Below are 72,089 nucleotides of genomic sequence, written 5' to 3'. Positions count from 1 at the left end.
TCCCGAAGGAGGGGGGCACGAACTAATCTAGAGCCTGGGAAGGCCGGTCCGTGTTGAGATCAATATCATAATCAAACTCGAACAAGAATCGAACCATGGCGCGGGTAGATTTATCGTGCAGATAATCCAAAAAGCAACCTACATCGACCAGGAATCCGTTCGAGGACTCGAACCGGGATCGAGCTCGAGTCAAAATCACAAGTTTCGAGCCGAAATCAAGCTCAAACCAAAATCGAGGGTTCTAAGCAAGATCGGGCTCACAGACAAAAGCCGTTGTAATCCCACTAGAGGGAATCTTGGCAGAAATTATGGAAAAGCTGATTTATCATGGGTTTCCCACTGAATGTTTATTTTATTATGCTTGGAGTCAAACCCCTTCACTATAAAAGGACTTGTTTATCATTTTTGTAAGGCATCTATTGGAGGACTTACACTATCACAAATTATATTATCCCCTCTACTAGCAAGAGTGATCTTTCTAATTTCTTAGATTGATTCTATTTTTGTTAAATACTAAATTTCACTGTTCATAATTGATTGGCCTAGATTACGTTTTCTCCAATCTATATTCATACTTTTATTTATCTTATCATTCTGTATTAAGTTATACCACGTATCTTCGGAACTGCGCATAAATTCAACTTTATCCTTTTTTTCGGGTAAACAGTTTGGCGCCCACTGTGGGGCCGAGGATAATAGTGGTCAATTATTTCCAAAAACAACCTTCAATTCAGGTTCGGCTATGAATAGCCACTGACCAAATGGCTTCGCCGACCGATTACGAAGCTGGCCTTCAAGATGAAACCAACAACTTGGCACTACCCGAGATTCGAGCCGGAATACCACTAGATGTCAATTCACAAATTGCTTTGGAAGCAAACCAGCGTTCCGAACCGGAAAGAAGCATTCAGGGCGGTGCTCGATCCGTAGCCCAAGGCACCCAAAACCCGGAGGACATCGGAGCCAGCTTACGCATGATCTTCGAGATGTTACAAGCCTAACAATTAGCAATAGCTCAGCTATAGAGCCAAACTCGCGCACAAAGCAGGTTGGTTTCCAACCCACTTCGAGAGGTCACCCCCAGAACAGAGCCTGCCATAGTAAAATCTAACGAGCAGGAATCGGGGACTAATCCCGAAATTACTAAACTGCTCAAGGAACTCACGAAACGAGTCGAAGCCAGCGACAAGAGGGTAGAGACGTATAATGCCAGGGTCGATCAAATCTCGGGAGCTCCGCCAATGATAAAAAGGCTTGATTCAAAAAAATTCAAACAAAAGCCTTTTCCATCGAGTGCGGCACCGAAACCAATCCCCAAAAAGTTTCGTATGCCCGAAATTCCTAAATACAACGGTACGACCGATCCTAACGAACATGTCACCTCTTACACGTGTGCCATAAAAGGCAACGATTTGGAAGATGACGAGATTGAATCTGTGCTATTGAAAAAGTTCGGGGAGACCCTCTCGAAAGGAGCTATGATTTGGTACCAAAATTTACCACCAAATTCCATCGATTCTTTTGCCATGTTGGCAGATTTGTTCGTAAAAGCACATGCTGGTGCCATAAAGGTCGCAACGAGAAAATCAGACCTCTTCAAAGTAAAGCAAAGGCAGGGAGAAATGCTGAGGGAATTCGTATCCCGATTTCAAATGGAACGCATGGAATTACCCCCGGTCACCGATGACTGGGTCGTACAAGCTTTCACCCAAGGATTGAACGAGCTAAGTTCGACAGCATCACATCGGCTGAAGCAAAATTTGATCGAGTACCCGGCGGTAACTTAGGCAGATGTACATAACCGATATCAATCGAAAATTAGGGTCGAGGACGATCAGTCGGGGACCCCGTACGGACCTGTTCATCAGAATAGGATAGTTATTAATCAAAAGCAGATCGACAGAGAACAAAGGTCAAACAGAGACCGATATTGACCATACATCACCGATCGAGTAAACAATGGTTCAACACGCAACGCAGTTCAGAACAGTCAAAGAATTGATCGGGGACAAAGTTCTCGGGGGCTTATGAGTAAGAGCGGCTTCGACAAATATGCCGAGCCCATAGAAGCACCTCGATTATCAGAGTATAACTTCAGCATCGGCGCATCTGCTCTCGTATCGGCCATCGGACGCATCGAAGACACTAAATGGCCCCGATCAATGCAAACCAATCCTGCCCAAAGAAATCCCAATCAAACGTGTGAATACCATGGAACCCATGGCCACAGAACGAAAGATTGCAAGCAACTAAGAGAGGAAATAGCTCGCCTATTTAACAAAGGGCACCTTCGGGAGTTTCCGAGTGATAGAGCGAAGAGCCATTTTAGAAGTAGGGATGTCAGCAAGCAGAACGAGCAAGAAGAACCACAGCACGTTATCCACATGATCATCGGCGGCACCGATACCCCCCGGGGACCGATGCTTAAGCGCACTAAAAACATCGATGGTGAGGGAAAAGCGATCTCAGACTCAAGAGTACGCACCCATGGGGACTTTGTCCTTTGGTGATAAAGATGCAGAAGGGGTCATCCAACCTCACAACGACGCACTGGTAATATCCGTACTCGTAAATAAAACTAAGATTAAGCGTGTGTTGATCGATCCAGGTAGCTCGGCCAATATCATCCGATTGAAGGTAGTAGAATAGCTCGGCCTGCAGGATCGAATCATGCCTGCAACTCTGGTCCTAAACGGGTTCAATATGGCATGCGAAACCACCAAAGGGGAGATAGCCTTGCCAATAAACGTGGCCGGAATTGTCCAGGAAACAAAGTTTCACGTGATCGAAGGCGATATGAGGTATAACGCCCTTTTTGGAAGGCCATGGATCCACAACATGAGAGCCGTGCCTTCAACCCTGCACCAAGTCCTCAAATTTTCGGCGTCGGGAGATGTCAAAACGGTATACGGAGAGCAGCCAGCCGCAAAAAAAATATTCACCGTCGATGAAGCCAAACCAATGTCCTCACTTTCGCCGATAAAGGGACTGGGCCCGGAAGGAGAACGGGACACCAAATAGCAATCACAGACAGTGACTCCAACCCAGCCTGACGTCCAGAAAGTCGAAGAAAATGAAGACCAAAGGGTCCTTCGATCTTTCGTAACTCCCGATGACTCCGATGCCACAAAATCAACGATCGAGGAGCTAGAACAAGTCGTATTAATCGAGCGCCGGCCCGAGCAAAAGGTATACTTGGGAACGGGGCTGAGCCCTGGACTCAGGAAGAAACTCGTTCAATTTCTTATCAATAACATCGATTGTTTTGCCTGGTCCCATTTAGATATAACAGGGATCCCGCCGGACATAACGACGCATCAGCTAAGTTTGGACCATAGGTTCAGACCGGTGAAGCAAAAAAGAAGACCCTAGTCCGATAGAAAGAATGCCTTCATAAAGGACAAGGTAACCAAAATTTTCAAAATAGGGTCCATTCGGGAGGTAAAATACCCCGAATGGTTAGCCAACGTAGTCGTAGTCCCTAAAAAAGGGGACAAACTTAGGATGTGCATGGACTATAAGGATTTGAACAAAGCATGCCCCAAAGATTCTTTTCCATTGCCCAACATCGATCGCATGATCGATGCCACGGCCGGCCACGAGATCCTCACTTTTCTCGATGCTTATTCCGGGTATAATCAAATACACATGAACCCGGAGGACTAGGAAAAAACCTCGTTTGTCACCAAATATGGGACGTATTGTTATAATGTGATGCCCTTCGGGCTAAAAAACGCAGGGGCCACTTACCAACGCCTAGTGAATAAAATGTTCGAAGAACAAATAGGAAAATCAATGGAGGTTTATATTGATGACATGTTAGTTAAATCCCTGCGCGCAGAGGACCATTTAATTCATTTGCAGGAAACGTTCGAGATTCTGAGGAAATACAAAATGAAGCTCAACCCCGAAAAATGTGCCTTCGGTGTCGGTTCGGGCAAGTTCCTCGGCTTCATAGTATCACATCGGGGAATAGAGATTAACCCCGATAAAATCAAGGCTGTTGAAGACATCACCGTCGTAGACAGCGTAAAGGCCGTGCAAAGACTAACGGGTCGGATCGCCGCCCTAAGCCGATTCATATCGAGGTCATCCGATCTTTTTCCCTACTCAAAAAGAAAAACAATTTTTCGTGGACCCCGGAGTGCCAACAAGCATTAGAAGGACTAAAACGATATCTGTCAAGCACACCACTGCTTCACACTCCAAAAACCGATAAGAAACTTTGTTTGTACCTAGCAGTGTCGGAAGTTGCCATAAGCGGTGTCCTGGTTCGAGAAGAGCAAGGTACGCAATTCCCAGTTTATTATACAAGTCGAACCTTAGGAGAGGCGGAAACTAGATATCCGCTCCAAGAAAAGTTGGCACTTGCACTAATAAGCGCCTCAAGGAAGTTAAGGTCGTATTTCCAATGTCATCCCATAGGCGTATTGTCTACTTACCCGCTTCGTAATATTTTGCACAAACCCGAGTTATCAGGCCGGCTGGCTAAATGGGCCGTCGAACTCAGTGGGTACGATATCGAATATCGACCCCGTACGTCCATCAAGTCTCAAGTCCTAGCAGACTTCGTGGCCGATTTCACACCAGCCCTCATACCCGAAGCCGAAAAAGAACTGTTGAAATCAGGTACATCATCGGGGGTATGGGTCCTTTTTACGAATGGGGCTTCAAACGTAAAAGGGTCCGGGCTGGGCATAGTTTTGAAACCAACCACGGGTGGCATTATTAGACAATCTATTAAAACTATCAGATTGACTAACAACGAGGCCGAGTACGAAGCCGTGATTGCAGGTCTCGAGCTAGCTAGAAATTTGGGAGCAGAAATCATTGAAGCCAACTGTGATTCCTTGCTGGTGGTGAGTCAAGTAAACAAAACTTTCGAAGTTCGAGAAGGTAGAATGCAGAGGTATTTAGATAAACTGCTTATCACTTTGCGCCATTTCAAACAATGGACTTTACGGCATGTACCACGGGAACAGAATAATGAGGCCGACGCACTGGCGAATTTGGGGTCATCGGTCGAGGTAGATGATATGGGCTCGGGGAATGTGGTTCAACTTTCGAGATCAGTAGTCGAAGATGGACACGTCGAAATAAATTCTACAAGCTTAACTTGGGATTGGAGAAACAAATATATCGAATATTTAAAAAACGAAAAACTCCCATTGGACCCTAAAGAGTCCAGAACCCTACGGACCAAGGCTGCTCGATTCACTCTGGCTTCAGATGGAACACTGTACCGAAGAACATTCGACGGACCATTGGCGGTATGCTTGGGTCCGGGGGATGTTGATTATGTCCTACGGGAAGTGCATGAGGGTACTTGCGGGAATCACTCTGGAGCCGACACATTAGTCCAAAAAATAATTAGAGCAGGGTATTATTGGATCGATATGGGCAAAGATACGAAGGAATTTGTTCGTAAATGTGATAAATGTCAAAGGTTCGCGCCAATGATCCACCAGCCCGGAGAACAACTCCACTCGGTCCTATCCCCGTGGCCTTTCATGAAATGGGGAATGGATATCGTCGGCTCTCTGCCATCGACCCCAGGTAAAGCTAAATTCATTTTGTTTATGACTGACTATTTTTCTAAATGGATTGAAGCGCAGGCGTTCGAGAAAATAAGAGAGAAAGAAGTTATAGATTTATGTGGGATCATATCATATGCCGGTTCGGGATACCCGCCGAAATAGTATGTGACAATGGAAAGCAATTCATTGGCGGCAAAGTAACAAGATTCCTCGAAGACCACAAGATAAAAAGGATACTGTCGACGCCGTACCACCCCAGTGGGAACGGACAGGCCGAATCAACGAATAAAACTGTCATTCAAAACTTAAAGAAGAGGTTGAACGATCCTAAAGGGAGATGGAGAGAAATCCTGCCCGAAGTCCTTTGGGCATATCGGACAACATCAAAATTCAGTACGGGGGCGACCCTGTTCTCCTTAGTATATGGATCTGAAGCATTAATACCAGTCGAGGTTGGTGAACCCAGTGCCAGATTTCGATTCTCGATGGAAGAATCAAATAACGAGGCTATGAACACAAGCCTCGAACTATCGGACGAAAGGCGAGAAACTGCCCTCATCCGAATGGCCGCCCAAAAGCAACGAATCGAAAGATATTATAACCGAAGAACCAAGCTCCGCCATTTCAAGCTTGGGGACTTAGTGTTAAGAAAAATTACCATCAATACCCAGAATCTGAATGAAGGGAAGCTAGGACCGAATTGGGAAGGACCATATCAGGTACTCGAGGATATCGGAAAGGGATCGTACAGGATCGGCGTTATAAACGGCAAACAGTTATCAAGCAACTGGAATGTATCACATCTGAAACGGTACTATTGTTAAGGTACAACCTTTCCATATTCGTTTACATCTCGAAACTGACCCCCGCAGAAGTCCGAACAGGGGACGGATCTCTCATCAGAAAGCACGCGTTGCACTCTTTTTTCCTTAAGACCGGTTTTTATCCCAAATGGGTTGTTCGGCAAGGTTTTTAATGAGGCAACCACTTGTCGTGCAGCACTTATGATAATATCTGAGGCCCCGTAAGAGAGTTACTTCACAGCAACAGGATCCCGATGGGAAAACTGTAAAGAGCCAAATGATCGAAGCGAGCCATGTTCGTATAAGTTGGCCCAAACCCGGGCGTGTAATAACATGTGAAAAATTAAGATATAATGCGACCATTAAGCCTACGGGCTATTCTTTAAATCGAGTTCGAGCAAACACTCACTCGACCAAATAACCTACGGGCTGCATTAATTCGAGTTCGAATCATTCACTCGATCAAGCCTACGGGCTATTCTTTAAATCGAGTTCGAGCAAACACTCGCTCGACCAAATAACCTACGGGCTGCGTTAATTCGAGTTCGAATCATTCACTTGATCAAGCCTACGGGCTATTCTTTAAATCGAGTTCGAGCAAAACACACTCGACCAAATAGCCTACGGGCTGCATTAATTCGAGTTCGAATCATTCACTCGATCAAGCCTACGGGCTATTCTTTAAATCGAGTTCGAGCAAACACTCACTCGACCAAATAGCCGACGGGCTGCATTAATTCGAGTTCGAATCATTCACTCGATCAAGCCTACGGGCTGTTCTTTAAATCGAGTTCGAGCAAACACTCACTCGACCAAATAGCCGACAGGCTGCATTAATTCGAGTTCGAATTATTCACTCGATCAAGCCTACGGGCTGTTCTTTAAATCGAGTTCGAGCAAACACTCACATGACCAAATAGCCTACGGGCTGCATTAATTCGAGTTCGAATCATTCATTTGACCAAGCCTACATGCTACATTAATTCGAGCACAAGCAAACACTCGCTCGACCGTCACGCCCACGGGCTATATTCTCTTCAAAATCGAATCATTGACAATTAAATTGAGCACAAGCAGACACTCGCTCGGTTGAAGAGACTGCGAGGTTCGAGTTTGATTAATTGGTTTAAAACATTATGGAAATATTCATGAGGTAAATCACAGCAACCCAGGAAACAGAATCAAAGGCAAGTCGGCAAGAGAAGAGGCTTATACACAAAATTTATTTACATGGGTGGCTATAGCCAAAAAAAAAAATTAAACGGGAGCGGTCTTTTCTTTATCAGATCCCCCCCGTTCTCGGATTCACTTTTGCTCCCATCATCGTCATCATCATCATCGGAAACCAGAGCTTCGGCATCAGCCTCGAGTTCTTTTGCCCTTTTTATCTCTTTCGTTAGATTGAAGCCGCGAGCATGAATCTCCTCGAGGGTTTCTCTCCTGGATCGGTACTTAGCAAGTTCGGCAACCCAATGCACCCGACCATCGGCGGATTCGGCTGCCTCTCTTGCCTGAACTTGGGCAGCTTCAACATCAGCCCGATAGACGGCCACGAGCGCATCCGCATAAGTCTTTGCCTTTTCGGCATCGGATTCGGCCTTGGCGAGTACTTAGACCAACCGAGCCTCAAGCTCCTCGATTTTCTTTGCTTGAACCAGGTTTTTCTCCTTCACTTTCTGAAGTTGGGTTTCACACGACAATAACTGGCTCGAGCGGTCTCTTTTTCTGCAGCAAAGCGGTCCATACCTTCTTTCCACCGCAAGGATTCCATCCTTATCACATTGACCTCCTCACGCAGCCTCCCTATCATCTCGATTTTTTGCTGCAGCTGTGAGACCGAAATGTTAGATACCGTTCCGGTATCGAACCCATAGGTTTTCAAAAGCATCATTACCTGCTCAGACAAATCATTCTGGTCTCGATAAGCCTTGGACAGCTCGGCCCGGAGATCTTTTATTTTCTCCTCTCTCTGTCCTAAGGAAAGTTTGAGAGAGTTCCTCTGATCGATAGCGCGTTTCAGGTCGGCCGCATATCAATGCAGCTCATTCTGGGAACGAGAACATTGTTCTCGATGGACTGCCGCATCCTACGAAGAAACATGGAGCGAAGTTAACGAAAGACGAACATAAAGGCAATACCAACAAAAAGGTTTTCAAAAGACTCACTTGGTCCAAAGCCTGCCGCAAACCGTGAAAAAGATCCGATTCATCACCGGCACCGGCAACGTCCTCGATACCAGTAAACAGGTCACGAAACGGGTCCTCTTCATCGTGAGGCCTATCTAGATTAAGGGCCCCCAGAGCTTGAGCTTCCCGAATCACCCCTGCGGAAAAAACGGGAAAGAAAGGCTAGTCCTCGATCGTTGCTGCCTCAAGTGAATCGCTCGGAGCATTCCCCTCGGCTCGGAGGGGTTTGAAGGGCTCCCTGATTGTAACCCCTGCGGGTTGATTCCGATGAGAGGTGTCTTCGACATCCGATAGTTCGGGGACTCTGCCGGAACCACTCTCCGGTATATTTTTAGTTCGAGACGGAGCCCCATAGGGCATCATCGACCCAGCCGGCATTGAAGCATCGGTGGCTCTGTTCGTCCGGACCGCCAGTGTGGACTCATTATTTTCTTCTTCTTCTTCTTCTTCTTCTTCATCATCCCTTAGGCGCAAAACGGATTCTACGGTCAAAGGAATGACATTCTTGTTTGGTTTACGAGCCGTCCTCTTCTTCGATTTTGGATATTCGGACAATGAAGCTCTCTTCTTTTTATTTTTCTTCACAGACTTTGGAACGAAGGTCGAGACATCCTCCTCATTAGACAGAGGTCTCAAGACCGCATCCTTACCCAAACCTGCATATGGGAAACCTTATCAAAAATATACCGAGAAGTGCCTCGTTAGATTCCGAAGAAATGAGCTTACCGTGGTTTTTGGCCTCCCACCGACCCTTAGACAAATCACGCCACGAGCGCTCGGCGTATGTGGAAGTCGAAACAAGAGCCCGTACCCAATTCTTGAGGTCGGGAACCGCTCCGGGCATCCAGGGAACCGCTACATCACGAAAAGGGGAGTTTCGATAAGAGAACAAATGAAAGAACAAAATAGAAGCAACAGCAAAATCACACTTACGTTTCAAATTCCACTCCTCGGGAAAGGGCATCTTTTCGGTCGGGATCAGGTCCGAAGTCCTTACTCGAACGAACCTGCTCATCCAACCCCGGTCCCTGTCCTCGTCAATACTCGAGAACAAAGCCTTGGTAGCCCGACGCTGGAGTTTTATTAACCCTCCCCAAAAAAGTCGGGGACGGTATAGCCGGATAAGATGATCAAGGGTGAACGACATCCCCTCGATTTTGCTCACGAAATATCGGATCAGAATAACGATCCGCCACAAAGAAGGATGGACCTAGCCTAAGGTTACCTGATACTGTCGACAGAAGTCGATAACGACGGAATCGAGGGGACCCAAAGTGAAAGGGTAAGTATATACGTTCAAAAACCCTTTCACGTGAGAAGTAATGTCTTCATCAGGGGTAGGTATTATCACTTCTTTTTTTCCCCAATTGCAGTCCTTCTTTAACAGATCGAGGTGCTTCTCAGTAATCGAACACATGTACCTCGATACCGGCTCACACCGGCCAGGGACCGATGAACCTTTATCAACTTTAAAATCTGAAGTAAGGACGCACGCCCCGGGGACACACTCCTCTGGCCGTGGTTCCACCGGTGTCTCATCGGCGACACACTGTGGAGATGAAGCTTTCTCTTTCTGAGGAACTGTTTGCGATGTTTTCGCCATTTTTGAATTCAAAAATAAGGAGCAGAAGGAGGTGATAGAGATTTGGTAGAATTGATGGATCCTTTCGGAAAGAAATCACAACCTTTTTGTAAGAAGAGATTGAGAGATTTTAGAAGATTGAAGATGTAAAATTGGTAAAAGATAAAGGCGAGAGTGATTTATAGGTTCAAAGTGACGGCGGTTCATTATCAACAGTGGCCGACCACCGTCTGATATGCATTAAATGCCTTGGGAGACTAAACCGACAGGACAGCTATCATGTGTGTCATGGTCGAACCTGATGGAATCAACAAAATATAATCCGATCGAGCTGTTGAAAATCATATTGTTTCTCGCCGTATTTATTTCTGAGAAATGAGGGAACTATCTGTATACGGTCAAAATGGATTTAGCATGTCCGGTACGGTTCGAAGGGTGATGTATCGAAGTAAGATCCCGAAGGAGGGGGGCACGAACTAATCTAGAGCCTGGAAAGGCCGGTCCATGTTGAGATCGATCTCATAATCAAATTCGAACAAGAATCGAACCATGGCGCAGGTAGATCTATCGTGCAGATAATCCAAAAACCAACCTACATCGACCAGGAATCCGTTTGAGGACTCGAACCGGGATCGAGCTCGAGTCAAGATCACAAGTTTCGAGCCGAAATCAAGCTCGAACCAAAATCGAGGGTTCTAAGCAAGATCGGGCTCACAGACAAAAGCCGTTGTAATCCCACTAGAGGAAATCTTGGTAGAAATTATGGAAAAGCTGATTTATCATGGGTTTCCCACTGAATGTTTATTTTATTATGCTTGGAGCCAAACCCCTTCACTATAAAAGGACTTGTTTATCATTTTTGTAAGGCATCTATTGGAGGACTTACACTATCACAAATTGTATTATCCCCCTATAAGCAAGAGTGATCTTTCTAGTTTCTTGGATTGATTCTATTTTTGTTAAATCCTAAATTTCACTGTTCATAATTGATTGGCCTAGATTACGTTTTCTCCAATCTATATTCATACTTTTATTTATCTTATCATTCTGTATTAAGTTGTACCACGTATCTTCGGAACTGCGCATAAATTCAACTCTATCCCTTTTTTCGGGTAAACAAGTACACAACTCCTCCAAAAAGGAAATAGATACAAGAAGAGCAGTAGCAAGTTGTCCCTGTAGAGTTAAAACACTCATCATTCTTTCAATGAACTTGCTGATTCTGTTCAACACTATCAACTTTCTCATTTTCGACGTAATGTACCACCCCTTACATATGCATATATTCAATAGACATACACCACTTGTAAATAATATAAACAAACATTAATTTGAGACAAGAAGTAAAACCTAAGAATAATCGCTCCAAGACCCAAACCCACTTACAAGACGAATAGATACAAATAGGCAGACACAATTTCTGTAAAATGCTGAGTATGCTACTGAAGTTCAGGTAAAACAGGCACTAATGAATCATCTCCCTTTTGACAACTGTTCTTTCTACCAAGTACTTCTTTTCTTTTCATCAATAGAATCACTTTGGTCAGAAAGAGAGACACCAGCAACAATTTGGATATTAACCAATAACGGCTGCTTAACAATTTGACAATCTGTAAAATGCAAGCAAAAGAACTCGCCTAAACTACAGAAAACCACAGGAAGTTTCTTGGATTCACAGTATCAACTCGATAAAGACAGCTAGCTAATAAGATTTTTCTTTTTTTGATGATAGGGTAAAGAGACTGCTATCTAATAGGATTGTCCAACAATCACTAATCATAATGATTAATTTGTTTTAATCACGTTGTATGCCCAGATACTTATAAGTTGGAACTTCTAAGCATTTGTAATTTTTCCTCCCAAAAGAATATTAATTTATTGGATGATTGCAGTTATTGAGACTACATTTCCAGACAACAGGAACAATATCTACTCCCATGGCTGATTACTAGAGAGCATTAAAAGTTATAACACGACATGTTGCTACCTAAATTTCTTAGGTTAAGTGCATTTCTGAAGCTCCTCCGTTAAAAAAGTTATTTCTGACAAGTTCCTCTTCTAAAAAGTCATCAAACACTCAGATTCTTATGAAGAGGCAGCAAGAAAGAAAACAAATTCAAATACCACTACTCAATTATGGTAGCTAAAAATCATTTCTACAGGAAGAAGGCAACCAGCATAACTAGATTGAAGATGAACATCAATTACTTCTACCTACATTCGTACGCAAAACAAACACAGAAATCAATAACAGCTCTTAACAGTCATGTTAACAAAGAACCAAAAGTTGAATTTTTCGGTAACTTTTCCCTTTTGGACACAAGTACAGCAACAGCCAATGCAACTAAAGAAGAATCATGTTCAATGTCCATACATAGCACATGATTGATCCCCCGCTTTTCTATCTTGGAATCCCAAGAAAACAGCTTAACACAAGGGCATCCATATCATCAAACAATTTTAATAGCAGACAAGTTTCCGGAAGGGGAAAAAACAAACTTTAGCACTTCTTTTATAAGAAAAAAACACACTTTATGACATTTTATTGCACTAGAGAGAAAGGGAACAATTCTTACAATTTGTAATAGAAAAAGAAGCTCCTCGATCTGCGACAACTATTCAAGAGCTGAACAACAACAAAATTTGACCATACACATTTTGGCCAATAGCACATTAAAAGGAGCTGTTGGTGATTAACTAACCAACCAAGGATGTTATGCATTTGTAAGTATATTAAATAATTTGTTGCATTTTTCTACAAGCACCGGGGTACTTTCTTTCACTGCTTCTGGTCTCGCCATGCCAATTTCTCCAGCTGAGAGTCATGCAAAGTCTTATACAAGTGAGTTACAACTAAGAAGAAAGGTTTCATGATATAGCACCTTCTAGAGTATGTTGATCACAGCCAGGTTGGAGTACAGTGCTTCTGCAGCATTTAGCTCGACTAGACTGGTGTTTTACCCAAAGCATAATTCTGCTTCTTGGAAGTTAGATCATACTTTTCTATATGGTTTGGCAAGCATAATACATATTTGATCTCTGTCACCTACTAAAGGCTCTGCAACTCATAATATTTAGCAAGCAAGTTTCCTGAAAAGCAATTTGCCGCTTGTTGTGTCAGCATTGAAGCCCTAGAATCCAAGTTAGCCTTTGACGTTAAGTTGAGTATTGGCAAGCAACAGATATGTGTCCCATCAAGCACTCAAACCAGCCCAATTCTTGAAAGCAATAAGTGCATCCATTTTACTGCGATTTCTCCTTCTTAACTTTGAAACTCTGAGCTTCTTATGTTTTTCCATAAATGCTTGTTTATATCTCCATTTATCAACAAATATCTTCATCTCTTGAGATTTCTCCACTACTTGCATTACTGCATCAAAGAAGCCACCTTTGACCAACGCATACAGAAATGCGTCGACCAAGCTATTATCTAGTTTAAACTTCTTCTCCCCTTCCGTCGAAATCTTCCTTTTCACTTCGTTCCACAGCATCAAAACATTGAAATACTTCTCCGCTGTCACATATCCATTAATTAGAGAAAGATATGTCTGGTCATTGGGTTCAAACTGAAGGAAGGTCATTCTCCTGAAAGTCCTCCTTGCATCTTCTAGCCTTCCAGCCTTGCAGAAGGCATGAATGATGGAATTCCAATCATGTGTTCCAATTTCAATTCTAGGATCCTCAACAATCTCGTCTAAGAAAGCAGCCATGAGCTCAGGTCGATGGCTTTCTGTTAAACCAGTCATGATAGTCAAGTAACTCCCTTGCAAGTCAGGTATTCTTGCTTCTCTCATGTCCCTAAAAATAGAAAATGCAGACTGAAAATCTTGGCATGACATTGACGCTTCAATTAGAGCATCATAGGTAGCAACATCTAATTGGAGACCTAAACTGCTAATGTCTGTCACCAATTGAGCAGCTTCAGCTGTTTTTTGCTCTTTGCAATATGCCTTCAATATTGGCACGTAGACTCCAAGACCTAAAGAAGCCCCCTGAGCATTCATTTCATCAAATATCATGTGTGCCTTGTCCAATAACCCGAGACTAACGCAAGCATTGATAATGCCATACCCAACAGATCTCTCAACAATCACTGATGGGGATTCCAAAGTCTGAGTTTCACCAATCAAAGTAGCTAAATCTTTTATGCTCCCGTTTTCAAGAAATCCACTTACTAATTCACTATAAATTCCTTCTGCAAAACATAATCCTTGTCCATCTGTTTCTCTTAAACCTCGAAGAATAGTTGCTGAAACAGACGCCAAATTACCACACTTTACAAACCCGCTAACCAAACTACTAAGAAAAACCCCTTTATCCGTGAAACCAAATCCGCGTATTAAACCTTCTAACTCAGCTATTTTCTCATTAAGACCCTTCAATGCATACAAATAAGCAAGTAACCCAAAACTAAATTCATCAGGCCTAACACCCAAAACCGACATGGTCTCCACCGCCTTCTCTGCATCGGTTATCGATTCGAGCTCACGACAACAACATTCTAGTGCAGCATTACAAGCTGCCAAACTAGGTCTCAAGAAATTCAACTTCTCATCACTAGCAATCCTACAATTCTCATTGAAAACTTGTAAAAACCCACTAAAGTTACCATTTTTCCTACAAATCTCGACAAGAACATCACCCCAGAGACTAAAAGGAATGAAAAATCTATTCTTGAACATAGACTTAACCAATGCAAAAGCAGGGGCAACAGTGTTAGCATCACTCATTGATTTTAACATAACATATACAGTTTCAGGCTGTAACAATTCTTGATTCTTCTCTAACAAGAAAACTACAGATGCAAATGCTCTTTTTATGTTATGGGTATCATTGAGTGATGACAAATGAGTGATGAGTGAATTGGTAAGTGACTTACTTGGGAAAGCTGAATAATTTGAAAGGGTCTTGAATGATATCCACGCTTCATCTGTGTTATTGGTGTTTATGGAAGTTTGAAGAGTGGATTCAAGATTGGATTTATGTTCTTGTGTTAAGGTTAGTGGGGTTTGGTCTTGGGGTTTTGTTGGGGTTGTAGAAGAAGGTGGTTGTGTTCTTTTTAAGGAGAAAATTGAAGGTTGGAGAAAAGAATACAAAGTGGGGATTTCAGGTTGTGAGGAAAAAGGTCTTTGTGACAGAATATAGAAAGCTCTTCTCCACATTCTTGCTCACTGTGTTGATCGAGAGGGAAATGATGAATAAGCTGAAGCCCTTCGCAGGGGCAATGGACTGTAAAAGGAACAATCATTAATAAGGTCAGGCATTTTGTCCTTTCAACTTTTTTATAGAAATAACTTTAATTTAATTAAAGAAATGTTATAACTTAGTATTATTGGTTTATAAAGAGTTAATATCCTAAAACCTCCTAAACTATTATGTTTTTGTCAGTTTCCTACTTAAATTATACAGTGTCTCCAAAACCCCTCTCAACTATTTTGTCTTTCATATTAAAAACCCTTAATCGCATTCTTACAAGTGCGTCAAGTATACACTGCTAGTTATCTAAAAAATATGCTATGTGGTACTGTATTACTTTCGGATGATTGATTAACTCTAGGAGTTTTGAGCAAAATAATATCTAATGTATTGTGTTAATTTTATGTTTAATTGTGATTGTACTTTATGCTAAACTACAATTGAATATCCTTATTTAATTCACTTTGTAGCACAATAAAAATATAAATAAAAGCATATAGTGTTGTATTTCTTAAAAATCATCTTATATTACATAAAAAATATTATATAAAATAAAATCTCACAAATAAAAAATTAATTGGCCTGCAATTACATTCTCCAATTCAAGATTATATAAAAAAAGTTTAAGAGATTCAACTTTATTCTCTACCAGGTGTTGAGTTTAATAAGAAGGTTTAAATTAATATTATTTCAACAGGATGTGTTGGACATGAAAGAAGACTAAAACAAGAAAAATGATAAACCAATTCAGATGAAATAAGAAAGGGAGAAATTTTTCTAGAGGAAACTCATATGGAGAACTGAAGAAAAGAAGTTAAAAACGAAGAAGAAGTAGAAAATAAAGAAGAAAGGTGAAATAATAAGGAAGAATGGTGAGAAATAAGGAAGAAAGGTGGATATATCTGAAATAAGAGGAATATTTATTAAAAAATAAATTCGAAAAGAGGGTTAGGCTAATTAGCCACTATTTTCTGTTAGGTGGGCCAATTTGATGGCTTTTTCAGTTGTCACGCGCTCCCAAGCGAGTATTTATACACGTTGTGTCAGGTCAGCAACGAGAGATTTTTAATATGTAGGGCAATATAGTTCAGCGGGATTTTGGGGATACCGAATAGTTTAAGTAGAAAACAGATAAAAATGTGATAGTTTAAGGGATTTTTAGGGTATTAACTCTTTTATAAATAAACCAATTTTATGTAAGAGAAATGAATGTATGAATTTATTATACCCCTTCTTATTTTCTCTTTTTGGACAAGGAATGTTATTTTAGGAAAAAATTAGAAGGTGTGAGTCCGTCTTGGCATAACTAGTAAAGTTGCTAGCATGTGACCAGGAGGTCACGAGTTCAAGTCTTGAAATAACTTCTTGCAGAAATGTAATAGACCCTTGTGGTCCGGTCATTCCCCGAGCCCCGCACATAACGAAAGCTTATTGCACTGGGCAGCCCTTTTAATCAAAGGTGCGAGTCTGTAGCCATTCTTCTACCGCTTATCCTTTTCTTTTTTTTTTGTTGAGCGCACATATAATAGTAACCTTTCAAGCGTATAAAAACCGATAATCTTTCAGATTTCTTAAAATTGTCAATTAATAGTAATATTAAATAAAATAGCATTAAAATATTTATTTGGTAGAAAAATTCTAAATTTATGATACTATTTAACCACTAATCGTTGACCAACTGCTATATACTCCCAATAATTCGACAAGTCAATGGTGTTTTGACTAATTATTGAACCTTCCAACAATTATTGGACAGGAGAGTTAACTTAATAAAGGTCCATTTCAATTGGATTGCTCGAGTATAAATCAATAACTCAATAAGTAAAAGAGATTAAATCGTTACTCTCATGTAAAATGTTCTTTCTCCTTTTTCATTTCGACTTTGTTGACTCAATTTTCTATCTAGCTTATTTGTTCAAAATTTTATACGAACGTATGGTCGAGTAGTTCAATGGAAACTGGCCCTTGTAAATGGAAATAAGCTCATCAAAGAAACGTTAATCCTTTTCCCTTCTACATAATAATGGAAAGCTAGACTGAGGTCCACTTGCAAAAAGCCCAAATTCAGTAAGTTCCCATAGAAACAGAAGCCCAAACCAAAAGGGTAAAACTCGAGCCCACAAAAATGAGAAATGAGAGATAAAAAAAAAAAAAAAGAGAAAGGGGCATTCCGAGAATTGAACTCGGGACCTCTCGCACCCTAAGCGAGAATCATACCACTAGACCAAATGCCCAATTTGCCTATAACCATTAAAGTTAATTTATTTGTCAAAAAGAACTCTTATCTTATTCACTCTACCATGGTAATGTACCACGTGTGTACATCTTACAATCCTCTTTTTCATGTACAATTTTAATCAAATAAAATAATGTGTGTCTCTGAATAAAACCAAGTGACAAATAAAAAAAAATCAATATTATTTCATCATTTTTGACAAAATTTTTAGCCCCAATATTTTATTCCCTTTTGTTCATTCATAAAGAGATTTTTTTCAACTATTAATAAACAGAAGAAGGTAGGAAAAATCAGTAAAAAGGAATTTGAAATGGAAGCACAACAGTTACTGATGTTTTCAGCCAAGATCATTTTGTCACTGGTTTTAGGTGGATCTCTGGTGTTATTTGCACATCTCACCAGTATTTTACTTTTGCATCCAAGAAAATTAAGATCTAAACTTCAAAGCCAAGGGATTAAGGGACCTTCACCATCTTTTCTCTATGGAAATCTCCTTGAAATCAAGAAAATTCAACTTCAGAACCAGAAGCAACCAAGGCCAGAAACCAACAATCAAGAAATAGAAGGAAGCATCCCTTTGTTCCATACATGGCCAGCAACAGTGTTCTCACATATTAAACAGTGGCAACTTGAATATGGTCAAATTTTGGCACTTATATACATACCACCTTCATATGATTGTGATGACTTCAATTCTTTCCTTTTATTGTTTGCTCATGTGGTTTTTTTGTGTGTTTAAATTACAGGATCAACATTCATGTATTCAGCTGGAATTATACAGACAGTATGTACAACTGATGTAGAAATGGTGAAAGAAATCAGCCTATGTGCAACTCTAAACCTGGGAAAGCCATCTTACCTATCCAAAGATCGTGGTCCTCTGCTTGGCCAAGGCATTTTCTCTTCAAATGGCACTTATTGGGCTCACCAGAGAAAGATTATTTCCCCTGAATTCTATCTCAACAAAGTTAAGGTACATTTCCACTCAAAAGATATATGCACTTGTTAAGTTCAAGAAATCTAATCACAACACTAGAATTTCAAACATCTACTGATTATGCAGGAGATGGTGAAGCTGATGGTTGAATCCACCAGTAAAATGATAGAATCATGGGATGAGAAAACCAGAAATTCACAAGGAAAATTGGAGGTTAATGTGGAAGGTGATCTCAAGAGTCTGTCAGCAGATATAATATCAAGAGCTTGTTTTGGGAGCAACTATGCTGAGGGGGAACAAATCTTCCTAAAACTTCAAACCCTTCAAAGGGTTATGTCCAAGGTTCCCATTGGAGTTCCTGGATTGAGGTAAAAATATTGTTGCTAAATTAGAACTATGTTTAGCGTGCAAAAGGGCAAGGAAAGGGTAAGTGAGTAAGTATCGATCTTTTTGTTCTGTTTGAGAGGTTGATATCAAGGATTACTTGATCCTCCTTCCATTCCCTCCTCTTTTACTTACATACCAACAACTGATATAATTGTTTTCCTCTTGCTACTTTCCTCTTTTCACCTCAAGGGAAGCCTAGTATTAAAGTAACTCATGGTAGTAAAAGATAATTTTCCCACAATGTTCTGAATGGCTAGATTGTCGCAGGCATATCCCAAACAAACACAATAGGGGGATATGGAGATTGGAAAAAGAGATTAAAGCAATGATATTGAAGGTAGTAAGAGCGCGGAGCAATGCCACCTGTGAGAAAGACCTTCTACAGTTGATTCTTGATGCTGCTAAGAGGTACGAAGAGAGTGGTGATAAACTACCAGCTGGTATTACTCCTGATACGTTCATCGTTGATAATTGCAAGAACATATACTTCGCTGGCCATGAGACCGTTGCCCTCACAGCATCCTGGTGCTTGATGCTACTAGCTGCATATCCAGAATGGCAAGCTCGTGCCCGAGCTGAGGTGCTCGATGTCTGTGGTAATGAGTTGCCAAATAATGACATGCTGAAACGAATGAAAGTGGTATGCAGTAATCTAAAGCCCAGATAATTGATATTCGCATATATTCTGTACCTGGATCCCTAACATGTATACATATTTGATTGGCAGCTGACAATGATCATCCACGAAACGTTGCGTTTGTACCCACCAGTAGCTTTTGTGGTTAGAGAAGCATTGCAGGATATAAGTTTCAAAGATATTGATATTCCAAAAGGGACTAATATTCAGATTCATATCCCAATCCTACACCAACAGCCGGAACTCTGGGGACCAGATACAAATAAATTCAATCCAGAAAGATTTGGCAAGGGCATTGCAAAGGCTTGCAAAGTCCCAAATGCTTATATACCATTTGGAATAGGGAATAGAACATGTGCGGGGCAAAATCTTGCTATGATTGAACTGAAGGTGATTGTATCGATGATTCTGTCTAGGTTTACATTTTCGTTGTCCCCAGGATATCAACATAGCCCTGTTTTTAGATTAGTCATAGAACCTGAGCACGGTGTTAATCTATATCTTGAAAGAATTTGACACATTTTTCTTTGTTGATATTTGACAATGCCTGTGATTATGTTAAGTTGAATTGATTTGAGAAAGGTTCAGGAGGAGTCTGTAAATGATGTTATTTAGCAGCCTGTCTCCTCAAGCAATACAACAGAGGAACAAGAGATGCTACTACTGCTGTCTTGTGCTGTCAATACATGATACACGCGTGCTATTCTTCAATTCTGTATTCAACACTTCCTCGAAGCAACAAAGGAACCCCTTAAAAGAACCCGAGGATACATGTTCCATTCATTTGTTTTTCTCATCCTCACAAATGAATCTCATAGAAGTTCTTGCCCCAAATGCAAGCGAATCTTATTAAGCATTGGTGCCAAGATCAAGAAGATGATAAAAGAATCATACAGAGTATACACAAGTCTTGATCATGAATCGCTTTGACATTAGAGCAACCAACTGAACCCACTTGAGAATGAGAAGAAAAGCAGTCGCAAATAGAACACTGCAGTGTATATAACTCCTCTTTGTTTACAGAACAGATTAGAAACTCGAAGATTTGCACCAAGAAAACTATCAAAAAAGGAAAACATAATCCCACTGGCCTGTAAATCAACATTCAAATATCTTCAGCACAATCCTCATCATTTATTTCAAGTGAAAGCAGAATAAATAAGCCTATAACCAAAGACGAGCCAAAAGGCTACAACAAACACGATCATCATTGATTCTAACATGAAGGATCTGCATTACAGTTGTTTCTTGGAATAAGTTACATGAAAATGTTATTAGCCTGATAAGATTTTAAAATGATAACACTATCAACTTCAATTTTTTATGATTCATGAAAACAGAGACCGACTTCGATTGCGCTCCAGCCGAGCCTCCCTCTGCAACATGCCAGAAAATGAAAATGAAGTATCAGAAAAAATGATACCCAGAAAAAGGGAAAAAAGAATAATCAGAAGGTGCAAGAAAGGCGATTATTTTAAAAGCAATTATCTAGAGCACAAAGCAGCAAAATCATGTCATGATATCGATGTCAAAAACACCTAGAAACCATAAGAATTTGATTACTTGGTAATTTATGTTCCCTCCACCACTACCTCCCTACTTATGCACAACAAAAGCTGAATTTGAGAAGAGTTCCGTAAAGTAAATATTGTTGAGCTCATTCCAAGTGACAAAGAAGAAAGAGAAGAGCAATAGATTCAGGTTTGAGTATAGGCTGCATTGATAGTGATCCAATCAAGAACTGGCTAGTGGCAGAGTAGAAAACTTAACTAGCACGTAAACAGATCTTAGTCAATATTCAATCTTCACCTAGGCTAGTTTACTTTAAGCTGCTCAAAAACTTGTTCCTTTTCATAACTATTGACGCAGAGTCTCAAAGCAACTTGTCTGAAAGCTTTTTACACATTCCGTCACACCCCTATAAGGAAAATACCACTTCAAAGTGTCCATAGAAGAACCTATCGGAGTCCAATTTACATGGCAAGCTACTCTACATCAGAGGGGTAGAAGCAATTTATACTATCTTGCACATTACATAATTTTGCATGCAACACAGGTCAGAGAACATATACAACTACTACCATCCTCATCAACATAGAAAGAGATGCAGAAGAAACTAGTTAACAACTTAACATGCATACCTCCTTTTTCTTGCATTCCTTGTAAACATCAAAATGTTCTTGACATTTGCTCTTGTCAGAGTTAAATTGTTCCAAACCTGCAAAGCGTTCACAAATTAAGCAATGCCCTGAAACAACTGCATAACATTATAGTAATACGTCTTTGAACATATCGGTATGAAGGAAAAGCATTATCCACAATTTCCACCACTCGAGTCTACAGACGATGAAAGTGTATTGGTATGAAGGTAAAACACTTTCCACAACCCAGACCAAACATGTTATCTCAAACAGAACACGGCGCTGTATATTGCAAGAAATTCATGGACAATGTCTTACGTGCGATGTGTGGATATCTCCATGAATTCTAACGACCTAGATTAGCAAACTAAAATGCTCCACATTTGAAGAACCTTCCAACCTTCCCCAAAAACCTTCATGTTGATAATGGAGTATTGCATCAAGCTACCTAATTGCTTTCTGACCAATTACCAAGTATTCTTCAAACAAATTTTGGACAACTCTTTTATGCAATTATCTTTACAAAAAAGTTCTTTTTAGTTCAAATATCAAACAGAAACATTCCGCTTTTAGTTTTAATTTTCAGCAAGTATGTTCAAATTTGCAGCGCAGGGGCAGAAGGCACATAAGGACCTAATTTCTTAGTAAGGAATTCTATACCCAGATAACAAAACGAGTGATATAATTATAATAAAAGTCATTATATATCAAAATTCAAATAATGATCATGAGTAAATTTTTTTCCTAGTCAGTAAATACAAGTACTGCAAAAACAGAAGATGATCGAAGAACAAAGTTGCAGTGCAGTTACATTTGAGAGAAGCAGTGTACTGAGGGTAGCAATCGGAATCAGAAATTCTAGCTGCACTTGGATATGCCGGTGTTTGAATTTTCGAACTCGCCATTTTGCCTCACCTTTTTTCGATTTCCTCTCTGCAATTTCACAGAATTCGACTGCGTATATTTTCTGTTTTATTCTTCGGGTCGAATTCCGCCGACTATGAAGAGAGTTGACCCGGAATGAAATAGACCGGGCCTAATCAGAGATCTGTCTCTATTCGGCCCAAAATTGAGACCAAATAAACGGGGGTTTTGCATCTATACCCGGATTTGGGATCACAAATGAACCTATAACCACTTTGTATAAAAAATTGTAAGCCTACCCACTTTACGATCAACTTCAAACTTATCGGGTCTGAAATTAAAAAATATTAGTCTGAAGTGAAAAAATTACAATTCAGATGCACTTAAGGTCAAATAGGTCTAAAGTACAACCAATGGTTTCATGCACTTAAGGCCAAATAGGTCTAAAGTAAAAAATTGCACTTCAGATGCACTTAAGGCCAAAAAGGAATTAAGTGCAACAAATATTTTCCTACACTTAAGGCCAATAAGTCTGAAGTGAAAAATTGCACTTCAAAGTTCAAATGCACTTAAGGCCAAAAGGTCTGAAGTGCAACAAACGTTTTCCTACATTTAAGGCCAATAAGTCTGAAGTGCAACCAATAATTTCATGCACTTAAGACTAATAAGTCTGAAGTGAAAAATTGCACTTTAGATACACTTAAGGCCAAAAAGGTCTTAAGTGCAACAAACGTTTTCCTACACTTAAGGCCAATAAGTCTGAAGTGAAAAATTACACTTTAGATGCACTTAAGGCCAAAATGTCTGAAGTGTAACTAACATTTTCATGCACTTAAGGTCAAATTGGCCTGAAGTGCAAGTTGCCCACAAACAAAAATTTGTTGTTCGAATTTTAACAATCCATTATACGATTTAATACCTAAATATACTCCAAATGAGTTCAAATTTGAAACATAACCTCCAAATATCATTAAGAACAAATCCCCAATCATCAATTTGTCAAAACAACAATAAATCTAACGAACCCATTTTGCAATTAAGAAGAAGAAGAAGAAGAAATCCTAAGCAATAGTAAAAAATAAAGTATCACAACAGTTCACTACTGTAAAACATCATAAATTACCTTAAAATATGTTCACAAACACCATATAAAATCATTGTCAGCCCGAAGAAGAAGAAGAAGATAGAAGAGAAAAAGCCCTGAAGTTGTTTAAACTTTGAGTACAAGTTAAAAAAATAAATAAATAGTGGGTACATATTAAATGGGGGCGACCAAATAGGACGCCCCATGCCATTTTTACCAAATAAACTCCCAATTTGTTTCATAACCACATTTGGACGGTACTCAAAAGTTTAACTACCTTTTCAATTTTTTTTGAGAAATAGTCATATTTAATGCGAAAATAAAATTTAGACAAAAATATCCATAACCAAGCCTTACTCATTCATGTATAAGACAAAATTGCTTTCAGATATCAAAGTAATAGCAAATAGAAGTTCAATAATTTTGAGAAACAAAGAACTTAGATGAGGAAACCAATAGCAGATGAAGGATATAACTTTTGGCTATCTATTCCAAAAGAAAACTTTAAGTAGTGTTTACTCTCACAATGTTTTCAATCATAAAATATGTGATATTCTAGCTCATAAAGTGAGTTATTCCTCATCTTTATAGTTTTATAGATAAGTAAAAATTATAATGTGTTAAAGAATTTTGGGAGCCAAGGTATTTAACACATAATTTACATAGAAATAATTGGACGAGTCTCGAATATTGAGCGTTAAGTGTGCTTCGAATACACAGTCAAGCACTTGAAACGTAACACGTAAGCCTAAAAAATAAAGTCTTGCATGTGACTCAGGGCATTTTACAAGAGCGAGCTCCGAGTAATAAGAAACTAGTAAAACACTAGTAATAAGAAAATGAACAAGTGTATGGCTTCTTTCCAAATTTTGGGGCCTCTAAGTGGGAGCGTCATGATTAGGTGGAAATATGAAACACTCTGTAATTGAATTCTCTCACACATATATTTCCCTCTCTGACAGCTCAAAATAAAGTCACCTTCACTACTTTCCTGCCGAAAAAGGCTCCTATAAAATCTTTGTTATGCTTTTTCTTGTTCCCTCCCTTTGTCCCACATTTTCTCTATCCTTCTGCCCCTCATTAAATTAGTAGCAACAATACTACTTTCTCAAAAGGATTCTTGAATCTTTTTCCAATTTCAACTCCATAAAACTAAGAAGCTAGTGTTCTTCTTTCTTATCTTTCTAATTGATGAGATGAATACTAGTAGTAGTGCCAGTAATAGTGCTTCTACTGCAACAGGAACAAAGTTCATCAAATGTGTGACAGTTGGAGATGGTGCTGTTGGCAAGACTTGCCTTCTCATCTCCTACACTAGCAACACTTTTCCAACTGTATGTAACTATTCAAAATTTTCTCTATTTTTCATCTTTTTTTTATTCTTCATTATGGAGTTATATGTCTGTGTATCTTTACTCCTACAGGATTATGTGCCAACTGTTTTTGACAATTTCAGTGCTAATGTCAATGTTGATGGGAAGATTGTGAATTTGGGTCTTTGGGATACTGCTGGTATGAAAATTCCTTGTTTTCTTACTAATTACAGTATATAATTCTGATGAAGATCAAGAATCATTAAAGTTGTCAACTTTGGTCTTTACTCTTAGCTGCATTCATCTTTCCACTCTTTGTAAGAACAGGTGTTATTGCATATAAAATCCTGCATTCCTCTGATTAAGATTTTGGCCTAATTTTTCTGGTGCAAATCATTAATTGGATTGTGAATGTTGAACTCCAGTTAAGCCTTAGGACAATTGTTTACTCTTTTTCTTCCAAACAATCAATTGATCATGCAATGCTCTTAGTACTATGATTTGGAAAAAATCATCATCACCAGTCAAGATGAAAATTTTGTACTTTACTGTGAAAATCAATGTTGTATTCTGCTTCCAGTAGTTTTACAGTGAAATTTTTTTGTTTGCTTTCAATTCACATCACAAAGTGTTTACAAAAGTTAAACCTTAACGATTCTCATTCTTACTTTTTTTTCTTCCCAATAAATTAAAACTCAGGAAAGCAATAAAGCATCCTCATAAACCAGTAAATTGAAATGAGAAAACCATTTTCTTTGGATAAAATCTTATGGAACATTGACCTAGAAAAAGCTGCAATGAAGCCGATTGAGTCTTTAGTACACAAGTAGTAATGACTAATGAGCAAGATAACAAAACACGTCTTCTTCAAGAGGTCATTACATGATAAAATTGTGAGTGTACAACTACTCTTCACAGGTCAAGAGGATTATAACAGGCTTAGGCCTCTTAGTTATCGAGGAGCTGACGTCTTCTTGCTTGCATTCTCTCTCATAAGTAGGCCTAGCTTTGAAAATATATCAAAAAAGGTATGCTTTTGCTGTTCCAGTGGTTGTGTATTTCTTTTGCTTCTCTGATCATGTAATCCTGACATCATCCTTTGCTTTTTATTTCTTGTTTATGTTGGAAAAGTGGGTTCCTGAGCTAAGACATTATGCCCCATCAGTGCCTATTGTTCTTGTGGGGACTAAATTGGGTGAGTTTTCTTTCAATTTAAGATTCCTCTGCTTTACTAGTAGCTCTTGAGAGGATATTATGCCTTTTCCCTTTGTTAAACTGCTTTCCCCTTTTGTTACCCTTTAACAGTTGTGAATTTTGCAGATACTGTATATTAAAGTGAATCCCGGTTTTGAACTAGTCTTCTAATGCCTAATCAACAAAAGAGCTAACAGAAATCATTTTTTTGTTTACACTTATATACATATACGTGTACATGCACGCACACATATAGATATATTTGCCATATAGCAGAATGTATTGGTTACAAAATTGTTTATATGAATTATGTAGTGATAATATTGCACCACAGCTTCTTTTCTTTCTTTCTGTTATTTTTTCACTTTCTTGAGGGGGAGACCTACCCTCTACATCTGTCGACATTGTATCTTACACAAGTTTACTTGTTTCACATGGACAAGCCCAAATGCCCACTTTGGAATATCCTTTGGGCCTTCAAATATTACCAAGGGAATGGAATGAAGCTTCTCTTTTATGTGGTTAAGTCCGGGCCAAATGATCTGACAACCTATACCACAAGTCAAACTAATGATAGGCGAGAAATTATGCGCTCATGGTTAAGCGGTTTGTTGCATTCTGTGATCTTATTCTTCTCCATGACCCGATGCTTCATCTTCTAAAATTTAGTATGACTTCTTTCTCGTCACTTAGTGCTCAGAGCCGAACTGACTGATTCAGTAGTCTCTCCCCCTCCCCCTATAGTTCGAACTAAGACTCTTCTTCAAACTTAGGTTCTCTAGCGTTTTTTCTTAGTAGGCTACACCATTGTTTGGATAATTTCAGGCTACTTAGCAACCGACAATTGTGAACTACAGAAGAATGCAGGTTCTCTAGCGTTTTCTCTTAGTAGACTACACCATTGTTTGGATAATTTCGGGCTATTTAGCAACCAATTATGATTTCCCAAGTGTTTGTTTAGAAATGGGTGGTTAATCATTTGTTGTGTAGACATAGCAATCTTTTACACATTTACTGGCGTATAATCTTCCACTATCTTGTAATCTGGGGCCAATGAGCTGGTTGATGCAGAGGATGACAGCGAGCTTATCTGTCACTCTTTCCGTTCTAAATTTTTATATATCTAAACAGAGTTCAAATGTGACAGATTTAAGAGAGGACAAGCAGTTTAGAAGGGACTACCCTGGTGCATCTACAATTTCAACAGAACAGGTAAAAATATTGAATCTAATCAAAAGTTTGATGTAGCTTATCCGAAAATCCAGTGCATGCTCCACCTCGTTATAAAGTAAAGAAAGGAAAGGGATATGCAGCACATAAAGTAAGACATGTCGAAAAACAAAGTAAAGCTTGAAGAAATTAAAGAGTCTTTTTAAGTGTGTGAATCTCCCCTAATAATAGGCTTAGAAACTTTTAGACTGGAAAGTTTTATCAAAATGGCCAACTCTAAGTTTACTTTGAAAAGGAACAATGACCCATTTCCGAGCTCATCTTCTCCCTACCTCATCACAGTGTCCCCCACGCCTTTTCTTGTCCAAAGAAGAAACAGAAAAAAAAAAATGAAATCTGCACTTCTTTTGGTTGAATAGTGCAAATCCATTTGCACAACTTCTTTTGCATACTGTTGAATTGTAAAGGATACAAAAAATGGGATTTCAAGGTCAATGCCTTCGGATGGTAGTGAGACAATTGCAATTGAAAAAAACATGATAAATTAAGTCATAGATTACCAGATGATGTAGAAGGGAAAATCCAATCAGATTTTTTGTCTTTATTCACTCTTTCTCACATTGCAAATTTGTTAAAGCTTTAATTTCTCTTCTTTAAAATGACAGGGCGAAGAACTGAAAAAGCAAATAGGTGCAGTGGCATACGTTGAGTGCAGTGCCAAGACACAACAGGTAATGTTTGATCCTTTTAGTTTCATTGGAACTTAAAAAGATTAGTACATGAAACATGATTAACAAGCAAACATTATTCGAAACAAAATGCTCAAAGTTCACCTAGCTTCCTTTAGGACATTCTGAAACCAGACGAGTGTTATATACCAGACTCGGAAAACATTTTGTGTAAGCTAATAATTCAAGGCAAAAGCTACAATGCATGCAGCTTATAATTTGTCAGGATTATGAGCCAAAACCAATTGAGAAAATATTCTTTGAAATGTAGAATGTGAAGGCTGTATTTGATACTGCAATCAAGGTGGTTCTTCAGCCTCCAAAGACCAAAAAACAGGAAGGAAAACACAAAACCTGCTGGATACTTTGATCGAACTAGTTGGAAGAGAGACATTTGTACAATAACCTTTTCCATTTCTGTGAGATGTTTAGCTGTGATATCCGTAGTTTTATTTCTTTTTTTCCTGTTTGCTTTAGTAACAAGTGCCAGTTTTCTCATTTCATAGTATGTGTGATGTGCTTCTTGTGTTTGTGACTGGCTTGTACATGGTTTTATACGATGGAAAGTGGGAAGTTTTTACGGAATATGCTGTATTTTATCCATTGATCTTTCTTGGCATGGCTATGTAATATGAAAATGTTTTCACATTTCTACCAGTTGTGATATCTAAAAGCTCAAATCAAATTTAGGTGTTGTGATACCAGTTGCCAAAATGTTTGTACTTTAGGTGTCACTTTCAAGGAAAAATAAAAATTTAACTATGTTCGTCTGGGAAGTTACTATTTCCTCTCAAATTGAGAGCTAAAGGCAAGTATGAACGTTCTTCAAAAAGAATGTATGAGCAAATGTCTGCTAACATCACCTAGTTTTGTGCATCTATGGGCTAACCGATAAATTTAAAGTTAAACCGGACAAAAGAAAATAATTATCCACCCATATGAAATTTAAAATTGTGTTTGGACATGCATTTTACTTGAAAAAATATTACAGTTTTTGTGGGAGGAAACCAAATTTTATATAAAAAAGTGGCAAAACCCACTTTTTCAAATTTGAAAACTCATCTTCAAAAAAATTTGCTCTTCAAAAATTCAATGAAATGTACAACCAAACATTATTTGAATATATGTTTCGAAAAAAAAAAAGAATTTTTTTTATGTCCAAACGGACACTTAGTATAATAGGGTGATAAACTTGTACTTTGTCTCTCAGAAGACTCTTCATTGGACCAAACGTCCAGCTTAACTATCTTTTTGGGGGATATTATTATAAGAACGTCAACTTTTGGGGTGAAAGCAGAATTCTAGTTCATAACTCTACAACAAAGTTATACTCGTCTATTGACCTAGAGCCTAAATCGTTTATAACTTGTGGAAGTGTTTGTCAACAAAAAAAAATGGTTTAAGAAAAGTTAAAATCTGCTTAAAAAAAGTCAAAACCAATAAGCTAGAAAACCAAGCTTTTTCGAAATTGGCTTAAAAGCCATATTGTTTTGATATTATATTCTTATCCCTTATAAGTTTTCTTAATCCCGAAATTACCCCTCATTAGAAAATCCTACAACATACTATCTTTTCTTTTCTCCATTCTTGTTGCAGCAGCCTCTCCTTTCTTCTTGGTCTTCTTCCATAACTTTCCTCTCTTTTCCTTTCATTTCTTTCTTTACACTTTTATTCATTATTTTTTCCTCTTTTCCCTTTCCTTTCTTTCTTTCCCAGTGCTGCTCCCTTCCCCGTCACATTCATTTTAAAATAATGTATGATACATTCCAATATTTTATAAATATTATTGTTTTAGCTTCTTTTTTTAGTTCAATAACATTTAATTTTTTTGGTCGTTGAATCTTTCCTTTTTTTTAAATTGGTGTAATTATATAATATTATAGTCATCATCTTCTTTATAATGTTAACAACTTTAAGGATATTTCAGTCATTTTAACAAGAAAAAGTACTTACCAGCACTTGTTTACCAAACACTTCATCAGCTTGTTTTCAGTTTCAGCTCTTTTATCCAAACGCGTAACTGCTTATTTATAAAACAAGTTCCAACATTTATAAAGTGCTTTTAAGCACTTAACTTAAAAGTCATTTTTTTAAACCAATCCAAACAGGCTCTTACAATTATTTGTACATAGAAGATATAGTAAAACAACTTTTGAAGTAAAATAAGTACACATAAACTCAAGGACTCAACCCAACCTAATCCAACTAGCTAAGTGGTCCTCTAATAAGTCTTCAAAAATAATGCTCTTACTTTAACCATAAAGTTTAAGCGTGGGCTAGTATTACCGAAATTAATTGAGATCCAACACTAAATAAAAGAATCAAGGTAATACAATTATGGAAATTTTACCTCCTATAGTGAACTATCTTTTATTTTTTATAGCAAAATAGATATTTAAGGTATACACTACCATTAAGGCACTAATACGCTACGTACTATTTTTCTCTCTCATTCTTTCGGTTATTCTCTCCCAAAATCACAACAAGATTGTATTCGCGACTTTTGAAGTACGATTCTCTCTCTCACTTTCAACGTTTTTGCTCCAAAAATTCGTGATAAGTGTTAAAGTTTTTGGAGTTTTGTCAGTTCAAGCTTCTTCTTTTTCTCCTCATTTTTTTTTAAATCTTCACCATTGTTAGGTTTTCAGCATAAAACTTCAAATTTCCTCTTCAATGTCTGATTCAAGAACTTTGAAACAAGAGTGCCACTGTGGCTTTCTTCTACGCCAGATATTGCAATAGATTCCTCTAAACGGATACTGTAAATTATTTACGCCAGAGAAGATTCGAGGGCCGGGGTTTTTGTTCGTTTTTATTTTTAGTTTTAATACAATGTGTACAATATTTTGCTTGGCCGGAAAACGCCATCTTCGACGAACTTTCTTCTCTTTTTTGCTATTTATAGCCTGTTTGACCAAGTTTCTAAAATCAGTTTATTTTGAGAAGTGATTTTCTTAAAAGTACTTTTCAAAAAAATGCTTTTGGTGAGAAGCAGTTTGTGTTTGGCTAATTAATTTAAAAAGCACTCTTGAGCAGTAATTAGTATTTGGCCAAGCTTTTGAAAATTGCTTCTAAGTGTATTTTTCTCAAAAGTGATTTTCAGAAAAGTGCTTTTGGAGAAAAATTATTTTTTTTTGCTTCTCAAAAACTACTTCTGCTTCTCCTCAAAAATGCTTTTTTTTCCATCTAAAAACTTGGCCAAACACCTCAATTTCTGGCCAAAAATACTTTTGGCCCAAAATAAAGCTTGGCCAAACAGGCTATTAGTCACATACAATGATACAAATATATTGTATTATATATAAATTCACTCAAATACATTGTATTTTTGCATAAATATATTTTTTTGCTTGTATTTATGTATTTCGAAGGTTTTCAATACAGCTGAATACATCTGTATTCATGCATGAATATAGGATATATACATTAAAATACACTGAATACAAATATTAAAATAGAACAAAATATAAAGTGTGAATATATTTAATTTTAAATTACAGTAAAATACACTGAATACAAATAGAAATACAGTGAATACAACCAATGAAATATATTGAATACAACAGTAATAATATGTATTAGGAATAACTAAAATACGGTTAATACAAATACATTTGAATACAATGTATATAAAATAGCGAATACAGTAAATACAAACATTGAATATAATGAATGCAACAGTAAAAAAATTTAAAACACACTAAATACAAAAGTTATATACAACTGAAAAATTATTCTAATTAATTGGGTTGATAATAAGGCATGTTAGAATTGATTTTGTTGAGTTATATTATGAGTGTATCACGTTATTTGATATTATTTCCGTTATTAGACAGCTGGGCATACCTATTTTTAAGGTGATTGTTGTTACTGTATTTATGAATACATAGCGCGAATACCTGTGAATACATGCGCGTACAGCTGGACTGCCCTGATTTTAGGCCTTTTTTGCTGTTGTATTCATGAGTACAGCAGTGCAAATACATGTGAATACATGCACGTATAGCTAGACTGCTCTAATTTTAGGCGCTTTTTGCTGCTGTATTCATGAATACAACAGCGCGAATACATGTGAATACATGCGCGTACAGCTGGACTGCCATGATTTTTAGGCGCATTTTGCTGCTGTATTCATGAAAACAGCAGCACGCATACAACGAATACGCTATCGTAACAACTTAATAGTAGCTATAGAAAATTATTATATATATAATAGTTATATAAAGTTAATAGCCACTAAACAATAGTGATTCAACCGCAAATTCCTCTCCAATTATTCCAAAAGAAATGCCCACACTGCAATTCAACTGCAAATAAGCAGACGGGAAAATGAAGGTTCAACAAGTTTGCATCAGCGTTGATGTATATGCGTGTGTGTTGGTATGAAAAAAGTACATTTTTTCAAAAAAAGTAATTATCATTCGGAAGTTATATTCTTGGCGTTTAGTTATTAGTTAATGTTTTCCAACCAAAAAAAAAATCATCCAAAAGGAAAAATTGACTTCCCTTACTTATGAGCGAAAATCATTTTCAGTAATCAACTTATAAGTTTGTATCACTTGAACTAAAAGAAGAAATACGTCTTTCTTTTCGCCACGTACGCTGACACAAATTTACTACTACCGATACCTTACTTGGGGCGAAACTTTAGTAGAGGAATCTAAGATGTTTCTAGGCTCAAGCCTAAACTAATATAGCGTAGCTAAGAATTCTGCCAACAATGTTCAAACTTTAAATAAATTAATAATTATTTTTGTCTATTAATGGTGTATCAAAATTTTTAGATCAAACTACTTAATATTTAGCTAAGCAATAATTTTTTTTAATAAAACTATAATTTTATAAATCAAAATTAAAATAACAAAAAGACTGACTTTAAGTTAAAAAATTACTTTTAAGATTAGTTCTTTATTTTTACATAAATTTTAAGTTTTAAGAGTTATTTTATTAGGAAATTTTTTAGATTAAAAAAGAATTAAATAGACCACACATGGTAGTTTCCGTTTAGTTTTGGCAAATAAAATGGGTAGAACTTTGAACCCGTAAACAACACATCACTTTGAACACTCTGAACAGCTGGACTGCCTCACTCAATTATGTTAACGGTGTTCAAAAGATAATATATAATCATATAAAATAGTATTTAACTTATATTCAAGTATAATATTTCGACGAAGGAGTGTGCTTGACCACCCTTGACATAGGGTGGCTACGCACTAATATAAAGAGGTTGTGATTGAATTAGTATATATAATTTACAGTTGAGTATCACTCATTCGTCCCAATTAAAATATGTTGACTTATATTTAACGAGAATGCTATAATAATAACCACGCATCAATCGTACAAAGATTAAAATTATTTATATGAATTCTCACTAATAATGTCACAAATACTTTATTCCCTTTATGACTCAAACTAATTAAGTTGCGGAGGAGGTGCTTACCACTTGAACAATTCTCTCTCGTCAAGTTATTATTTTAAATGTTATTTTCTTTTTGGGGCTTCATTGCGACCATCAACCTATCTATACTACATATGAAATTTATTTACCCTCCCTAATTAAATTTTAATTTAATTATATAGGCACATATAATATACCAACTATATACAAATTAGTCTTAATGAGTGTCCATTTATATTAAGAATAGAATAGGGAATCAGTTATTTCTCTATCCCTGCTCTCTCTCTCTCTCTCTTTGTCTCTCTCTCTCTCTCTCTCTCTTTCTCTTTCTCTCTTTCTCTTTCTCTTCTTCTCTGTTCTTTTCTCAATTTTTCTTCCTTCGTTTTTCGCTGCTTTTTATCCTCTCCTTTTTTCCAGGGAATTCATCAATGAATTTTAATTATTTTAATATCGAGTTTTAACTTAGCAAATTCCTTTCATGTTGTACAATTGGTGTTCGAATCGAAATTATCAATCAACAAATTTTGAAGGTGTTTGACTCTCCACCATTGACAATAATTAAAAAAGCATCGAAGCTTTGAATTCGATTTGGATTTTCAAAAGATATTATTTGTGTGGATTGGGTGTTGTTGCAAATAATTAAAAATATTCTATTGAGTTTAAATCTCAATTTTGAGAGTATTTGGTGGAGATTAAATTTGATTTGGCTGGATTTTCAGATTGAAATTCGAAGAAGCAGAAGAACACACCACATACAAAATATATATAAATGATATACAAAATACATACAAAAGCATATTATATAAAATTTGTATGAAAATTGTATTTAAGTTGTCTCATGTTATAGTTGTATTTAACTACGTATGAATGATGTATGAAAGTTGTAGATAAGTTGTATATTATATAATTAGTTGTATGAAATTTATTTTTAGTATGTATGTTGTTGTGGATATATCAAATTCTGTATTAAATTTGTATGAAATTTATTTTTAATTTGTATGATGTTGTACCATACATTATTCTTTTCTTAAAATAGGTAATTATTAGAGAGAGAAGAGTTGCGTTAATCTACATATTAAAAGCACGAAAATCCTTAACGAAATGTCGTTCACATTTTTACCCCTTAAAATATATTTTTTATTGGATAAAAATATAATTTAATTATTTTATAATATTTAGGACATTTAAATCAACTAAAATTTTGGTTATTAAACCTTTCCTTATTTGAAATATGTGTGAAACCCTAATATTTAGGACAACTAAACTAATTAAAATTTTACCTTTTATAAAAAAAAAATTCTAAAACCACTAAGATTTTAATTTTTATAGATCATTTCCGGGGATAAAGAATATTAGTTACCCTATGTAGTTGAAATCTCCATGTTTGCGTCATGTATTGTATATTATGACATTTGAATCTTAAATTGAGCAAATAATTATAGGGAGATTGGTTAAGAAAATGTACTGACCCCACAGTAGTACAAATATCTATAATCAAGTAGACATTATATAGGACCTAACAAAAATTTATATAGGACCAATTATATATTAGATTAGAGTAGAATTACTCAACTTTTCATTCAAAATAATTCTTTTTAATTCTTTCTTTCACCGAAGAATTATTTTCAATTTTCTCCCTGATATTTAGGAGCTTTAATCAAATAAATTTGTGCATAAAACTCTTCCTTATTTTAACTATAGAGAAAGTTTCAATATAAACTATCTTGTATAAATCCATTTCTTATTTAAATTATACTATAACATATCAATTTAATAAAAGACAAGTTATTCCAAAATAAAAAAATCCACGGAATAAGTAAGAGTATAGACAGTGTCTTTTGTAGGTTTGAATTGTTCTTTTTCATGGAATTATAATGTCACGACCCAAAATCCAACTAGTCGTGATGACACATAACCCAACCCGCTAGGTAAGCCAACTTTCACTTATCCAATTCCAATAACAATTATTAAAGCAATTTAAGTAAATAAAGATCTTAATCTTATATATTCCCCAAGAACTGCTAGTACAAATCATGAGCATCTAAGAATAGAGTATACAACGCTGGTATGAAGTAAATGCATCATCTTTGAAAAGTACATAAATAAAGTTTTATGAATCTAAGGCTACCATGAACAAGATGCAACTACAACCGGAACGCAGGTACATCTTTTGTCACGCCCCGAACTCGAGGAGCACGACCGGTGCTCAACCGAGTGAACCCAGTCGAGCAAGCTTATGTTACATCAACCTCTCATCATAACTCACGCTTGATTTATCAAAACATAATTAAATCATGACTTTCATATTTGAATGCATTTGGCTCAATGGCCCGAATTTATTTATTTTTCTTTTCTTTTTCTCTCGTGATGGGTACATAACTTCATAAATATTTGTGAACATAATTACATGACGAAACTCAAAAACTTAAGTACATGACCCACAGTGTATATGAAGCTTCTATGACAATAGATACCTAAGTACATAAAACCAACTAGACTCAAATGCCCACTGGAACTGTAGCGGGCTCACCATAATCTGTTGCGTAAAAGATTCTTATCAAAGATCCATATCATCCTGTAGAAGTATACCTGCATCCATTAAAAGATGCAGCGCCCCCGGCAAAAGGGACGTTAATACTGTCGAATAACACTAGTATGTATAGCTAAACAAATCCTCTTTCAAAATAGAATGCCAATATGATCTATACGTGGAACACATAATATAAATTAATTGAAACAACATGTACGAATAAGGCCAATGAAAATGGCACGTAATGTCTACGTTAACAATGCGTCTCACTAGACCGTCCATATCCCTCTCTTATCTTACACCTATACATTTCATAGACCGTTCATAGGATTCCATAGACAATACACATATGCGTCTCATGGATCGTTCATAGGATTCACATATATCATACAACACACATGTGCGTTTTATAGACCGTTCACAGTGTTTACTTACACAATATACCTGTGCGTTTTATAGACCATTCACAGTATCATCTATACAGTACACCTGTGCATTTCATAGACCGTTCACAGTGTTTACTTATACAATACAAATACACTTGTGCGTTTCATATACCATTCATAGTGTTTACTTATACAATACACATGTGCGTTTCATAGACCATTCACAGGATTACATATACAATACAAATACACCTGTGCGTTTCATAGACCGTTCACAGTGTTTACTTATACAATATACCTATGCATTTTATAGACCGTTCATAGGATTTCATATACAATGCAAATACATCTGTGCGTTTCATAGATCGTTCACAGTGATTTCATAACATGATATACCTATGCGTTTCATAGACCGTCCACAGGATTTCATAACACAATATACTTATGCGTTTCATAGACCGTCCATAAGATTTTATAACACAATATACCTATGCGTTTCATAGTCCGTCCATAGGATTTCATAACAAGATATACCTATGCATTTCATAGACCGTCCATAGGGTTTCATAATAAGATATACCTATGCGTTTCATAGACCGTCCATAGAATTTCATAACAAGATATACCTATGCATTTCATAGACCTTCCACGGGATTTCATAACACAATATATCTATGCGTTTCATAGACCGTCCATAGGATTTCATAACAAGATATACCTATGCAATTCATAGACCGTCCATAGGTTCATAACACATCATTATGCATATAACCATGTATAAACTCAAAGCGACATGATTAGCATTACTTTTAAGAACTTAAGTTCCCGGATTATTGAGGCACTTCATGTCCATACTCATTATGGAGAAACATCGCTCATTACATTAGCAAATGTATGGTGAATCAACATGCCAATTTCAGTGGCACATAGCCCAAATTCGTTTTCATAAGATTTATCATCATTTAGCATAAGACATCTCTCTTCCACTACATATATACCCTCTTATTAACTCATGGTCATTAGCTATGTTCATGATTCTTGGGGACTTAACATCAAAGTCATTTACATTAATTATTTTAGTAGTATACATACTATGATAGAAACCATAGAGACATACAACACCTCATAATTCTCATTTTAGCAAATGACAACCTTTCATGTTCATACCATCACTTATTGTACTTGCCATAGGTGATCATAGGATATCAAGAACATTTAAAATATTTAAGAACGCTATAGCCTCTCCTCATGAGGGCGTAAGAGCTTATAACACATTGGAAACATAAGTACAAGTACATTTGTCTCATAACCTTTCCCACCATATATCACTTCACAATTACTTTCAACTACTTATAACATCATTATTTCATTGGCTCCCTTGGCCATACATATTCTTATTCATTCATGGCACTGTGGCCGTATATCATATTCTACACTTTCATTTCTTCCATATATCATCATCATAATTATCAACAAGTAGAATATTTCAGAATTCACAACTTTAAGTTCATTAGTAATAAAGGCTTTAAACACAATAAATTTCTTTCCAATAAATGGAGTAAAATTATTGGCAATCGAAGCACAAGTTGAAATCATACAAATTTTCACTCACGAATGTGTAAGAACACAAAACACATTCAAAAATACATACAAAGTATAGCATTAGCTAAAACAGCCACATTTGGGCATTACTTGAGTTCATAAGCTTTTAGCCAATTATATTATCGAAGTCAATTTTAGAATAGTTGAGTCAAATCTCGTTTCATAATCTTTCTAACATTATTTCATTTCATTGGCACCATTGGTCACAATTATAAAAATCACTCTTAGCATGTTGGCCGTATTTAATATTTCATGCTCACCTTTTTACTTTCAAACATCAACATCATCATCACCAACAACAACAATTCAAATCAAGGTGTTTAGTACACATGTGAGCAATTAAAAGTCTAAGGCACATAGAGATATTTCACAAAATTTGGTATAATAGCCTTCGTTTGAACTCGATACATTATTAAAGCACAACCCATACTTGAACACATTCTCAATTGGCAACATAACATGAATAAAGTATTTAGGATACTTATTGAGCATATATCTTTCAACACAAACTTACTCGGAACATATATCTTTCAACACAAACTTACACTCGGGTCTTACATATTATATATGAATATCGTAGGATTCAATTCTAAGAGAAGAGTTTAGCCAACATACCTTGCTTTGAGCTTTTCTTAAATTATTAAAACGTTCCGAAAATTCTAGCAATCCCAATCTATTTTGAGACATAACAAAAATTGAACCATTATTAGGAAGATATTTATGATCTCAGCTCATTTGAGCATTTTATTAAACACTAGATGTGCAAATCTAACTACAAGATTCTTCTACAAGATTTACTTTACTCCACAACTCAATATTTACTATTTGAGCTCAACAATCTTCCCACAAACCTTACAAGTACAAGCATGTATAAATAATACTCTTATACCCAAGAATCATACTCCAAATCAACCATCTTTTACCCAATTCAAAATTGAAGATTAGGGGTTTGAATCTTACCTCTTAGATGAAGAACTTGTGAGATTTCCTTGTTAATCTTCCAAGGTTTGAGCAAGACTTGATGAATAATTAGCCTAAGGTTTCCTCTCTCTCTAAAACACTCTCTATTCTCTCTAAAAATATCAGATTTTTGGCCAAAATGACTTAACCCCCCTCTATTCCCGGCCTTGGGGTTATTTAATGAGTTCCCACGTGCGCGGCCGAGGATTTGGCTGTGCATTGGCCGCAGATTTGAGGCAGAAACTCTCAAATATGCGCGGCCGCGGATTTGGCCTCGCATATGACACATGTCCAGTAAGATGGCCATAACCTTCTGTATACATATCCAAATGACAAATGGTTTGATGCGTTGGAAACTAGATTCAAAGGGCTTTAATTTAATAGGTTATACACCATAAAAGGTATTATATTGAGGGAGTTCTATTCATTTGAAGTTGGGTCTTATGCCAATTTAAATATCCTTTCCACTTAATGTGTCCAACTTGTTCCACACAAGTTCTTGCCATTCCCAAAACTCCTTAATATGTTCCAACACACCTTAAACATACATTATCAATTCAACATGATGTTGCTCTATCCCATAGATCTCCTTTAATATTCAAATACGTTATTCCCAAATACCGTTGGCGCACGTTAAAAACTTAAATCATTGGAAAATTTTTACGGGGCGTTATATCTTTAGATCCAGCTCCCACGAATACAACAACATCAGGAGCCAACATCTGCACACAAGGTGCAGAAGTGTAGTATGAGTACAACCGACCCTATATACTCAATAAGTAACAAACCTAACCTTATGTTGAAAGTAGTGACGAGCTTTTACCAAGGTCGAGTCCAAAAACAATAGTCCACAACAATCCATAACAACGTAAAGCAAATAATACAAGAAGTAACTCAGAGATAAAATGCTCAGCTAAATTATGATTCTAAAAATAGTTCGTCATTTCAAGTACACCAGTAAAAATCCAAATCGTTTACCGAAGTTGCCAAAAATATGAATAAGATTGAAAACAATAATTTTTCCAAAATCCTTTCAATAATAAGTAAGATGTTTCATTTTTTTTCCAGATAACCAGTGTAAAACAAATGCATCACTATGACCATCTGTCAATATATGTGAGAAATCATGAATGATGTGATACTGTACAACATGAGGAAAATATATCTCTATGCATGTATGTATGTCATGTGTGCATGTCAGTGCGATGCAACTCAGTGATAAAATCATATGCATACTCTCAGAGTATCATTTCACTCAGTCCTCACAGTCACTCAGTCCTCCCAATCGCTCGGCACTCGCACTCAGTAGGTACCTGCGCTCATTGGAGGTGTGTACAAACTCCGGAGGGGCTCTTTCAGTCCAAGCGCTATAATCTGCATCGACAACTCACGTGCTGCACAGACAACTCACGTGATATAGTATCAATATATGTATCCGCACAGACAACTCACGTGCTATAATAAAATATATAAAGCCAATATGGCCTGCTGCGGCATGCAAATCGATCTCATAATTATCCTCACAATCAGGCCCTCGGCCTCACTCAGTCATCAATCTCTCCAGTCTTTCGGGATCAGAATGTCATGAAACTAGCCCAAGATGATAATATGATGAATCAATAAATAGTAACAGGGACTGAGATATGATATGTAATGAAATGAATATGACTGAATATAAATCTTCAATTTAAACAAATAATTCACAACAATATGACCTCTTTGGGTCCCAATAATACTGGTACATAGCCTCAACATGATTTTTATTATGATTTTCAGCTCAATTTCTTTAACACATAGAACTACATAGAAAATGCCGAGATTATTTGACTATAAAATTTTACGGAACCAATTATGTCACAATTTCTATGGTGCACACCCACACACCCATCACCTAGTATTTGTGTCACCTCCCAACAATTCACATAATGCATATATTCAGGGTTCATACCCCCAACTCCAAGATTAGAAGAGTTACTTACCTCAAACAAGACGAATCCAATATCGAACAAGCTAAATAATGCTTCAGAAATTCCATTCTGCATGTATCAACTTCCAAACGGCTCGAATCTAGCCACAATTAATTTGATTCAGTCCACAAAATTATATGAATTAATTTCATATCAAAATACTAATATTTTTCACAAAATCCGAAATTACACCCCAAAAATTACCTGTGGGGCCCACATCTCATAACCCGATAAAAGTTATAAAATCCGAAAGCACATTTAACCATGAGTCTAGCCATATCAATTTTACCAAAATCCGACCTCAACTCGACCCTCAAATCTTCAAATTAAACAAAGAGGGTTTTCTAAATTTTTCAACTTAATTCACCCATTAAATGATGGATTCAAAGGCATAATCATGAAAATTAATCAAAACCGGATAAGAATCACTTATCCCAAACACCCACGCAAGAATCTCTCAAAAAATCGCCTTCTACCGAGCTCCCAATTCAATTTTGTGTTATAAACTCAAAGCCCCCATTTTGGGACTTTTAATTCTGCCCAGAAATGCCTTCATCGCGTTCGCGACCATAGCTTCACGTTCGCGAAGCACAAAAAATGTGCTACCAAGATTCCTTCTTCGCGTTCGCGATATCCTCATCGCGTTCGCTATGCCTTCCGACCTCTACCCTTCGCGTTCACGAGACACGAGCCGCGTTCGCGTAGGCTTAATGCTAGGAAGGCCCCCAACTCCTTTTCCTCTTCGTGTCCGCGTCTCCTTCATCGCGTTCGCGATGGCTTCCCCAGCTCCCTTCTTTGCGTTCACGTCTTCTTCATCGCGTTCGCGATGGGCAAATCCCAGCAGTCCAAAATCCTTATTCACGAACGCGTGAGACCCTTCGCGTTCGCGAAGAACAACACCAGACACCAGTTCCAGCAGTTGCAAAACAAGAAAAAATGATCTGAAACCATCTCGGAACTCACCCGAGCCTCCCGGGACCTCAACCAAACATACTATCAAATCCCAAAATATCATACGAACTTAGTCGAACCCTTAAATCACCTCAAACAACACTAAAACCATGAATCATACACCAATTCAAGCCTAATGAACTTTAAAATTTTAAATTTCTACAAACAACGCTGAAACCTATCAAATCACGTCCGATTGACCTCAAATTTTGCACACAAGTCATAAATGACATAACGGAGGTATTCCAATTTTCAGAATCGGATTCCGACCCCGATATCAAAAAGTCAACCCCTGGTCAAACTTCCCAAAATATTGATTTTCGTCATTTCAAGCCTAATTCCACTACGGACCTCCAAAAAGTTTTTCGGACACGCTCCTAAGTCTAAAATCACCATACTGAGCTATTGGAATCATTAAAATTTAATTTCGAGGTCGTTTACACATAAGTGAATATCCGGTCAACTTTTCCAACTTAAATTTTTAATTATGAGACTAAGTATCTCATTTCACTCCGAAATCATTTCGGATCCGAACCAACCAAACCGATGAGTCATAAATCAATTGTAGGTCATAAATTGAGCAGTAAATGGGGGAATGAGGCTGTAATACTCAAAACGACCGATTGGGTCGTTACATATAACCAATTAATTCCATATAATTATCTTTGTAAAAAAATATATAGAAAGACTAAGTAGAAAACTATTTAAAGTCGACAGTATCGATTGATACTCCTTTGATTTTTCTTATTCTTAGTTATAGAATTATAGTCATCGTAGAATTAAACTCAAGTAATTATATATGATTTAGTTATCTTAGTAAAAGAAAAAGAAAAAAAGAAAAACAGGGAAAGATTTTTTTTGTAAAAAATTATGTTTATTCTTTACTCTAACACTCCTGGTATAAATACTATAATTAGATGTAAGTTATCCAATAATTATAATTATTATATTCTTTAACTCAATATCAGCTTTAGTATTTAAAAATAAAACTTAACAATTGCATATCAAATATGCATAGCTTTAAAATATTTATATAAATCTTTAAAGTTTATACCTATTTAAAGTCGACAGTATCGATTGATACTCCTTTGATTTTTCTTATTCTTAGTTATAGAATTATAGTCATCGTAGAATTAAACTCAAGTAATTATATATGATTTAGTTATCTTAGTAAAAGAAAAAGAAAAAAAGAAAAACAGAGAAAGATTGTTTTTGTAAAAAATTATGTTTATTCTTTACTCTAACACTCCTGGTATAAATACTATAATTAGATGTAAGTTATCCAATAATTATAATTATTATATTCTTTAACTCAATATCAGCTTTGGTATTTAAAAATAAAACTTAACAATTGCACGTCAAATATGCATAGCTTTAAAATATTTATATAAATCTTTAAAGTTTATACTTATTGAGTGGGATACACGCGCAAAGCGTGTACTTTAAGACTAATTATGTCTTAAAATAGGTAACATACAATTGGAAGGAGTCTTATTTAGATGAAAGGTTAATTTGGACTTCGTTCCCTTCAATTATGTCCTTTTCCAAGCAAAGAATCTCCTAATTTAAAGCACTAATAATAGATTGTATATAAATTATAATAAAAACTTGTTTAGGGCGAGTAATATACAAAATTTGGACAATTTTGATAAATAAGTTTCAAATATTGTATATAGGGCAGGGTTTAGGGGGTGGGGCGGGAGGCAAGGGAGGTAAAGGGAATAAAGGTATCTGTAGGTTGAGAATTGGGTCATGGAACGTAGGTACATTGACGGGTAAATCTATAGAGTTGGTGAAGATCCTCCACAAGAGGAGGGTCAATATAGCGTGTGTCCAGGAGACAAGGTGGGTAGGGTCGAGGGCGAGGGACGTGGACGGGTATAAACTTTGGTACTCAGGAGTCCAGAAAGGTAAGAATGAAGTGGGCATCTTGGTGGATAGGGAACTTAGAGAGTCTGTAGTTGAGGTTAGACGAGTGAATGATAGATTGATGATTATTAAGTTGGTGGTTGGAGAGTGCACCCTAAATATCGTTAGCGCCTATGCGCCGCATATGGGTCTAGATGAGGAGGTTAAACGATGCTTCTAGGAAGGGTTAGATGAGATAGTGCGCTAGGTTCTACCTGCTGAGAAGCTATTCATAGGAGGGGATTTTAATGGGCATATTGGGTCGACCGCAGGTGGTTATGGCGAGGTGCATGGAGGCTTCGGGTTTTGGGGAGAGGAACGGAGGAGGTACATTGTTGTTGGACTTCGCTAAGGCTTTTGGGTTGGTGATTGCGAACTCTAGATTTCGGAAGAGGGAGGGGCATTTGGTTACTTTTCAAAATGCGGTGGCGAAGACCCAGATTGACTATCTCCTCCTCAGGAGGTGTGACAGAGGGTTATGCAAGGATTGCAAGGTGATTCTGGGTGAGATACTCGCGACGCAGCATAGGCTCTTGGTGATGGACGTTGATATTATGTTAAAGAGGAGGAAAAGGTCTACTCGAGGAAGACCGAGAATTATGCGGGGAGCCTTAACTAAGGATAAAGCCCAAGCGTTAGAGGGGCGATTGTTGGCTATGGGAGCTTGGAGGAGCAGTGGTGACGCGAGCACTATGTGGTCAGCGACAACAGACTATATTAGGGAGGCTGCGAGAGAGGTGTTAAGGGTCTCGACGGGCGTATCTGGTGGGCACAAAGGAGACTGGTGGTAGAATGAAGTGGTCCAAGGTAAAGTGAAAGCAAAGAAGGCGGCGTACCTGAAGTTAGTGGGAAGCATAGGTGAGGAGGAGAGGCGAGTGTGCATGGAGAGGTATAAGGCAGCTAGGAAGGAGGCTAAGTTGGCGGTCACAGAGGCTAAGACTGCGGCTTATGGTCGTATGTACGGGGAATTTGGAAAAAAAGCTGGGGAGAAGAAGTTATTCCGGCTGGCCAAGTTGAAAGAGAGGAAGGCTCGGGATTTGGACCAAGTGAGATGCATCAAAGACGAAGATGGTAGAGTATTTATGGAAGATGCCCAGATTAAGAGGAGATAGCAGACTTACTTTCATAAACTTCTGAATGAAGAAGGGGATCGGGATATTGTGCTAGGCGAATTGGAGCATTCCGAGAGTCACCGTGACTTTGGGTACTACAGGAGTATCGAGGTTAAGGAGGTTGTGGGAGCTATGCATAAGATGAGTATGGGCAGAACGACCGGGTCAGACGAGATTTTGGTGGAATTTTAAAAGTGTGTGGGGAGAGCAGGTCTGGAGTGGTTGACTAGGTCGTTTAATATTATTTTTAAGGGTAAGAGGATGCTGGATGAGTGGAGGTGGAGTACGGTGGTTCCATTGTATAAGAACAAAGGTGATATCCAGAGTTGTAATAATTATAGGGGTATCAAATTACTGAGTCATACCATGAAAGTGTGGGAGAGGGTGGTTGAAGCGAGGGTGAGGATGAAAGTGTCTGTATCCGACAACCAGTTCGGGTTCATGCCGGGTCGTTCGACTACAGAAGCAATACACCTTGTTAGAAGGTTGGTGGAACTATACAGAGAGAGGAAGAAGGATCTGCACATGGTGATTATTGACCTAGAGAAAGCGTATGACAAGGTTCCTAGAGAAATTCTCTGGAGATGCCTGGAGGCAAAAGGTGTATCGGTTCCCTACATTATGGCGATTAAGGACATATATGATGGGGCTAAGACTCGGATTAGGACAGTAGGAGGTGACTCTGAGCATTTTTCGGTTGTAATAGGGTTACACCAAGGTTCTGCGCTCAGTCCGTTCTTATTCACCCCGGTGATGGACGCGTTAACACACTATATTCAAGGGGATGTGCCATGGTGCATGCTATTCGCCGATGATATAGTTCTGATTGATGAGTTGCGAGCCGGTGTTAACGAGAGGCTGGAGGTTTGGAGACAGGCTCTTGAGTCTAAGGGTTTCAAGCTGAGTAGGACGAAGACGGAATACCTGGAGTGTAAGTTCAGCGCTGAGCCAGGGGAAGAGGGCGTGGATGTGAGGCTTGATTCGCAGGTCATCCCGAGTAGAGGCAGCTTCAAGTACCTTGGTTCGGTTATCCAATTTTCACCCAAAAACTGTCCTAAACCAGTTTTTAGGGTAGGATGGATGAAGTGGAGGTTAGCATCTGGAGTCCTGTGTGACAAGAGAGTGCCACCGATACTCAAAGGTAAATTTTATAAAGCGGTGGTTAGACCGGCCATGATGTATGGGGCTAAGTATTGGCCCGTTAAGAACTCACATATCCAGAAGATGAAAGTAGCATAAATGAGGATGTTGCGATGAATGCGGGGGCACACTAGGATAGATAAGGTTAGGAATGATGATATCCGGGAGAAGGTACATGTGGCTCCCATTGATGATAAGATGCGGGAAGCAAGGCTTAGATGGTTCGGACATGTTCAGAGGAGAAGCCCAGATGCTCCGGTATGGAGGTGTGAGTAGCTGGTTGTGGATGACACGAGAAGAGATAGAGGGCAACCTAAGAAGTATTGGAGAGAGGTGATCTCCAGATTTTCGAGGACATGACACTTGATAGGAAGATGTGGAGGTCGAGTATTAGGGTTGTAGGTTAGGAGGTAGTTGAGTCGTGCCTTACTTCGTACCATTGTGGGACTAGCCATGTAGGAATTTTGTCTAATATAGCTAGTGGCAATGTTGTGGCTTACTGTTTCACTTTTCAGTGCATGTCCTATTTACTAGCTATCTCTTTTGCTTTGCATCTTTCTTCTAGATTTCATGATATTCCTATTTTTCGTATGATTGTTGTGGTGATACTAATATTTACTAATATTGTCTCCCTTTGCTTTGCATCTTTCTTCTGGATTTCATGGTGTTCCTATTTATCCTATGATTGTTGTTGTGATACTAATATTGTCTCCTTTTTGTCATTTTATCTTTTTTTTTTGAGCCGAGGGTCTTTCGGAAACAACCTCTCTACTCCTTCGGGGTAGGGGTAAGGTCTGCGTACACACTACTCACCCCAGACCCCATTAGTGGGATTTTATTGGATCGTTGTTGTTGTTGTTGTTGTCCTTCAAAAATCTCAAGTATTTTAAACTAAAATAAAGAAAGGGCAAAGGGCCAAATATACCATGTACTATGAGAAAAAATTTAAATATACCCTTCGTTATACTTTGGGTCCAAGTATACCTTTGTCGTAATATTATTGGTTTAAATATACCCATATTCTGTTAAGTTTGTCTAATGTGAATATCCAATCCTACGTGGCACTGATATTTGATGAGGTGGATGCCATATGGCATGCCACCTCAGCGCCGATAATCCATATATAAAAGACTAAAATTTGAAATATAATATTTTTAATGGTAGCGGTAATGGTGGCAATAGTGCCGGAGGGAAAGAAAATTTTAGTAGCGGAAAAAAATAGAAGGGATGGGTAAAATGGGTTAGGGGCGTTGAGGTGGCAAACGATGTGACATTCTCCTCTTCAAATGTCATTATCACGTATGATTGGATGTCCTTTGGACAAACTTAACGGAAAAAAGGCATATATGAACCAATAGTATAACGATAAAGTTATATTTAGACTTAAAGTATAACGAAGAGTATATTTAACCTTTTATCACATTGGAGGGATATAATTGCATGACCTTCCTAAGTCCTAGTTAAATTAATAAACTCACCACTTTCCTCAGCTACGCCTACACTACACCCCTTTCCCTCCCTCTCTAGAAAAAAGAAAGTGAATAAAAAACTTCCTTACCTACCCCACCCCAAATCTTAACAAAAGGCAAAGCCCCAGAAATTTGGAACACTTTAGGGAAGATTCAAAGACCACTGAGCTTTTAATCTCAGAGAAATTAAAAACAAAAAATGGACTACACCAAGAACTCCATCTCTAGTCTTGCAGTTTTTTCTCTTCTTTTAGCTGCATTTATCTATATTTCTACTAATTTATCTCCCTTTTCTCCTAAATCCTTCTTCTCTTTCCAAAAAATAAACCCAACCCACTACTTTTCACCTGTAAGTATCAGTATCCTTTAATTTCTTTTCCCTAATCTCATATATATTCATGTGAAAGTGTTCAAAAATTTTCTTTTTTGGGTAACAGGAAATGGCGAAAAATGAGCTTGAAGAAGCACTAAATAATGCTTCAATGGAGGAAAAAACAGTGATTATTACTATAATAAACAAAGCTTACGTGGAGCCTTACAAAGGCGAGTACCCATCGATGTTTGATCTTTTTTTAGAGGGTTTTTGGGAAGGAGAAATGACAAGGCCATTATTAGACCATTTATTAGTGGTTGCCATGGATCAGACGGCGTACGAACGCTGCAAGTTCCGGCGACTTCATTGTTACCGGTTGCTTACCGACGGCGTGGATTTCGCCGGCGAGAAGATTTACATGTCGGAGGAGTTTAATAAGATGATGTGGAGAAGGACACAGTTTTTGATGGATGTGCTTAAACTTGGTTATAATTTCATATTCACGGTACGTAAACAACCACTCGTATCTCTCGTTCTCTCTCAACGTCTCAACTAATTAATAGTCCCAATAATTAGAGCAGAATTTAGAGAAAAGTGATAAATACTTCTTATTTTTTGAAACAGTAAATATAAAGTATTTTTTAAAATAATTTGTCAAAAAGGCAATTTGAGATTGAGAAATGTATCTCAAAATTAAATTATTTGACTTTTCAGTTCTAAAGTCAATTACATTTAACTTTGACTACAATTTTTCCAAATAATTTTTTGATTTTTAGCGAAGAATCTTTTTCATATTGCACGTCGTATTTTTCAAATACTCGTCAGTGTTTTTTTGCTTTAAAATTTATCAAACTCTCTATGGAATTATAGAATGACAACATTTGGGACAAAATAGTAGTACAACAATAAGTAGGCATTCTTTGGTTTATTTCCAAAATTTACATTCTTATGTAAAGGTTAATTAGCATTAGCATTAACGGTCTAAAATAATCATGAAGATTAAAGTGATCACATTTTTTAATTTATTTTTGTTACAATCATTTAATTGGTTTTAGACAAGATATAGTTGTTTCAAAATAAAAATGCATAAAGTTCTATACATCATAACTCTAGTAGTAAGTTTTAAAGATAAATAGTACTGTAGTAAGAATTAAGTTTTTTTTGGTTAAAAAATCTTCAAAATTTCTGCGAGTATTTTGGTGTATTACGTACAAGAATTTCATTCAAATAGAAACTTGACTGGTAGACATGATAGACTCGTATGATATTAAATTGTTCGTCTAATAAACTTTTTTCTTTTTCGTTATCGTGACATATAATTTCAATCTCTACCCAAAAGACATTAAGATAATACGATATGTCACATCGAGTGTGTGGTTTTTTTAACGTGAAAAAAGAAAAACTCATGTCAAGGAGAATGACGGTTAAGAGTAAGACTTTCGGTTTAGATGAACTACTTAACGCACCTCTTGTCTAGTTGTCTTAGGTCAGGTAATTTCATAGATAGTGAAATAATTACCAAAGGTTCATCTTAGTGAAATTTACTAACAAAGGTCAATTGACAACTAACACTTTCATATTTATTTAGGATAATAGATCATCTAACTTATATTTCAACAATTTAAGTATGTAAGGATCCATTCATCCATAAAAAAAAAAATTCTTTTTCCTATACTTATTTTCAAAATATTATTTGGTTATACATTAGATTGAATTTTTGAAGATGAATTTCAAATACCACTTTTTCACACAAACGATATTTTTCCGGTCAAAATTGTAATATTTTCTCTTGTGAAATACATGTTCAAATATAATTTTAATTTTTAAATATTTTTTTTAACTTAATTTTAAACATTATTTTTTTCAAATCACATTTTTTATATAACTTTTTCGACAACTGCCCTTAGATATGTAACACTTATCTGGGATTAACATTGGTAGCATTTCGATGATTGTGGTTTAGTTTTGTAAAAGTATATTTGGAATAGTTTTGGTTCTGAACCTAATTTTCTAAACTTTCTTTCTTTTTACCAAACGGACATTCAGATAATTTTTTCAAAATTTTTCTGAGAAATATTTAAGAAAACAAAATGTTTGATTGATTTCCATTTTATCTGTAAAAAAATCTGTTTCTTTTAGAAGTACGTATGCGGTGATGTTTTGTGGTTGCAAAGTTTTGTCAGTTTTGTTTGATAGGACACGTGTAAAGAACTTAAGGAGCGTACTTACTTACCCTTTTCGATATTTACATTTCACGGTTCAGAGATAAATGTTCTTTTCCAATTTTCATGAAGAGGCAGAGAGAAAAACTTTTCCCTTTTGCTACCTATTTTAGTGGTCAAATCAGACTTCAGTCAAATTTATATATTACAAGGTGGGTTGCTATGATAGGAACCACCCTCCACTTTCAACTAAGATGTTGTGAGTTCGAGTCACCCCAAAAGTAAGATGGGGAGTTTTTGGAGGGAAGGATGCCGATGGTCATTTGGAAACAACCTCTCTATCCCATGGTAGGGGTAAGGTCTGCGTACACACTACCCTCCCCAGACCCCACTAGTGGAATTATACTGGGTTGTTGTTATTGTTGTTGTTGTTGCTAAATTCTGTAATCGGTAAGAATAAAGGTTATGTAATTACTATCACGAGAAATATCTAATGGAAGATCTTAAAAAATTTAATAGCATGTTTGGCCAAGTTACAGAAATTAGCTTAGTTTTAGAAGTGAGAATCAGTTTGTACTTGACTAATTAATTTGAAAAGCACTTCTGAATATCAATTAATGTTTGACCTTTTAAAAATTAATTTTTGACTTTTTAAAAAATGCTTCTAAGTGTATTTTTTTTTTCTCTAAAGTACTTTTCAAAAAAGTGCTTTTGGAGAGAATCTACTTTTTTCTGCTTCTCTAAAACCGCTACTAATTCTACTCAAAAATATATTTTTTTTCAAAAAACTTAACGAAACACTTCAACTTTGAAAAACAACAACAATAACAACAACAACCCAGTAAAATTCCACTAATGGGGTGTGGGGAGGGTAGTGTGTACGCAGACCTTACCCCTACCCCAAAGGAGTAGAGAGGTTGTTTCTGAAAGACCCTCGCCTCATGAAAACAAAAAGACAAAAAGGAGACAATATTAGTATCACTACAACAATCATAGGAAAAATAGGAACACCATGAAATGCAGAAGAAAGATGCAAACAAAAGCGATAGCTAGTAAATAGGACATGCACTGAAAAGCGAAGTAGTAAAACACAATATTGTCACTAGTTATCTTAGAAAAAAACCCTACCTGGCTAGTCCCACAATGGTACGAAGTAAGTCAAGACTCAACTACATCCTAACCTACAACTCTAATACTCGACCTCCACTTCTTCCTATCAAGTGTCATGTCCTCGGAAATCTGGAGCCTCGCCATATCCTATTTGATCACCTCTCCCCAATACTTCTTAGGTTGCCCTCTACCTCTTCTCGTGCCCTCCACTACCAGCTGCTCACACCTCCGTACCGGAGCATCTGGGCTTCTCCTTTGAACATGTCCAAACCATCTAAGCCTCGCTTCCCGCATCTTGTCATCAATGGGAGCCACGTGCACCTTCTCCCGAATAACATCATTCCTAATCTTATCTATCCTAGTGTGCCCGCACATCCACCTCAACATCCTCATTTCTGCTACTTTCATCTTCTGGATATGTGAGTTCTTAACGGGCCAACACTCAGCCCCATACAACATGGCCGGTCTAACCACCGCTTTATAGAACTTACCTTTGAGTATTGGTGGCACTCTCTTGTCACACAGGACTCAAATGCTAACCTACACTTTATACATCCTACCAAATACGGTGTGTGACATCCCCGTCGATCTCCCATCCCCCCTGGATAACCGAACCAAGGTACTTGAAGCTGCCTCTACTCGGGTTAACCTGTGATTCAAGCCTCACATCCACGCCCACTTCCCCTGGCTCAGCGCTGAATTTTTACTCCAGGTATTCCGTCTTCGTCCTGCTCTGCTTGAAACCCTTAGACTCAAGAGCATGTCTCCAAAACTCTAGCCTCTCGTTAACACCAGCTCGCGACTCATCAATCAGAACTATGTCATCGGTGAATAGCATGCACCATGGCACCTCCCCTTGAATATGGTGTGTTAACTCGTCGATCACCAGGGCGAATAAGAACGGACTGAGTGCAGAACCTTGGTGTAACCCCATTACAACCGAAAAATGCTCAGAGTCGCCTCCTACTGTCCTAACCCGAGTCTTAGCCCCATCATACATGTCCTTAATCGCCATAATGTAGGGAACCGACACACCTTTTGCCTCCAGGCATCTCCAGAGAATTTCTCTAGGAACCTTGTCATACGCTTTCTCTAGGTCAATAAACACCATGTGCAGATCCTTCTTCCTCTCTCTGTATAGTTCCACCAACCTTCTAACAAGGTGTATAGCTTCTGTAGTCGAACGACCCGGCATGAACCCGAACTGGTTGTCGGATACAGACACTGTCATCCTCACCCTCGCTTCAACCACCCTCTCCCACACTTTCATGGTATGACTCAGTAATTTGATACCCCTATAATTGTTACAACTCTGGATATCACCTTTGTTCTTATACAATGGGACCACCGTACTCTACCTCCACTCATTCGACTTCCTCTTCATCTTAAAAATAACATTAAACAACCTAGTCAACCACTCCAAACCTGCTCTCCCCACACACTTCCAAAATTCTACCTGAATCTCGTCTGGCCCGGTCGCTCTGCCCCTACTCATCTTACGCATAGCTCCCACGACGTCATCAACCTCGATACGCCTGCAGTACCCAAAGTCACGGTGCCTCTCGGAATGCTCCAATTCGCCTAGCACAATATCCTGGTCCCCTTCTTCATTCAGAAGTTTATGAAAGTAAGTCTGTCATCTCCTCTTAATCTGGGCATCTTCCATTAATACTCTACCATCTTCGTCCTTGATGCATCTCACTTGGTCTAAATCCCGAGCCTTCCTCTCTCTCAACTTGGCCAGCCGGAATAACTTCTTCTCCCCCCTTTTTTCCCCAGTTTCTCGTACATACGACCATAAGCCGCAGTCTTAGCCTCTGTGACCTCCAACTTAGCCTCCTTCCTAGTTGTCTTATACCTCTCCATGCATGCTCGCCTCTCCTCCTCATTTGTGCTCCCCACTAACTTCAAGTACGGCGCCTTCTTAGCTTCCACTTTACCTTGAACCACTTCATTCCACCACCAGTCTCCTTTGTGCCCACCAGAGATGCCCGTCGAGACTCTTAACACCTTTCTCGCAGCCTCTCTAATACAGTCTGTTGTCGCTGACCACATAGTGCTCGCATCGCCACTGCTCCTCCAAGCTCCCATATCCGACAACCGCCCCTCCAACTCTTGGGCTTTATCCTTAGTTAAGGCTCCCCACCTGATTCTCGGACTTCCTCGAGTAGACCTTTTCCTCCTCTTTAACATAATACCAACGTCCATCACCAAGAGCGTATATTGCGTCGCGAGTATTTCACCTGGAATCACCTTGCAATCCTTGCACAGTCCTCTGTCACCTCTCCTGAGGAGGAGATAATCAATCTGAGTCTTCGCCACCGCATTTTGAAAAGTAACCAAATGCCTCTCCCTCTTTGGAAAGCTAGAGTTCGCAATCACCAACCCAAAAGCCTTAGCGAAGTCCAACAGCGATGTACCTCGTCCGTTTCTCTCCCTAAAATCGAAGCCTCCATGCACCTCGCACCCCACCCCCCGTTCCTCCCGAGGACATGACCTCACTCGACTATCCCAGACCACAGCCACTATACTTACGGCAGAGTAAGGGGAATCACTATCACACACAATATAGCTGACCAAACCAGAAGAAGATAAGTTGTAACTACAGGCACACTAATACGGTGAATAAACTAATACGAACTAAGCTGACAACAATTTAACTAACACAACAAAGGGAAACTGGAAAATGGGAGGTACCAACTCACACGAGTCCAATATTAACAAATAGCAAATTCTAAGCAAGAACAATAGAACCTGAAGTCACAGCGAGTGCCGAGAAATGTGTTGTCCACAACAGCTATGTTTTGGAAGTTCCCGCTCGCTTCGCCCAGGCTCGCTGGAAAATTGTCTCAGCCGCCGCCGTCGCTAGACTAGGTCAATGCGCGAGAAAATAGGGGATGAGGTGAAAGAGACGAGGTATAGGGAAGAGAAAAAAGGGAGAAAAAGAAAAGGAAAATATAGGGGGGGGATCTGGAAAGCAAAAAAGGGGGGACAAGAAAACAAGAAAGAAAGGGAGGGGGAAAGGGAAGTAACGAGGAAGAAGGAGAAAGCAGAAGAGAGAAAGGAGAGAGAAAGAGAGGAAAAAAAGACAAAGGGTGGGGTGGAGGCCGGGGGTCTTACCTGGTCCGGTACTCGCCGGAGGTCCGGTGAAAGGGATGATGGAACGAGGAGGAGAATTAATATAATGGTGGGATAATTAAAAAAATGCTATCAATTCGAAGTTTTGATTTAATAAAGTTAACATAGATGTCGGTCCAAGTTAATTTTTCCAACTTACGTTGATTTAATTCGATCATCTGTCAAACATTTTATTAGACCCTTGAACAGCCAACAAAGGAAGTACTTATATACTTTTGGACATTAGAATATTCATAGCCGCAAATGGTATTCTCATTTGGATAAAATGCCCATGCTATCCATATAAACGATCTAGTCAATTAGCAACCTTTGATAATCTGGATAACAAGTGTGGTTATTGAACTTAATAAAATTGATAAACCGACCACAACCTTGGAATATTCATCTCCTCTGAGTAAAATCCAAAATACTCGTTTGCTTCCCTGATAAATTAGCTAATTACTTATTCAATATTTGCAAAAGTAGTTTAGTAGATAAACAACATTGTTGATTATCTTGTACAGTTAATTGATTTTAGTTTGCTTAGTTAACGATTCATCTAAGTCTTTGTGGGTTCGATATCCGACTTTCGAGTCACTTTATTACTTGGGGAACCAACAAGTTTTGGCGCCGTTATCGGGGACTTAGTATTGATTATTTATTTAAGTTAAGCTTTTATTCGTTATTTGTTTAAGTTTTAATTTTTAGTTTGCTTTATTTGTGATAACGCGGGCTCTTCTCTTGAATGCGGAGGAGTAGAAGTACCTCCTTCCTCTTGATCCTGAAATAGAACGAACACTTCACGGGGTAAGGAGGGAAATGAAAGCCAAAAATAGAACAGAATGAGAGTTAGGCATCGTATTTCAACCTCAACCACTTGAGATGACAGGTAATGAAGAGCGACCAGTGATCGAGGCCGCAAGGCCTAATCTTGCTAATATGACTCAGGCTATAGTGAAACTTGATATCACAGGTCACTTTGAGCTCAAACAGTACATGGTACAGCTGATTCAGTCTAAAGGGCAGTATGTGGGTCTATCTCATGAAGATCCGCAACGGCACATTCAGAATTTTTTGGAAATTACAGATACTCATAATTATCTGAATGTTTCCAAAGACTATGTCAGACTGACGTTGTTTCCCATTTCACTGCTGGGGGAAGCCAAAGAATGGTTGCAGAAGGAGCCCGCAAACTCGATCCACAATTAGGATGATCTTGCACGAAAATTCTTAATCAAGTTTTTTCCCACTAAGAAGACAAAGTCGCTGAAGAGCCAGATTCTTGGGTTTCAACAACGAGATGGCGAGACTCTTCGTCAAACTTGGGAAAGATACAAGAAGCTACTCAGAGACTGCCCACATCATTGTCAGATTGATGAGGTATTGGGTCACACTTTCGTTGATGGGTTGGACGAGACATCAAAGATGAATCTTGACTCAACATGTGTGGGTAGTTGCATGGCAAGACCGTATAGTGAAATCCAGATCCTTCTAAGCAATTTCACTGCTAATGATAATAATTGGCAAGGAGATAGGGAACCACGAAGAGCACTTAAACAAAAGGCAGCATGTGTAATTGAGCTTGATGATTACTCAGCCATGAGGGCAGATATATCGAGATTAGCAAATCAAATGAATAAAATGATAATGCACCAAACACAACAGATGTAGCATGTGAAACAGATGTCTGCTTGATGCGACTTATGTGGTGAAGGTCACACAAGTGACATATGCATCGTGAATCCTGAATCCATCTACTATGTGGGGTAATAAGCTAGAGGGCCGATGAATCAAAATGCTCAATATGGTAACACATACAATCCGAACTGGAGGAATCATCCTAACTTCTCTTGGGGTGGAAATCAGAATAACAGGCCTCAAGCTAATTACAATCAGCCACCTAAACCCCCACAACAAGCAAAAAAGAGTTTGGCTGACATGATGAAAAAACTCTTGATAGACAATCAGAAAGTTATGGCTGAGAATCAACAATTGCGCACGAAGTTCAGAAATCTAGAGAGGCAGTTTGGGCAAAATGGCTAACAATCAGAATATTATACTTGTTGGAGCTCTCCCAAGTGATACAAAGAAAAATCGTCAAGTAAATGTAGTAACGTTGAGAAATGGGAGAGAGTTGGTGGAAGTGCCTAAGAAGAAAAAGGAGCAGTCTGGGATCTAAGAAGAAAGAGTGCCAAAACCTGTTGAGGTAGATGGGAGAAACAAAACAGAGTTTGAGCATATATCAGAGAGGGTGCCATCCCCTTTTCCTCAAAGATTAAGAAAGAATAATGATGACCACATGGTTCACAAATTTCTAGATATACTGAAACAGATACACTTGAACATCCCTTTGGTGGACATGCTCCGTGATGTCCCAAAATATGCAAAATATATTAAGCACATAGTGGCAAATAAAATGAGGTTAACTGTGTTTGAGACCGTCGCACTTACTGAGGAGTGCACTTCCAGGATTCAACATAAGTTTCCATAAAATACTAAGGATCCGAGTAGTTTTACCATCCCCATGAGGATTGGTAAAATTGATGTGGGTAGAGCCTTGTGTGATTTGGGTGCAAGTATCAATCTGATGCCATTGTCAGTGTTCAAACAATTGGGCTTAGGAGCTCCGAGACCCACCACGGTTGTCACGACCCAAAATATCACATGTCGTGATGGCGCCTATCTCAATACTAGGCAAGTCGAAAATCTCAATAAAACACCATATATTTTAAATTTGAAAACAAAATAATTAAATTTAGCGGAAGAAATATCACAATTTCAAATATAACACTCCCAAAACCCGGTGTCACTGAGTACATGAGCATCTAATATGAATACAATGTCTGACTGATAAAAACCACTGTCTGAAAGTATAGAACAGTATAATAACTAAAGGAAAGAGAGTCAAGGTCAGCGGACGTCAAGTAGCTACCTTGATAGTCTCCAATTGATAGTACTCTGAAATCTAACAATCTCCGTGTTTGAAAACACCTGGATCTGCACACGAGGTGCATAGTATAGTATGAGTGCAACTAACTCAATAAGTAACAAGACTAACCTCTAGGCTGAAAGAAATGATGAGCTCCGCAGGTACAGTCTAGTAAAAATAATGGTACAGAAATGTAGATATGCTTTCAAGTTCAACAATTAAACTCAATACAAGTGAAATAGATCAATACTGCATGATATGTGGTACATGACATCTCAGTAGAAAGACCTCAAGTAAATACTGGTCACAAATTATCCGGTCACTTGATACTGTTTATGGCCAATCCAGCCCAGGGGTGTTCCAACCCGTATATAAATACACATCGACTGACAATCAGTCACTCAGTACCGTATAAGGCCAATCCAGCCCTGGGATAATTTATCCCCCAAATATAAATAATTCGATCAAGATCCATGTCCAGGTAAACTCATTACAATACAAATAAGTAAGGCAAGTCCATGCCCTGGGAAATTCCATCCCGAATATCGATGATCATCTATGCTCACTGGGAGTGTGTACAGATATATATATATATATATATATATAAGCAGTAAGTAAGGCAAGTCCATGCCCTGGGAAGTCCATCCCGAATATCTATGATCATCTGGGGGTGTGTACAGACTCCGAAGGGGCTCCTTCAGCCCAAGCGTTATAAGTCGATCACGCACACTGGGGGTGTGTGCAGACTATCGGAGGGGCTCCTTCAGCCCAAGCATGATATAAAGCCAATATGGCCTACTGCAGGCGTGCAATCCCGATCCGTATAATAATAAAGCCAATGAGGCCTGCTGCAGGCGGGGCAGCCCTGATCCATTTAATAATAAAGCCAATAAGGCTTGCTGCAGGCGGGTAGCCCCGATCAAGAACAATAATAATGTATAAAGCCATTCTGGCTTGCTGCAGGCGGGCAGCCCTGATCCATTTAATTATAACATATATAAAGCCAAATAGCCTGCTGCGTTGCGCAGCTCAATCCCATAAATATTCTCACAATGGTCAAATATTACTGAGTGTGAAATGTATATTTTAGAACAATTAATTCAACATCATCATGACCCCATGGGTCCTAAAATATTGGCACATAGCCTAAACATGATCTTTATTACTAGCCTCAGCTTAATTCCTCTAACACGTGCCACATGTTCAGATAATAACATGATTCTTTAATCTTTACAACGGCACAGGATTTATTCAAGACACAATTTATATAGTGCACGTCACATGCTAGTCACCTATCGTGAGTGTCACCTCCAAACAATTTATGCCATACCAAATTAAGGGGTTCATACCCTCAGAACCAAGTTTTGAAGTGTTACTTACCTCAAACCGTGTAATTCTTTATTCCGTTATGCCCTTGCCACGAGAATTGGTCTCCAAAAGCCTCGTATCTAGCCACAATCAATTCAATTCAGTCAATACCATTTCTTGTAATAATTTCATACGGAAATACTAATTTTCTAATAAAATCTGAAATTAACTCTAAAATCTCTCGTGGGGCCCACGTATCGGAACCCAACAAAGGTTATAAAATATGAACGCTTATCCAACCATGAATCAAATTATATAAATTTTACCAAATTCCGACATCAACTCGACCCTCAAATCTTACGTTAAAGTCTTTGAAGATTTCTACCATTTTCAACTCAATCTTTACCCATTTGAACTCAACAATCTTTCCATAACCTTATTGGTATGTATAAATAATACTATTACACCTAAGAATCATACTCTTAATCACCTATCTTTACCCAAACTCGAAATTGAAAACTAGGGGTTAGAACCTTACCTCTTGGGTGAAGATCTTGTGATATTTCCTTGTTGGATTTCAAAGCTTGAACAAGATCTTGATGAATAAAGCACTTGAGCTTCTTCCTCTCTCTAGAACACTCTCCCTTCTCTCTAAAACAAATGTCAGATATTTGCTCCAAAATGAGTCCCAAAGCCTATTTATCAAAATGGGTTCGGGTTATGAAAATAAAAACAATTAGCCCTCCGAAAGCAGGTTTGCGGTCGCATAATAGACCGCAGAATGGGTATGCGGGTCGCAAAATGCACCGCAAAATCGATGCCCAGAAATGGGCTTCACTGGATAGGTCTGCGACCATTTTGCGGTCACATAACTACTTCTGCGATCGTATAATGGTTCTGCGATCGCAGAATTGGTCGCAAAATCACACTTTTCTAGATGTTGGTAATTTGGTCATAACTTCTTGTAGGAATGTCCAAATGACAAACAGTTTAAAGCGTTAAAAACTAGACTTGAAGATATTTCATTTGATAGGTAGATAATCACATAACTCCATATATATATATATATATATATGTATATGTATAGATATTCTCGTTCAAAGTTGGGTCTTGTGCGAACTCACTTGAAACTTTAGTCTATTATGAAATTTTTAACTTCTACATTCGATGCTGAAACCTATCGAATCAAGTCCGATTGACCTAAAATTTTGCACACAAGTCATAACTGAAATAACGGACCTATTCCAATTTACGGAATCGGATTTCAACCCTGATATCAAAAAGTCAACCCCTCGGTCAAACTTTCCAAAAATTCAACTTTCGCTATTTAAAGCTTAATTCTACTACGGACTTCCAAATAATTTTTCAGACTCGCTCCTAAGTCCAAAATAATCATACGGAGCTATTGGAATCATCAGAATTCAATTCCGAAGTCATTTACACATAAGTGAATATACGATTAACTTTTCCAACTTAAGTTTTCAATTATGAGACTAAGTGTCTCATTTCACTCCGAAATCCTTCCGGACCTGAACCAACTAGCCCGATAAGTCATAAATAAACTGTAAGGAATAAATTGAGCAGTAAACGAGGGGAACGGGGTTGTGATACTCAAAATGACCGGTCAGGTCGTTACAACGGTGATGCTACAGTTAGCTGTTAGATCTTATGTTTATCCTGAAGGGGTAATTGAGGACGTCTTGCTGCAGATTGGGAAGTTTATTTTCCCTGAAGATTTTATCATCCTGGCCTACGAGGCTAATGAGTTAGTTCCTATCATCTTGGGATGACCTCTCTTGGCCACTGGAGATGCAATTATCAAAGTCCGAGAAGGTAAGATGATCATAAGGGTGGACAATGAAAAATCAATCTTCAACGTATATCAAGCCATTCAGTTACCTCGTTATTACAAGGACCTGGCCATGATTTTTGTGATGGAGATAAATGAACGAGTCATAGAGCCAAGTGCGTTTAAAGAAGATGCATTAGAAAAGACATTGATGTTGTTCAATCACTTGGAACTTGAAGAAGAGGTTGAGAAGATGTTGCAAATTTTGGATGCATCTTGCGAATACATAAGAGAAAGATCCCAATTTGAGCCTCTGGATAGGCCAATCGGCCCTCCCCATAAACCCTTAGTTGAGGAGGCCCCAAAACTGGAACTTAAACCCTTACCATCTCATCTTCATTATGCATATTTGGGAAGCTCTAACACTTTACCTGCGATTGTTTCTTCTCATTTATCTAACTTGCAGGAAGAAAAAGGGTGTTGAAGGAGCACAAGCATGTCATTGGTTGAACAATGTCTAACATAAAGGGTATTAGCCCTGCATTCTGCATGCACAAAATACTCATGGAGAGACACAAGCCTAGTGTGGAACATCAACGCCGCCTAAATCCAATCATGAAATAGGTGGTAAAAAAAGAAGTGATTAAGTGGCTCGACGCAGGTACAATATTTCCTGTCTCAGATAGTAAGTGGGTAAACCATGTTAAATGTGTACCTAAAAAGGGGGGTATGACTGTTGTAGTGAATGAACAAAATGAATTAATCCCAACTAAGACTGTGATTGGTTGGCGAATATGCATAGATTATAGGAAGTTGAATAATGCTACACAAAAAGATCACTTCCCTCTCCCCTTCATTGATCAAATGCTTGATAGGTTAGCCGGACATGAATACTATTGTTTTCTTGACGGTTATTCGGGGTATAATCAGATTGTTGTTGCCTCGAAAGATCAAGAAAAGACCACTTTTACATGCCCTTATGGCACTTATGCATTTAAGAGAATGCCATTCGGGTTGTGCAATGCACCTGCGACTTTTCAAAGGTGTATAATGGATATTTTCACCGATATGGTGGAACGGTTTGTGAAGGTCTTTATGGATGATTTTTATGTGTTTGGTCCTTCTTTTGATGAATGTTTGACCAATCTTACTAAAGTCCTTGCTAGGTGCGAGGAGACTTATCTGGTACGGAATTGGGAAGTACTTGGTACGTGAAGGTATAGTGCTAGGGCACAAGGTGTCCAAAGATGGACTGGAAGTTGAAAAGGCTAAGGTGGAAGCAATTGAAAAGTTTTCACCACCAGTTTTAGTGAAAGGAGTTAGGAGTTTTCTGGGACATGCAGGTTTTTATCGCCGATTTATAAAGGATTTCTCAAAAATTTCCTTTCCTTTGTGCAGGTTGTTAGAGAAGGATGTGTCGTTCAAGTTTGATGATGCTTGTCTGAGAACATTCGAGAAGTTGAAAAAGTAGTTAGTGAGTGCACCAATCATAGTAGCTCCTAACTTAAACGAGCCATTTGAGCTGATGTGTGATGCTAGTGATGGTGAAATTGGGGTCGTATTGGGCCAGAGGAGGAGCAAAATATTTCACTCAATTTACTATGCAAATAAGAGTCCCACTACTGCTCAAATAAATTATATTGTGACAGAAAAGAAGTTGCTTGCTGAAGTATGGGCGTTCGGGCCTATTTGGTTGGCACCAAAATCATTGTCTACACACACCATGCAACCATCAGGTACTTGTTCAAAGAGAAAGATGCTAAACCAAGGCTAATTTGTTGGATTTTACTCTTGCAGGAATTTGACTTGGAGATCCGAGACCGTAAAGAACAGAGAATCAAGTGGCTGATCACTTGGGGAAGAAGAATAAAAGGTTCTAGGTTCAAGTATACAAGGGGGGTTTTGGACAGAAAATTTTGGGGACAGAAAAATCGAGAGAGAGAGAGAGAGAGAGAGAGAGGCTAGGGTTTCAAGAGAGTTCTTCTGCTCATTTTTTTAAGACTTTTTTCTTAAATTTTTAGTTTGGTTTAAATTTTAAGGAAAAAAAATACAAAAAATAAATTATGTTTTCTTCATATTTCAATGTCGGAATTTTGGTTGCAAAAAATGGAGTTTGATTGAAGTTTGGGTATGCGTTCGTGTTCATTTGAGATTCGCGGTGCCGATTCGAAGTACGTTCATGGATTTTGATCGCGATTTTAGCTTCTTCTTCTCATTTTCGATTTCGAAACCATGGAGCCCGATGGAGTTTGATTGAGGCCGTTTTGGTTTCAAACTTTCCGGTGCCAATTCGAGTTTTCGTCCGCGATTCGTTATATTTTTGAGTTCAAAGCAGTGAAACAATCAATTTCCATCTATATTGAGGTCCAACTCTAACTCTATCTACTCTTCAATTTTCAAAACTGTTTCTCTTGGTGCTATATGGGATCTTTGTTCAGTTACCTATTATTTTTAGTTCGTAATTGAATTTGCCTATGTTTCGTTAATGAGGACTAGATTATCATTTAGTTTATGTAACTCTTTTGTTAAACAGTAGGTTTTAAGTTGCTAAACTTGGTTAAAATCTTAGGCGAGGATCATTGATGTTATTTTGAATTTTGGCTCTCTATAAGATGTCTTCTTGGAGGGATAGCTATCTTGGTCATAATCTTGGCTTTATGGATGAAACACTAGTCTACATTTGAGTTTAGAGTATGATATTTGATCTGATGAAGGTTAGGAGGCTAATGAGTCAATTGGGGAGGGTGTAGTATCTTTAATAGCTTTTATGATAGCTTCGAGTACTCCCATTATTTTGTTTTCTTTCTTAGCTCTCATTTTCTTATAAGTGTTATGAATGCCTGCTTGTCCATATTTTCATTTTTCATTACTTAGGTGCGTAAAATAAATTGTTTGAGTGGGAGTGTGGGAAATGGGAAAAGTCCAACCCATTAGATAATTAAATACTTTTACACATGATTTAGGGCATGGGTTTGGCCAAATACATGGAATGAAAGTTAGAATAACATGGCCCCGAATTGAATTTTCTTTTAGTTTCTCTTATTTACTTATTCTCATTTTTATTATTATTCGCTAGTAGCATGTTTAGGCCGACCACACTTGGGTAGAAAAATATTAGGGCGTTCCCTTATTTTTAGTTTTGAGGCTAGAGGTCGTCCCTTTAGTTTATTATTTATCCGGGGAATGCCCCGTAGTACTTGTATTTGGAGGCCATGACGAGCATCGTGAAGGATGCAGTGTAGGAATAGATTAGAATTTTTAGTATATTTTCTTTTAGTACTTTCTTTTCGTTTCTCTTATTTATCTTTTATTAGGTGGGGACGACCTCGAGCTTCTTGTGTGTTTATTTTCGTATTGTGTGTTTTGCCTCAATTAGAGTATTCTCCAAAGCCAATTTGATCAAGTGTGCAAACGTACTAGTTACGGTACTTGGGGAATGCCTAATACTTTCTCCTCGAGTCAAATGAACCCTTTTACGCTGCATTTCTGGTGTAGACTATGTTTTAGAGCCCATATGTATTTTAAAAGAGGAAAATCATTCTTTTTAAATGGTGACTTGGCACATCAAAACCAAATGTCAAGTGGCGACTCTCAAAGTCTTTTGAAATACAATATTTTATCACTTTCTATTTGAAAACCCTTTAGAGCTTTAAAAATCACTTTATCATTTTAGGGAGGGTTAAAAGGTGAAGAAAGGAGTGTGATAGCTTTGGCGACTCTGCTGGGGAGTTGCAGGTTCGAGCTGATACTTGATCTTGTTGGCTTTTATAATATTCGGTTGAGGTTTTTATGTTCTTTATTTGTTTTGTTTGATTGGTATTTTGTTTTATTATTTGCTAGTTGTTTATGTGTTTACAGTTTTTCCTTTATGTGTTACTACTTTATAACTGTCATCATATACATAACCCGGTCAATTCTTTCTGCAATAAGTCTCGTAGTACGTGGAGCGTACATGAACTCTTTGTTGAGTCACCCTTATTTTAGGAGGGGGGCCGTCAGACGTATGGAGTGGGTGGAAAGCTTGAGCAGCCACCATCGACCATACGCTCCCCTGAAATGCCTTTTTAGTAAACCCCAAATGTAGGTCAGCCTTTAGGTCACGACTACGTGCATCATATCATTATGACCTAGCAGGTACCGTGTTCCTTGAAGGAAGCCTGTCCAAATTTTGTCAAATGGACCCACTGGCCCAAAAGGACATTCAATCATCCTATGTGCTAAATGTTGCATCTTTGAGGGTATAAAGGCCATTTGGCGAACTGATATTTGGGAAAGAAGGGCGAAACAATTAAGTAAGAAAGAATATTGAGGGTTTTATCACCTTTAGTTTTCTTGCCCAATTTTCTAAAAAGATTTAAGAAAAAGAAAAAAAAAGATTTTACACTTTCTTATCCTTTTTCAAAAAGACAAAAAATAGTTTTTTCCAAATCAGTCGCATTTTTCCAAGTTTTCTCTTATATCCAACCCTCTCGAACTACGCATACCTGATTCTCGTCTTTTGGGGCGGGATACATAGGCAACCCACATAGGGTCCGGTCTTCCTCCTCTTCCTAGTGAGTCTCAAGGTCTTGGTTTACGGGGTTGTAGCCAGGTCTTGCATGTCTAGCCACTTTTGGCCACATCGGTTGTTTTGCAAAGTATGACTATTTTTGCAAAGTGGTTTGTTGAACCGTGTTCAGAGAGTCTTGAATCCACAATTAGGTGTCTCCTTACTTTTAAGTCTGTCCTTGTTGAATTTGCATGTCTAGCCACATCGATCGTTTTGCAAAATGGGATCATTTTAGCAAAAATGGTTCAGTGACCCGTGTCATAAAATATTGAGTACACAACTAGGTGTCTCATTACTTTAAGGTCCGTCCCATTTGAGTTTGCATCTCTAACCATTTTAGGTGGTGTTAGAGTCTATCGTAGTCTATTCGAGTTTGTCGAGCTCTTTGTTATCGCGCTTCCTATTTTGTATTTGAAAGCCAAACCAATTTATAAATGAAAAATCCAAAAAAAAAAAATGTTTTTAGTTTGTTTTGTTATAATAAAGTAAAATAAACTACGCTTGGTCTGATTCATGTGGAACATGATACGTAGGCAACCTACATCGGGTTCGATCGAATCATTTTCAAAAAAATAAAATAAAATTGTGGGATGTGAGAAATGAAAGAAAAGAAAAGAATGATAATTAGAAAGAAAGGGAGAGGAAAGAAATGAGCAAGCCAAGAAGTGCTAGAAAATAAAGAAAAGAGAAGATTGAAATGAGCATAAATTCGGATGATGCCATATGACCCTGCGACCCTCAAAGTCATTCTAGAACCGTTAATTGTTGCTAGGTGCATTGCACGTAATGTGATATTATTATCTGATAAATGCCCTAACGCTAACATGTTGGCTTTGTTTTGCTCCTCTTCGTTATCTTTATTATTATAAAACAGGAAGGTGGTTAGTTTGGGGCACTCTAGCGAGTCATCCATACAACACTAGGTCAAAGCGCAAGGCAGTCATGGCTAGCAAAGAATTAGACATAGGTGTTGTTGACCCATCGAGAGAGATTGTGGAATCGGAGTCCGAGTTGAAAGAAGAGGTCCGAAGCTAGACGGCAGAAATGTACCAAGCTTGGATTAGTGGGCACTCTCCACCCTTATTTCCCACCAACTACACTGAAAACCCTGCCTCCATCCCACCACTATCACAAGCCCGGATTCCCACTACTGTTGATCTTTCCCCACAACATCCTCCAAATTTTACCCCTTACCATAACTACCATGGTACCTCGTCCCAACCTTTTCATGCTCCACCAACCAAAACAAACTGATATCCCGCCCTAACATCCACTCATGTTTTCATAGCCCTTCCACAACCTACCATCCATCGATCATCTAGTGAAACCGCGTTCAAATTTCCTGATGCCCAATACTATGCTCCAGAACCAACTTTCAAGGTCCCTGATCCCTATTGTTATACCCCTCACTTTGAGCCTCCCGTTGAAACCGAGAAGCCCGCTAAGAATGTGGAGCAAGATGAGATATTCAAGAAGGTGAAGAGTTTAGAGCAATCTTTAAGGAACATGCAAGGGATAAGAAGCCAAGTAAGTGTGTCTTACAAGAATTTGTGTTTGTTCCCTGACGTCCAACTACCCGCCGGGTTAAAGATGCCAAAGTTTGATCTGTATGACGGACATGGAGATCTTGTAGCCCATTTGAGAGGTTATTGAAGTAAGATGATAGGCATTGGTGTGAAGGACGAGCTGTTGATGGCTTATTTCAGTTAGAGTTTGAGTGGGGCAGCCCTGGAATGGTACACCCACTAAGATACTAGCAGGTGGTATACATGGGACTATATAGCTCAGGCCTTTACCCGGCACTTTCAGTACAATATAGACATTGTCCCAGATCGCCTATCCCTGACCAAGATAGAAAATAAGCCTAATAAAAGCTTTAGGGAATACGAGTTCAGATGGAGAGAACAAGCTGTCCGGGTCAATCATCCGATGGAAGAAGACGAGATGCTCGAGTACTTTCTTCAAGTCCTAGAGCCTATTTACTTTGGCCACTTGATCTCAGCCATAGGTGAGCCTTTTAATGGTGTAGTAAAGATAGGAGAAATGGTGGAAGAGGGACTCAAGTCAAGCAAGATCATGAGCTATTCTGCTATAAAAGAAACCATGCAAGAAATTCAGAATGACATAGGAAGTTTGTTAGGCAAGAAGAAGAAGGATGATGTTGCTATGGTTGTCTCTGGACCATGGCGTGGCCCAAGGGGTCCGCCTCACCAGTACACTCAGTCTCGGCCCCAACCTCGAGCCTACACCCAAGCTCCATATAATCCATCCCATCATAATACCCTCAATACTCAGTCAGGCCACCCCAATACCATGTTCACCATGCACAATCATATGCTCAACCCCCTCCTTACCCGCAATGGCGTGCACCAGCTCCACAAAACTCTTATCCACACTCATAACCCTACCGAAACCCTATTGGTCCAAAATTTCGACCTGGGCCTCAGTATAAAAGAGAAAGGCAGCAGCAGAAAGAGACCTTCACCTCTATGGGAGAGTCCTATGCCAGTTTGTTTCAAAGGTTGAGGTAATTGGACGTGTTGAGGTCGATTGAGGCAAAGATACCAAATCCACCCCCAAAGAACCTTGATTATTCTCTGAGATACGCATATTGTTCTGATGCCCCAGGGCACGATATAGAGAAATGTTGGCATTTGAAAAGAGCAATACAAGACCTTATTTATACAAATCAAATTGTTGTACAGAACAAAGATGCGACAAACATCAACCAAAATCCTTTGTCAGCCCATGTAGAGACACACATAATTGAAATAGTTCGTAAGGATAGGGAGTTTGGGAGTTCTACCAAGCATGTCTCGCACGTCTCTAAGTTTTTGGTCAAGTCGGGGGGTTGCAAAACTTTCAATATCATCTGTCCCGAAACCAGTAATTGAAGGTGATGAAGAGCTGATCAAGAGGTCCCAGAGCCTATTTGCTGAGGTTGAAATTGGGGAAGGTTCTAGCAACATAGATGTGCAGGCTGTTGGACTGAATGCAAAGCTTAGCGATTGAGAAGTTGCTCCCCTTCCCACCCGGGAGGAGTTTTGGTAGTTTGCTTTATTTTCCTTTATGTTATTTGGGTTATTTCAGGGTTGTAACCCAGATTTTTACTTTTGCTTGTTTTGTTATTCAAACCTTTCTATACTTTTATTCTCGATGAAATGTAGTTTTCCATTTTCCGTTATTCCTTATGTGTGTTTCATTTTCAATTTTCTTCGGTATAGGTCTTTTAGGTTTGTTCCAATGGCATGACATGCATGGGGAATTTTCATCCAGATCTTAAAAGCCAGTCTAGTCTTGAAATAATGAACCAAGAAGTTGAATATGATGAATAAGCAACATTTGAGGAAATAAAGGTTGAGACCTCGCCCCTTCGAATTGTCGTTGAAGTTGAAATTGGTGATGATAAATGGGTCAAAACCCGGTTAGAGCAGCTGAGTTTGATTGATGAGAAAAGATTGGCAGCGGTGTGTCATGGTCAATTATATCAGAAGAGAATGGTAAGAGCATACAACAAGAAGGTGCGTCCCAAAAATTTGAAATAGGCTAGCTAGTATTAAAACGCATTCTTCCACATCAGGCTGAAGCTAAAGGCAAGTTCGCCCCAAACTGGCAGGGGCCATTCATTGTGACGAAAGTGTTGCCCAATGATGCTTTGTATTTAACAGACATGGAAGGCAAAGTTATGGAAATAGCAATCAATTCAGATGCAGTCAAGAGATATTATGTATGATATCTTTGCTTATCTTTAATTGCATATTTTGTACTTGACATATTCAAAGTTAGAATGACGAATGCATTTTATTCTGCTACCCAAACACTTTTATCCTTTGCTACCCCCGTTGAGCCTTATTTATTTTCTTTCAATCCCCTCTTTTGGAATCAGAAGTAGGTCAGGAAAAAAAAAAGAAAAAAGAAGGAAAGAAAAGAAAAAGAGAAGAACAAGAAAAGAAAAAGAAAAGAGCAGAACAAAACAAATTGTAGTTGTAACTACGTTCGACCTGATTTCTTTAAAGGATATGTGGGCAGCCTTACTCTGAGGTTCAGTCCCACCAAAATAAAAAATCAAAATTCTCCAGACTCAATGAAACTGGGGTAAAAGTTTTAGTTTTGCAAAAGATCTGATTCCAAAAGTTGTAATTTTAAACTCTTTCATCTTAAGTTGTTTTGAGCCTTCATGCCACTCTTTCTTCCTAATCCTATCCAAAAGCCTACATTACGGTATAAAGAAAGACCTTTCGATCAATTTTTGAGGATGCCAAGTCAAGTGAAGTAGAGGTATGATTTTCTTGCATCATATGTGGTACTTTGTTCATGGGCACAAGGAAAAATGAATAAAATGAGAGTCTTATTGGTGAAAAGGCCACACGGGCACCGTAACGCGATGGTGAGCTAAGAAAACATATAAAAATGAGAGAGTCTTATTGTTAAAAACCCTCGCGGGAACAGTGAGGCGACAGTGAGTTGAGAGATGAACAAATGAGAGAGGCTTGTTGGTGAAAATCCTTCGGGGCACTACAAGTCAATTGAGGTTTGTGACTTTACAGAGAAATTGCATCATTGAAAGCCTGACTTTGAAGTATAAAGCATGACGCAAATTGAAGCGTGATTGGTTGGACGGATTACGTTGATCAATCCGAAATGCATGTCATGATCATTGGAGTCAACTTCTTCACTCAGATAAATCTCTTTTCCCCTCTTCTCCAAATAGTCATATTTGTTTAGACCTTTCCTCTTTGTTCCTTTTGCCAAAAATCACTTCACTTTGATCTTTTGGTTCTATTTCCTTGTGTCTCTTTCAAGTCGGTTTTGTTAAAGCAAGCAAGAAAGGACTTCAAATTCAACTATCGGCTTCTTGATTGCACAAGGCGAAGTTTGGTCGAGCATATCACAAATGACATGATTCAGAAGGAGCAATGTGGTGATATCTGAATTTCAGGTGATCAAGTGATTCTTAAATTTTGAGAAAATACAAAGGTTCAATAATTGTCAGAATGAAAACACAATGCAACAAATGAGTGGTAAGGGATTCGAGTCACTCATAGGTTTATGTGGTTGAGGATCGATCAGAATTTAAAATTGATCATTTGCTAGCCCGAAGCAGCAAGTCAAAATGAAGCATGACAGTGGCAGAAGCAGGCGCTTTCAGCAATGATGCCACAAACTAACCACCATATTTTCAAACTCACAAAATTTCCTTTGATTGAAACAGGGGCAGGAAAATTTAGTTGTTCCCAAGGTTCCTCCATGAGAAAAGCAACGTTTTTAGGTAAGTTCACTTTCAAATTTTCAGGACCCTACTGGATAATGGGATTTAGTTTTAAGTTTTCAGGACTCTCCTGGATAATGGAATTTAGTAACAAGTTTTCAGGACACTCCTGAATAATGGGATTTAGTAATAAGTTTTCAGGACACTCCTGAATAATGAGATTTAGTTTTAAGTTTTCAGAACCCTCCTGGATAATGGGATTTAGTTTTAAGTTTTAAAAACCCTCCTGGATAATGGGATTTAGTTTAAAGCATCTTTGACTCTCCTGGATAATGGGATTCAGTTTTAAGTTTTCAGGACCCTCCTGGATAATGGGATTTAGTTTTTAGTTTTCAGGACCCTCCTAGATAAAAAAGATTTAGTTTTAAGTTTTCAGGACCCTCTTGAATAATGAGATTTAGTTTTAAGTTTTCAGTACCCTCCTAGATAATGGGATTTAGTTTTAAGTTTCCAGGACCCTCCTATATAATGGGATTTGGTTTTAAGTTTTCAAGACCCTTTTGGATAATGGGATTTAGCTTTTAAATTCTCATGATGCCCCTAGATAATGCGATTCAACTAACAGTCACAAATGTTTCTAGTACAAACTGGGGCAGAAAAGTTTCTTTCTTTTTTCTGTTTTACTGTGATTGCAGGCACCCACCTGGAGAATGAGAAAATTCATTTTAAGTTTCAACTCAGTAGCAGACGCCCTCTTGGAGAACGAGGGTTAACATTTCAAAGTTTCGACATTAGCAGCAGGCGCCCACCTGGAGAATGAGGGCATTTATTTCAGAGTTTATTTCAAGTTTCAAGTCAGTAGTCAGGCACCCACCCGGAGAATGAGGGTATTTACTTCAGAAATTGGTTTCAAGCTCAAGTCAATTTCAAGTTCAAGTTTATTACAAGTCCAAACAGCAGGATCCCGACTGAAGAATATGGTCAATTTTCAGTTTCCAAGTTCAAGTCAGAATCAACAGGAGCCCCGCCTTAAGAATAGGGTCAGTCAAGTTAGAAGTAGCAGAAGCTCGCCTCAAGAATACGAGTCAACAGTTCGAGATGCACAATAGGACCGAGAAAAGATTCAAGATAGAAGAGTAGATAGGATTTTGTAGTTTTTCATGAAATTTTGTCTATTTGATTTCATTTTGATGTAATGACAGGAACCGCAGACCGAAACCTCAACGGCACTTCAATCGGCTCGATACCTCAACATATACCATCGCTCTTCCTATTCCTGAACTACACGTGGCCTGATTCCTTTATAGCCAAGAAAATATAGGCAGCTCAATACCAGGGCTGAGTCACAATCTTTTTATCCATCTTTACTTCCTTTTGAACAAAGTGTTGGGTCAGAAGTAAATTATGTTGCTTACTTAATTCTAAATATCTCTCGTTATACTATTGGGTTATCTATACCCCTACAGTCATACTTTGGGTTCAAATATACCCCTCATTTAAATGGAGGGACACGTGTCATCGTCATGTTGGTCAATTCTAAATATTTCCTAATTAATTAAAAATCGAAAAAGCAAAAATTATTTTTACTAAAAACTAGAAAAAATGAAAATATTTTTTTTAAGTCTTTACAAAAAAACTGCTTTAGAAAAAACTGAAAAATATTTTTTAAAACAATGTTTTTGTCAAAACTGAAAAAAAAGAGTTGCAAATCAATTTTCTTTTTTTTTGTAAAAACTGGAAAAAACTGATTTTTTTTTTTTTACTAAAAACTGAAAAAAAAACAGAAAATATTATTTTTCCAGTTTTTACAAAAACAAACTGAAAAATATTTTCTAAAATAATATTTTTGTAAAAACTAAAAAAAACTAAAAAGCAATTTTCTAAAGCAATTTTTTTGTAAAAACTGAAAAAACAATTATTATTTTTTCAGTTTTTAGTTAAAAATATTTCAGTTTTTTTCAGCTTTTAATTGCTTTAGAAAATTATTTTTCAATTTTGTTTTTCCAGTTTTGACAAAAATATTGTTTTAAAAAATATTTTTTATTTTTTTAAAGCAATTTTTTTTGTAAAAGCTGGAAAAACAAAAATTCATTTTTTTTCAGTTTTTAGTAAAAAAAAATGTAGTTTTTTTTTTCAGTTTTTACAATAAAAAAAATTATTTTTCGGGTTTGAGTAATGG

At 37.9% G+C, this 72,089-nt stretch overlaps 4 protein-coding genes and 1 non-coding gene across 7 annotated transcripts; 3 read left to right on the top strand and 2 right to left on the bottom strand.

Annotated features, from left to right (window-relative positions):
- Window positions 1–12,597: 12,597 nt before the first annotated feature.
- LOC107770531 (pentatricopeptide repeat-containing protein At1g69290-like) lies at window positions 12,598–15,354 on the bottom strand. Its single transcript, XM_016589850.2, has one exon. The coding sequence runs from the start codon at window positions 15,268–15,270 to the stop codon at window positions 13,303–13,305; it is 1,968 nt and encodes a 655-aa protein (XP_016445336.1). The 5' UTR covers window positions 15,271–15,354; the 3' UTR covers window positions 12,598–13,302.
- A 2,112-nt stretch (window positions 15,355–17,466) lies between these two features.
- On the bottom strand, window positions 17,467–17,538 carry TRNAP-AGG (transfer RNA proline (anticodon AGG)). Its single transcript has one exon. It is a non-coding gene; the product is annotated as a tRNA-Pro (tRNA).
- A 211-nt stretch (window positions 17,539–17,749) lies between these two features.
- Window positions 17,750–20,164, top strand: LOC107770530 (cytochrome P450 714C2). The gene is made up of 5 exons (XM_016589849.2): window positions 17,750–18,178; window positions 18,287–18,513; window positions 18,604–18,845; window positions 19,132–19,504; window positions 19,592–20,164. Exons 1-5 carry the CDS (start codon window positions 17,851–17,853, stop codon window positions 20,015–20,017), a joined length of 1,596 nt encoding a protein of 531 aa, XP_016445335.2. The 5' UTR covers window positions 17,750–17,850; the 3' UTR covers window positions 20,018–20,164.
- Window positions 20,165–24,554: 4,390 nt separating this feature from the next.
- LOC107770528 (rac-like GTP-binding protein RAC2) lies at window positions 24,555–28,598 on the top strand. Its single transcript, XM_016589847.2, has 7 exons — window positions 24,555–24,924; window positions 25,015–25,102; window positions 25,822–25,931; window positions 26,035–26,098; window positions 27,245–27,309; window positions 27,933–27,998; window positions 28,267–28,598. The coding sequence occupies exons 1-7, from the start codon at window positions 24,787–24,789 to the stop codon at window positions 28,363–28,365; spliced, it is 630 nt and encodes a 209-aa protein (XP_016445333.1). The 5' UTR covers window positions 24,555–24,786; the 3' UTR covers window positions 28,366–28,598.
- Window positions 28,599–47,465: 18,867 nt separating this feature from the next.
- On the top strand, window positions 47,466–71,351 carry LOC107761925 (uncharacterized protein At1g28695-like). Of its 3 annotated transcripts, XM_075238808.1 has the most exons (4): window positions 47,466–47,773; window positions 47,862–48,242; window positions 63,826–63,887; window positions 67,926–71,351. In XM_075238808.1, the coding sequence occupies exons 1-4, from the start codon at window positions 47,624–47,626 to the stop codon at window positions 67,951–67,953; spliced, it is 621 nt and encodes a 206-aa protein (XP_075094909.1). In that variant the 5' UTR covers window positions 47,466–47,623; the 3' UTR covers window positions 67,954–71,351. The 3 variants fall into 3 exon arrangements, with proteins under 3 accessions (XP_075094909.1, XP_075094908.1, XP_075094910.1); XM_075238807.1 differs by lacking the exon at window positions 67,926–71,351 and having other exon boundaries at window positions 63,826–65,170; XM_075238809.1 differs by lacking the exons at window positions 63,826–63,887; window positions 67,926–71,351 and adding an exon at window positions 61,551–63,814.
- Window positions 71,352–72,089: the final 738 nt, after the last annotated feature.

This window comes from Nicotiana tabacum, chromosome 19 (genome assembly GCF_000715075.1).
Source record: "Nicotiana tabacum cultivar K326 chromosome 19, ASM71507v2, whole genome shotgun sequence".
Taxonomy (NCBI): Eukaryota; Viridiplantae; Streptophyta; class Magnoliopsida; order Solanales; family Solanaceae; genus Nicotiana; species Nicotiana tabacum.
Note: the sequence above shows the minus strand (reverse complement) of the source record. Positions and strands in the feature narration are given on the sequence as shown.

What these genes read in the sequence shown, in the direction of transcription:
- LOC107770531 (XM_016589850.2), bottom strand. Translation starts at nt 15,270, where the DNA reads ATGTGGAGAAGAGCTTTCTATATTCTGTCACAAAGACCTTTTTCCTCA.
- LOC107770528 (XM_016589847.2), top strand. Translation starts at nt 24,787, where the DNA reads ATGAATACTAGTAGTAGTGCCAGTAATAGTGCTTCTACTGCAACAGGA. An exon ending in GGGTCTTTGGGATACTGCTG is followed by an intron (nt 25,103 to 25,821) that starts GTATGAAAATTC and finishes TACTCTTCACAG; the next exon opens with GTCAAGAGGATTATAACAGG. An exon ending in CTACAATTTCAACAGAACAG is followed by an intron (nt 27,310 to 27,932) that starts GTAAAAATATTG and finishes TTAAAATGACAG; the next exon opens with GGCGAAGAACTGAAAAAGCA.
- LOC107770530 (XM_016589849.2), top strand. Translation starts at nt 17,851, where the DNA reads ATGGAAGCACAACAGTTACTGATGTTTTCAGCCAAGATCATTTTGTCA. An exon ending in ACAGTGGCAACTTGAATATG is followed by an intron (nt 18,179 to 18,286) that starts GTCAAATTTTGG and finishes TTTAAATTACAG; the next exon opens with GATCAACATTCATGTATTCA. An exon ending in TGCTGAAACGAATGAAAGTG is followed by an intron (nt 19,505 to 19,591) that starts GTATGCAGTAAT and finishes TTTGATTGGCAG; the next exon opens with CTGACAATGATCATCCACGA.
- LOC107761925 (XM_075238807.1), top strand. Translation starts at nt 47,624, where the DNA reads ATGGACTACACCAAGAACTCCATCTCTAGTCTTGCAGTTTTTTCTCTT. An exon ending in CAACCCACTACTTTTCACCT is followed by an intron (nt 47,774 to 47,861) that starts GTAAGTATCAGT and finishes TTTGGGTAACAG; the next exon opens with GAAATGGCGAAAAATGAGCT. An exon ending in GTTATAATTTCATATTCACG is followed by an intron (nt 48,243 to 63,825) that starts GTACGTAAACAA and finishes TTATCATTTTAG; the next exon opens with GGAGGGTTAAAAGGTGAAGA.